The 72089-nt window shown below is 37.4% G+C and overlaps 5 protein-coding genes across 8 annotated transcripts; 4 read left to right on the plus strand and 1 right to left on the minus strand.

Annotated features, from left to right (window-relative positions):
• Positions 1–12370: 12370 nt before the first annotated feature.
• On the plus strand, positions 12371–22882 carry LOC126798301 (uncharacterized). Of its 2 annotated transcripts, none has more exons than XM_050525227.1 (17): positions 12371–12768; positions 12857–13232; positions 13343–13414; positions 13525–13587; positions 13948–14160; positions 14829–15392; positions 15487–16248; positions 16726–17013; positions 17332–17487; positions 17864–18300; positions 19018–19480; positions 19599–19913; positions 20089–20866; positions 20955–21013; positions 21358–21807; positions 22138–22176; positions 22281–22882. In XM_050525227.1, the coding sequence occupies exons 1-17, from the start codon at positions 12386–12388 to the stop codon at positions 22464–22466; spliced, it is 5604 nt and encodes a 1867-aa protein (XP_050381184.1). In that variant the 5' UTR covers positions 12371–12385; the 3' UTR covers positions 22467–22882. The 2 variants fall into 2 exon arrangements, with proteins under 2 accessions (XP_050381184.1, XP_050381183.1); XM_050525226.1 differs by having other exon boundaries at positions 19590–19913; positions 22281–22880.
• A 206-nt stretch (positions 22883–23088) lies between these two features.
• Positions 23089–28310, plus strand: LOC126798305 (transcription initiation factor TFIID subunit 12b). Its single transcript, XM_050525231.1, has 9 exons — positions 23089–23712; positions 23967–24176; positions 25303–25893; positions 25986–26060; positions 26385–26463; positions 26956–27020; positions 27288–27323; positions 27411–27636; positions 27946–28310. The coding sequence occupies exons 1-8, from the start codon at positions 23143–23145 to the stop codon at positions 27588–27590; spliced, it is 1806 nt and encodes a 601-aa protein (XP_050381188.1). The 5' UTR covers positions 23089–23142; the 3' UTR covers positions 27591–27636; positions 27946–28310.
• A 5283-nt stretch (positions 28311–33593) lies between these two features.
• LOC126798312 (transcription factor MYB1-like) lies at positions 33594–35439 on the plus strand. The gene is made up of 3 exons (XM_050525237.1): positions 33594–33792; positions 33930–34059; positions 34529–35439. The coding sequence occupies exons 1-3, from the start codon at positions 33660–33662 to the stop codon at positions 35178–35180; spliced, it is 915 nt and encodes a 304-aa protein (XP_050381194.1). The 5' UTR covers positions 33594–33659; the 3' UTR covers positions 35181–35439.
• Positions 35440–44007: 8568 nt separating this feature from the next.
• LOC126798319 (ubiquitin-like protein ATG12) lies at positions 44008–45894 on the plus strand. Of its 3 annotated transcripts, none has more exons than XM_050525247.1 (6): positions 44008–44150; positions 44305–44363; positions 44873–44941; positions 45037–45099; positions 45383–45481; positions 45678–45894. In XM_050525247.1, the coding sequence occupies exons 1-5, from the start codon at positions 44114–44116 to the stop codon at positions 45440–45442; spliced, it is 288 nt and encodes a 95-aa protein (XP_050381204.1). In that variant the 5' UTR covers positions 44008–44113; the 3' UTR covers positions 45443–45481; positions 45678–45894. The 3 variants fall into 3 exon arrangements, with proteins under 3 accessions (XP_050381204.1, XP_050381205.1, XP_050381206.1); XM_050525248.1 differs by having other exon boundaries at positions 45383–45450; positions 45675–45894; XM_050525249.1 differs by lacking the exons at positions 44873–44941; positions 45037–45099.
• A 1969-nt stretch (positions 45895–47863) lies between these two features.
• On the minus strand, positions 47864–49293 carry LOC126798313 (transcription factor WER-like). The gene is made up of 3 exons (XM_050525238.1): positions 48876–49293; positions 48651–48780; positions 47864–48485 (listed from the first exon to the last, which is right to left on the minus strand). The coding sequence occupies exons 1-3, from the start codon at positions 49060–49062 to the stop codon at positions 48092–48094; spliced, it is 711 nt and encodes a 236-aa protein (XP_050381195.1). The 5' UTR covers positions 49063–49293; the 3' UTR covers positions 47864–48091.
• Between the last annotated feature and the right edge of the window lie 22796 nt (positions 49294–72089).

Consider the following 72089-nt stretch of genomic DNA (forward strand, 5'->3'; position numbering starts at 1 on the left):
AACTCAATATAAATTAACAACAAGTGAGGTTTACTCACCTCTTACTCCCGCTACGCCTTCAATATCTTAAATGCAAGTTACATGCTTCCAATCAATTATCTAAGTGACAAATTGAAACTTAGCAACAAAACAAAAAATAATAACACACTACTTAAACCTAAAACTTCATTGTTAACTCTAAATCCGAAGATTGCCGAAGTGGCAACCAAACTTCATTTTTTTTAACCAAAAAAAAAATACCAAGATCACAGGAGAGCTCACACCGAGCACCCGACATCAATATCCAACTCACACCTCCACACTTCAAACCAATAGTAACCAAACTTCCAACAACAACAATTAACATTCGAAATTATCCAACACATACAAATAAGATATGCATATGCTCGTAATGACTAGTACATCGCAATGGAGTAAACCATTACTCCAATCATGACCAAACTAGCCACCATACGCTGTCCTAAGTGGATGCGCGTGGGCCCCACACGCTGCTACCCAAAACTTCATCAAATCTTCACGACCTCAATATCAAACATGTAAATCACAAAGAAATATGCACTTTTTTATACCTGGTGCACAACCCAACTCACCCAACAAGTAGCTGAAAATTGGCCGGAAAGTTTTGCACAACTTAACTTTGACAAAATCGCTGACCTCTCCAATCTGAGCCCTAAGACCTCCATTTTTATAATAAGAGGGATGTGATAGGTGGGAATGAGGAAGCTTTGAGCTTCGAATTCGCCGTAGAAGACTGCAATATTGTTGTCGACAGTGCCATGAGCTTGTAACCGTCGTAGTTCCTCTCACTGTGGTTGTTGGGCAGTGGAACTTGCGCATAACAAAGGAGGACGTCGAAGCGCTCCTAACACGACTGGTTTTGAGGCCTATGGTGGCTGGAAAAGAGAGAGACGCTTGCAACACTGATGTGCTCATATTATCTTATATTTCTATATATCATATCCTTGGTTTATATGTTTAGTTCTCTAAAATATGATTGACTTATGTTATCTTAGTGTTTATCGGTTTGTGTCAAAGAGAGAAGAAAAATAATCTAAAGTGAGCTAACAAAGCTTAAATGGCAATTATATTCTTTATCGTCAGAATCTGCTAGTGCATATGGTCCAACTTGGCCGAGCTACTGAGAGAGTTACAGATCGAATCAAACATCAGCCATATACCATTGGAAAGATGCGTAAGCCTATTTTTTTTCTAGGATTTTACGGATCTTGATTTTGATACTATGAGAGGAAGTTATGATTGTACGAGTAATGAGGGGTCAGAGCTTAAATATGCTCGGGTTTGGTAACATTCATGGAGAACACAAGTTCTGTTGCCAAGTTCATTCAATTTCAATATATTAAGGTCAATGATTCAGATGAAGATGCAAATAGTACATGGATTCCTACTTTACAAGACATATTTCAAGGTTTTTCCATTCCATATCAAGTTAGGAGTCTGAAACTAAGTCTTACAAGGAAACTGAAGTAAAAAATGAGCAAGAATCTTCCCTGTATAATGGAGCACGAATTACATATGTGATGAGGTCTTGAGAGCACAATGTAGACACCAAATGAGTAGAGATCATCCATCCATTTTCACCATTCCATTCTTTTATTGTTTGTGTACGTTTTTCTTAGGTGTAGTTTGTTAAACCCCTTTTCTAGGATTAGGATGATGTTTTATCATGATTGTTTATGTGGTTTGATGTTTGATTGATGGATTTATAATTTATTTATGATGAATTCTTAGTCACTATTTGAATTGATGTTTTATGTTTAAGTTTTTTGATTGATCACCTTAGTAATTAGAAGATGAATTTGAGGCATATCTGCAATATAATTTAACTTAGCTTCTTGTGATTAAGAGTTGTGAATTACATTATTATCATACCTGAAGTAATGATTTACATGATTTTTTTATTTTTTATAACGTAATGAGTCATTCATGTTAAATTTATGTCATACATGGATAGACTGCATGCTAGGATATACGACCTCTACCGTACTTGGAGAGTATCATACACCTAACTGACCTATGGAAAACTATAGTCTAAGTGTTGTACATGGACTTAGATACGAGAATTGTCATCTAGAGATACAAGAGAATCTATAAGTTGCATTGAGACATAAATAAGATTGTTAGTGATTGATTCTAATACCATAGGTTCTATTTTGTTTCTTTCTTTAACTTTTGTATCATTTATTATTTGAAAACCTAAAAACTATCTTTCTTTTGTTATTTGTTTTTGTGTTCTTAGTTTAGATTAATTAAGTTAGGATTAAATTGATTCTTAATTCCTAGTTGGAACGACCTTGTACTTTCACACTATACTAATGACGATTTGTGCCTTGCGAGTTTTAATTAAAATTTCACAACAGACACCACATGGCCTCACAACGTCGCAGCGACGACTAGGCGGCAAGGGACGGTGCGCCACCACCTCAGATTCGAAGAGGGTGGTTGTGCGGTTCCCACACGACCGGTGGTGGCCGATTAGTAGCCGGACGGTGAAGGAAGAGGCCGAAGAAGAAAATGGCCACGTTAGGGTCGAGAAGATGAACAGTCGCGCGAAAACAGTACGGCTGATTTTCTGAAATGATTTTTAGGGTTTCCTCTTTTCTACCCTTATTTATACCACTTTCTAAAAATGCCCAATGTCTTTTTTGATTCCTAACTTTTTCATATGATGCTTGTTTTACACGTGTCATGTGTCTATGATCGAGTTCTATAACTTCCGTGAATAAAGTTTTCAGAGCTGGGTGACGAGTCAAAAGTCAACTCTTGATTCACAAAATCGATTCGACTTCAAACAACGACTAAATCGAAGGTGTAGAATGAGATTGTACTTAAATCACAATTTAATAATTTCGGATAAATAACTAGTAATACTAGTTATTATGCCTTAATTGACATACGAATTCGTACAATCAATACTATTGATGGCATCGCTTATAATTTTGAATCAACTCCCACCGAGATATCATGGATTCATGAAAGTAGCAACAAGACCGGTATGGTAAAAACCTGAATTCCTAATTAGAAAAAGAAAAAAAATAGGGCAAATTAGAAAATAGTATCATCTCTCATAATAAATTGGAGGATAAAATATTGGTCACTCCTCACAGTTTTACAAACTCGACAATTTACTCATTCAAGTTTCAATTTCAATTGATCATTCCTTATACTTTTCAAATTCGAGCAATCTGGTCATTCCGTCATATTTCTATCCAATTTGAATGTTAAGTCCATCTAATTTATATTTTCTCAAAAAACAACTTAACACTCAAATTAGATTGATATATGACAGAATGACCAGATTTCTCGAATTTAGAATGTATAAAGAGTGATTAGTCGAAATTAAAACTTGAAAGAGTAAACTGTCGAGTTTGTGATAGTTTGAGGGGTAAATACTGATTAGTATTTTGTTATAAATTAAAAAAAGGGCAAATTAGAAAAACGTACAATTTCTCATCATAAATTATAAAAATGTCACCACTTATTTCCCAATTATAAAAATGTCATCTCAATTGACTAGAAATTAGAAAACAGTCAACAAACTTGTAACCAAATTAGAAAATAATTACTTTTTAAATATTTTTGGGACAATTTTACCATTTCTACTTCTTCATCATCATCATTTTCTTCTTCTTCTTCTAATTTCGGCCATAACTTTGCCGTCTAAGGATGGATTTGAGAGTGGTTGGTACTGTTGGAAATATCTTTCTCCCCTCTTTAATTTGATACCCTACACACTCCGAACCTACCACCGTACAAGGTGCAGCAACCCTCACAAGGGGTTATCGCAGTCAATGACGGTGCTCTAAGCAATTTTGGTGAAATCTGAGCTCAATATTTCCTAATTATAGTTATTATTCTCTTCATTCTGAGCATACTCATATCAATCTCCTTTGAATTTGAATATAATCTCGCATATTTAGACATTTCCTCTTGGCATGTCACACATGTTGTCACACTACCTATTACACATGCTGACATACTTGTCACACCCACTAACCACTATCACACATGCTGTCACACATGTTATCACACTGCCTATCACACTAACTGTCGCTGTCACACTACATGTCACACTCACTGTCATACTCGTTGTCACACATGTTGTCACACTACCTATCACACCATCTGTCACACCCACTATCACACATGCTCTCACACTACCTATCACACACCACTGTCACACCTACTGTCACACTCACTGTCGCACTACCTGTCATACTTACTGTCGCACTACCTGTCATACTCGTTGTCACACATGTTGTCACACTACCTATCACACCATCTGTCACACCCACTGGCACACCTGCTGTCACACTCCCTATCACACCCAATGTCACACTCATTGTCACACATGTTGTTACACTACCTATCACATCTGCTGTCACACCAGTTGTCATACTTACTTTCACACTACCTATCACACTTGTTGTCACACTACCTATCACATCCACTGACATACAGGCTATTACACTATCTATCACACCCGCTATCACACTGTTTTATGTGACTATGTTGTGATAATAAGAAGTAGACAGAGAAAAAAGAAGAAGAAGAATGACTAGTAAATAACGAACTTTTGTCTGTTATTTGATCTTGAACTTCTCAAATTAACTCATACGATCCAAATATCGACAATAATGTGATGTTACAACCCCATCCACACTACCTATTATATTACCACTACATATCACACTTGCTATCACACTGTCTATCACATTAGCTATCACATTGTCTATCACATTGTCTATCACATTGTCTATCACATTGTCTATCACATTACCTATCACAATAGAAAATTTGTGTGACAGGTAGTGTGATAGTTAGTGTGACTACAATTTTCTATAAAAAAATGCTCAATATCTGATGTGGGCACCCATAAAACTATTTTGGGCACATTGAATATCTCTCTCGTCGCGAATCTGTGCTGGGCACCTATGTTCTGGACCACAATCGCTCAGATCTTCTCCAACGAGGAAGAATGGTGCGCCAACGACATCGCCTTGTACCGCGCCTTCAGACCGACGGCCTTGGCTTCAGATCTACATCAGAGGAACACGACGGGAGTATGACCTTGGCTTTAGATCTTCATCATCTTCAGACAATCGTTGTCGGCCTCTGATTCGTGGAGGGTGATGCTTCACTCTTGGAGGTCTGGATCGAGAAGCAGCTTCTATTTCGAGTCCGAAAGGAGGCGTGTTCGACGAGAATTCCATGGTCGTCATCATCGAAGCACTTGAAGCGCCTACAAATGATGACTTTGTTGAAATCATAGTGATTTGAGTGCTTTCGAGCCCAAGTCGGTGAAAACCATATCGAACTTAGATGAGGGTGATGGTTGCGGTGGCGGTGATGAAGAGGTTATGGGTAAAACGGAGGGGCGATGGTGGAAGAATCAGAGAAGATGAGGTGACCGGCGATGAAGAGATCCACCGTTCAATTTCTGGACGTGGAGAAGGAAAATGAGAATTGGAGAAGAAGGTGACAGTGACATATTGTAAATATCATCAAGTTCAGTTGCCACTGTAATGGTTTTAGAAATAGGATTTTGTTTCTAATTTCTACATCTTTATTTGACTTTTTTCTCATTTCATGTGTCAAAATGAACTTTTTTATAAGAATCTCATAAAAAATGTCACCACTTATTTTCCTATTAGAAAAATGTCATCTCATTTAATTAGAAATTAGAAAATAGTCAACAATGTTTAAACCACCATACAAAGTGCATCAACACTCGCAAGGGGCTGCTACCGTCCATGGTGATGCTCCAAGCTATTCTGGAGGTCAAAATTCCATAATTCTAGTTATTTTCTTCATTATGAACATACTCATACCATTATCCTTTGAATTTTAACATAATTTCGCATATTTAGACATTTCACTTAGCATGAAACGCGACATGTCACACTAACTTTCACACTCCCCTAATCACTACCTATCACACTGCAATCTGTGATTATGTTGTGACAAGAAGAAATGCGAAAAAAGAAGAAGAAGAAGAAGAAGAAGAAGAATGACTAAAAATAACAAATATTTGTTTACTGTTATGTGATCTTAAACTTTTCAAATCAACTCATATGATCTAAATATCGACATTAATGTTGTCGTACAGAATACCACCAGTCACATTAACAGTCACACAAAAAGTTCGTCAACTACATTACCAGTCACACTAACTTTGTTTTGTGATAGGTAGTGTGACATGTAACATGCAGAGTAGTTTCTTTGCTTTGGGCACCCATGCCAACATCTTCCCGTCAACACCACTATTGGAAACACCAACATTGCCATGGCCAACAGTCCCACCTTACTCGCCCCCTTGCTCTTTCACTATCACGAGTTTCAAGTTGTGGTCACATGAGATCAATCGGATCAAATCCATCTCCAACCTTAAGAGAACGCTGAAGAAATATCATGGTATCGATTCTCTGCAGTGCCTGAACTCAATGTTCGCTACGATTTCGTGTCCGTCATTCTTGAACTCAGTGTCGCATCAACTCCAGTTTCATGTCCGCTGCGATTTCTTCGTTCTCGGGTCTAGGCTCAAGAAGGAAATGGCGGTGAAGGACCTCCTTGCTTCGCTCAAGGTAAGCGTCAGTGGCTTAAGTTTCGCTAGAGTTGGGAAGACAAGCTCTTGGCGACATCAGATGGCTACGGTTGGTCGGGGATTAGGGAGCGGAGGTGAGGAAGGATCAGACGGCGGCGGTGCTGGCGCTAGAGAAGAGAAAGACTGATGTGATTGCGCACAATAGTTTAGGTTGTGATTGTAAATTTTTTGTGGCATTTTGTAAATACTTCCCACTTTAGTGGCAACAGTGTAAGAGATTTTAGGATTTTTTTATTATAATTTTCGAATCTTACTTGACTTTGTTTTATAAATACATGGATCAAATGTGAAGAAATAACTTGTATGATCTACACGACTGTTGTTTTCTTCGTCTGCACACGTGCGGATAGGGCTCGTCAACGGGCCGGGCCTTAATAAATTTAAATAAGTGGCGGGCCGGGCCGGGCCGGGCCTTACGGGCTTGTATTAGAAAAACAATATAATACTCTAATTTAAGGGTTTGAAACAATAAAAGAATTATTAGCAAACATTCTAAAACAAAAGTCAGAAATAAATTCTAGTTTCGAAATATTGTCGATCGACACCAATAGATGTGATCGATATATATATTTAATGATCATTTTAAAATTTCATCCAATTCGGACCTCGTTTAACCGTCGGAATATTCGGTCAACAAAAAAAGAGGCGTTTTCACATAATAAAATCTCATTGACCGGGGCTTTGCCAAATGGTTTTCTCATTGCAACAACGCACGATCGGTGAACAAAATTAGGTGATTTCAAATATGTAAACAAATTTACACAATCGCATCTTGGTAATTGGTCCCCCCTTAGGGCATATTAGTGTTGTTTTTGGTTTACCGGAAATTCCAACGGTTAAACGAGGTCCGAATTGGATGAACTTTCAAAATGATCATTAAATATATATATTGATCACATCGGATGGTGTCGATCGATTCTGAGAAGTTTCCTTCATATAATCGCTTCATAATGTGATAGTTTTATTATAAACCTAATATAAAGGTTATAATACATTAGTGGACACTTCGGCGATCGACAACTCCAATTCAAAATATGTAATAACCCTAAAATTTTCAAACAATATCAGATTTAATTTGAATTCTATAAGTTATGAAATTCAGTTTAATTCTATCAGATTTAATTTGCAACTTTACGGAACGGAAACGGAAACGTTCTCGGAACGTTTATTAAGAAAAAACGTTACGTTTCCGAACGAAATTATCAACTTTTATTCCGTCGCTCGGTTGCGAAAACTTTCTTCACAAAAGTTGTAGAGCTCGTCGATACAAGTGCGTGGACATATGACGCGTTCGAATCGGACGTCGGAGGTGAAAGTTATTAATGTCGGAAGTTAGTCTCCGATTTTGAAAACAAGTATAAATAGGATAATTGTGTGATTATGGTTTCCATTTCAGGACACCCTTCTCTCTCTCTTCTCTCCGCCCCCTCTTTTTTTCTCTCTCTCTTTTCTCTCTTCCTCCCCGAGCTCTCTCCCTCTTCCACTCGGCTTCACCACCGATCTCCCTCCTTAGGGAGACGTGGCCCTCACCGCCGGTCTAGGAGGCGTCGCACCACCCCGCACAGGCGACCCCGAGGTCGACTCTCTCTCTCTCACGCCACGCCGGAGCTCCACCAACGACGTTGACTTCTGCAAATTTTAAATGGCGGTCGTAACTATAACGGTCCTAAGGTAGCGAAATTCCTTGTCGGGTAAGTTCCGACCCGCACGAAAGGCGTAACGATCTGGGCACATCTCACTGGTGGTTTTAAAAAACCTCGTGAATTGACTTGGGTTACTGGTGTGGGGTACATATTCCTAAGGGATCCAGATGATACTCAACGAGGTCCTCTGTAACGCGACATAAAGACTCCTTTTTTTTTTATGAAATTTCATAAACCAATCACAAAAGACCAAAGCATGATTGTTCTGTCCCGGGTGCCCCCCTCCTATTATGTAAACGTAAGGGCGGTGGTTCAGTGGCTAGAGGTAAACGACTATCCGGGCCGCCCCGAAAAAACCCGTACCGTAGCAAAAGCCGATAGCTTCTTATCGGGAGGAAGACGACATCTCTAAGTAAATGCTTAATAAAAATCTCCAGAATGAGCAGAGCACCATTGAGAGACAAAGATGTCAAGCGGGGAATGAGAAAGAAAGATGTTAATGATGAAGGAGGCTTGAGACCGCTTTCGGGTTGGATTCACTTACCGTGCTAATCTCTAGCCGGCTATGCTCTCTTTGCGTCTGCTACTAGATATGCTTCTGGCGGACCTCCCCAGAAGGTAATTTTAATGTGGCCGAGCCATCTCCGGTGGTTTTAAAGCACGATTGAGGTGAGGGTTAGCTTAATTAGGTTGTTGTGATGCCTTGTTGTTGTTTTGTGGTTGTTTGGTTTCGATTTGGAGGAGATTGGAGGAGAATGGATTTGGGAAGATGCCGCCGCCTTAGGCGGCGCGTGGGGGAGCGTGGTAGGCGTAAGAGGTGGTCTGAGACCGTAGGAAGGAGGAGGAGGAGATGAGGGAGAGTTTTGGGGTGGCGATGGCGTGATACGCGCCGTTGGGGGTGTCGGCGCGTGTGCTCCACACGCGGCCTGCCGGCGGGTGGTGCGTGTACCCCACGCGCCGCCACGTGTGGCGGCGTGAACAGTGATTCCGAAAAGGGTATTTTGGTAATTTACTTACGTACGGTAAATGTAAACGTAAATTTTAATTACATACGGTAAATGTAAATTAAATTTTACGTACGGTAAATGTAAATATAAATTACTTTCAGTAATAGTAAAAAGTAATTTGTAAAAGGTAATTTAGTAAATTTTATTTACTGAGATTGTATTTACATTTTGAATAGTATGTATACGTACAGAAATACGTAAACAGTATGTATGCGCATAGAAATACGTATTAATTGGGTATTTGTACAGTAATGCATGAACAGTACAGTGAATAGTAACAGCAAATAGTAACCGTGAATAGTAACCGTGAACAGTAAATTCGTAAAAACGAAAATTGCTGAACAGTAACCGATTATTACTGTTTCGGCATTTAAAGGTTTATGAAACGTTTCTAAATTATTTTCTTATCTTTTCAAGGTGATCTATAAAGAGAGGAAATGAATTATCTTCGGAAATTGTGGGATTACGCTCGACTCGATAAGGTGAGTAAAATCTCACATATTTACGAATCTACCCTTGCGGAGATTTAAGATTTTACAAGAGTTTTTAATATTGAATTACGACATGTATTCGATATAGTGGATTATATATATATTGTATAAATGGTAATAAGTACATATATATATATGGTTTGCTATAATATATACTGTTATGAATTCATTTGAAATAGGTCATTTCGATGACGAGCATGTGATTTTCATATGGGGTTTGTTAAACGTTTTGTCTTCGGACGTGTTTATAAATTATGACATGTATATGATATAGTGGATTATATATATGCATTGTATAAATGGTAAATAAATACATATATATATATAGTTTGCTATATAATATACTGTTATGATTTTATTGTGATAATGTCATTTTGATGACAAGATATATCGAGCATGTGATTTTGATTTGTACAATATGATGTGAGATTATTGTACGTGATTTTAACATTGAGATTGTTAAAATGTGATTTGTCTTCGGACCTGATGTTTGGTACAATATGATGTGAGATTATTGTACGTGTTTGACAAGTCGAAACCTAGCCTTTGGCCGGGCGAAAGTTACGATACAGTTAGAGCTCTAGTCTGTCTGCCTTAGTACTGCATGTGAGGTAACGGGTGGTTATCTGCTCATGGGTACTCAGATTGTTTGGATGTTGGGTAGCGGGTGGCTATCCAATATCGGCGGTGTATTACGAGAGGGGTAACAGATGTGTACCAGCGTTTTTGGTACCCGTATTATAAATGCATTTGGGTAACCAGAAGGGTTACTTAATACCTCATGAGCGTTTCATTTCATATTTCTTTGGGACAACCAGATGGGCCGTCCATTGTCTCATGAGGGCATTTATATTTGTTGATTTGTGATTTTTCGTATATATTGATATGCGAATTATATTTTCATTTTACTCATACGAGCTATAAGCTTACCGGGTTTGTGTTTACAATCCCGGTGCACCAATTCGATGGTGTAGGGGATAACTCCGCAAGTGTTGATTAGAGGAGATTGAGTGATGACTCCGGAGACTCGAAGTCGTTCGTATCCTGCTTGTGGTGAGGTTTCTAGCGTGGATTTGAGTGTGAAAATTGGTGTGGTTTTATTTGTGAATTTTGTGAGAGATTGTGAGGATTATTACATTTCCAACTTATGTAATGTAAATTATAAATTTGGGTTGTAATAATTGGTTTTCTGAGTTGTATTGAGAACTCAGTGATGATCCGCAGTGCACTTAAATGATTTCGATTTCATTGAGATTGTTTTTGGTGTTCTAACGATTTTGAATTTTGAGTTTTTAGGCTCGAAATTTTAGGGTCGTTACAAAATATGGTCGATCGACACCAGTAGATGCGATCAGTATATATATTTAGGGAACCCGTAAAAATTTCGTCCGTTTTGGACATGGTTTGACCGTTCGTACTAACGGTCAACTAAAAAAAGGCATTTTGGCATATTTAAACCTCATTGACCGGGGCTTTGCCAAATAGATTTCTTCAGTTCGACCACGCACGATAGGTGACAAAAATTATGTGATTTCATATATGCAAACGGCTTTCAGCATTCGCATATTTGTAATAGGTCCTCCCTTATGGCATAATAGTGGTGTTTTCGATTTACCAAAAATTCTGACGGTCAAACGAAGTCCGAATTGAATGAATTTTTTACAGGGTCACTAAATATATATACCAATCACATCGGCTGGTGTCGATCGATCCCGACAAGTTTCTTTCATATAGTCGCTTCATAATGCGTTAGTTTTAATATAAACCTAATATAAAAGTTATGATACAATAGTAGACGCTTCGGCGATCAATAACTCTAGTTCGAAATATGGTCGATCGACACAGTAGATGTGATCGGTATATATATTTAGTGAACCCGTAAAAATTTCGTTCGTTTTGGATATTGTTTGACCGTCCGTACCTACGGTCAACAAAGAAAAATGCGTTTTGACATATTAAAATCCTCATTCACCGGGGCTTTGCCAAATTGGTTTCCTTGGTGCGACCACACACAATCGGTGACAAAAATTAGGTGATTTCAGATATGGAAACGAATTTTGGTGTTCGCATTTTGGTAATGGGTCTTCCCTTATGACATATTAGTGTTGTTGGGATTTACCGGAAATTCTGACGGTAAAACGAGTTCCGAATTGGATGAAATTTTTATAGGGTCACTAAATATATATACCAATCACATCGCCTGATGTCGATTGATCCCGACAAGTTTATTTCATATAGCCGCTTCATAATGCGTTAGTTTTAATATAAACCTAATAAAATATGTATATATAATATTTTATTATTTGACGGGCTTTTACGGGCCGGGCCTTACGGGCTTTTGGCGTGCTGGGCCCACGGACCTGACCGGGTTTCACACCTCTAATTTAAGCCCGGCCATCTACCTACGGAAACGAGTTTTGGCGGGTTTTCTCACGAGCCAGACTGGGTAAAAGCCCGTCAGACTTACGGGCCTCCGCGAGCTTTTCAGGTCCGCGGGCTAAATGATGAGGCCTAGGTGCGGACAGTCCTCCTCTTAAACACTTTATAGTTTAAACACTTTAAAACTAGCTTCTCGTCTTCTTGTTCCTTCCTTCCATCGCTCCCCCACATGCCCTCTTCTCCATGGACTCCCTCCTAACCTCCTCCGTCGAAGAAATCTGCTCCCACCTCCACAACGGCCTCTCCCTCCCCTCCCTCTGGTCCCGCCTCTCTTCCTCTTCCTCTTCCTCCTCCAACCTCGACCTCTCTCCCTCCCTCAAACAATCTCTATGGGACGCCCTCCGCTCCATCCCCACCCTCAACATCCTCTCCCCCGCCCAAAATTACCATTACGCCCCCGCCGACTCTTCCATCCACTCCTTCCAAGCCGCTGAAAACCTCAACCTCAAGCTCGTCGCCGATGAGTCCCTCCGCAACAACTTCATGGGCCTCTACAATGTCGACTCCGCCAACAACAACCTCTCCGCCGTCCAGCGCCACACTCTCGAACGCGTCGTAATGGCCAGGTAGGCCAAGTCAATTTGATCAGAGCTTAATGAATTTAATTGCGAAGTTATATTGGTGTTCAATATTTGACTGTTTTGCTTTGTGTAGGGAGAATGGGATTACGCAGACGCAGATTGCCAAGGAGCTCGGCATTGAGGGGAGGAACTTCCATTATGCTGTGAAGAATCTCGAGTGTCAAGGATTACTTGTGCGGCAGTCGGCGCTGTTGAGGACTAAAGAAGCGGGTGATGATAGGAATAATCCAAGTGTGACGACTAATATGTTGTACTTGAATCGGCATGCAAAGCATTTGACTGCTCAGCAGAAAATTGAGATTGTGAAGGAAGAGAGAAATAATGAGAGTTCTGTAAGTGTGAGAGAGAGGTCGGCGGGTGGGGATGGTTTTGGTGGGAATGTGCATGTGAAGGACTTTTTACCGGCGATGAAAGCAGTGTGTGATAAACTTGAAGAAGCCAACGGCAAGGTTGCTTGACTCTAGTTTATTGGGAGTGGTTATGTGTGTAGCAATTTGGATTTTATTTTTATGTTGTTTGGTGGAAGCTGAACCTGTTTCTTATTGCTTTGGTGTTGAAGGTTCTTGTCGTTGCGGATGTTAAGAAGGAACTTGGTTACTGTAGAAGTTCAGGGCATAGAGCATGGAGAAATGTAAATCTTTATCTGTGGCCTATGCTTTTTCTCAAAATTCTGAATTGTCTATATTATAAGTTGCGCTGATTGTTATTTATCGCACTGTCTCTTGCATGTTTTGGTTTCAGATTTGTCAGAGGTTGAAAGCTGCTCATCTTGTGGAGGTGTTTGACGCTAACGTTAATGGGAAGGTTAATAATTTTTAGCTTTTGAAGTACTTTATATATGAAGCTTGGGTTTATTCTTTGGAAACCTAATTTCCCTGCTTTCTTGATTCACTTTTGTTTTTATTAGTATAGGATTAAATGATCATGTTCCCTGTTCCATTTTGCAATTACAATGTGTTTAATTGAAAAGTCAGTAGTTTCATTATTTTGTATCTTTCCTCGTTAAATCCTTGTAAGTAATTTCCAGAATTAGTATTGATTGTTATGCTCTTATATTGTCCCAATAATTTTGTAAGAAAAATAAAAATAAGTTGAACCTGCTCGAGTACAAGACCCTTTCATAAGATGGGTGCTAAATAATATCTGTCTTTTAATTATGGACAGGTTGAGAGTTGCCTACGTTTTGTGGAAAACTCTTCTCCAATAAGAGTTGAGCCAAGAACAGTTGTACATGTGGATGATGATTTTGTTGAAGAAAAACACGTCAAATTCGGAAAGAGATGTAAAATCACTGACCAGCTTGTAGAACTTCCTATTGAACATCAAATTTATGAATTAATTGATGCTGCTGGATCAGAGGGCTTGACCAGGAATGAGGTGTGTGCATTATTTAATTGAATAGTTACATTTTCTTCAGTATCGTAGTATATAGTTGAGTTGATCAGTAGATTGATGCTAGCTGGGAATTTTACTCGTATTAAAAGTAGTGTCTCTTAAATATCAATCAATGTAGATACACACAGAGTCTCAGTCAAAGCTGGTTTCTCCGATAGGTAAACTTATGCCTGGAACTAAATTAGTTAACTAACATGATTAAAGTGTAGAGGACACTTCTAAATGATTATGGTGCATCTAAGTTTCAGAGACCTTAAATTATAGCATTATTTATCGCCATCTCTTTCTAATATTTACTATGTGCTGGAGGTGATGCTTCCAAATTTGGTTGGAACTGACTGGTCTTTCAAGGTTTACTTGTCATGATTTTTTATATTTATTCCCTGAGCTGATCATGCAATCCTGCCTGAATTAAATAGACATGATTGTTCTTAAGCAGTGTGTGAGAATGTGAGATTGGTTATTACTGTCCAGAAATAGGTACTAATATAGATATACTGGATTCCACCGCATAAATTTGTAATTACTGCCTTGCTCTTAATTTTTGTTGAATTGCTTTCAAGGCTGTTTATGCATTCCAATGCCGCAATCCTGCAAAGTATATATTCAACTTTAAGTTCTTGACAAAGTGTACTCTATGCTACATTCAGGTTATGGAGAGGCTTGGGATTGATAACAAGAAAAATTATGCCCGCTTTGTTACTATGTGCTCAAGATTTGAGATGAATCTGCAACCAGAAATGCACAAAAAAGCTGTGGCATATCGGTTTCGGACATCTGGGAAACATAGATCTGAATCAAATAATGCATTTATTAAAAAATCGACAGATGCCAATGATGGTAGACTTTCTAGTCAATGTGATGGGAGTGTAGATACTCCGATGTCAGATTTGTCTCTGAAAGGGGACTATGCTGGCCCTGAAAATATCAATAATAGAGAGACTAATAGTGGCCCTTTTGGTGGTTCTATTGGGCCTAATGAGTCTTACAATGTGTCAGAAACTTCTCAACAGTTATGTCTTGGATCAAAAGATGCTATTTCTGATTCTCAAGTTAGTTTAATTAGCACAGGAGTGGAAACAAATGGCGCATTATTGGGAACACCAGCTGCTTCGTCAAAGCTACATAGTAAGGGCTCAGATCCGAGGTATCCATGTATGTCTTTGACGGTGGATAACACTCGGAGGGAAAAGAGGATAGTTGAAAGGCTAGAGGTTGTTTTCGTCATCTATTTGCATTGGGAATTTCTGTTGGTCCTCAATTTACTTTTAAACTTATGGCTAAGACTACTATTTTTTGTTTGTTCAGGGTGAGAAGTTTATTCTAAGAGCTGAGCTGTATAGATGGCTTGTGAGCTTGGAGACGGACAAGTGCACAGCAACTGACAGAAAAACAATTGACCGAATTTTACAAAAACTTCAACAGCTAGGTCACTGCAAATGTATAGATATTAGCGTCCCTGTTGTTACAAATTTGGGCCGTTCCCGGACCACCGTAGTGATACTGCACCCATCTGTTCAGAGTTTAACTCCTGAACTGGTTTCTGAAATCCATGATGCATGGAGGTCTTTTGAGGTACAAAGTCGTGGAAAGTGCTCATCTCGGTGGCGGGAGAAGAACATTGGATCAGTTCCTGTACTAGAAGATGTTCAGAGAACTCAGACTCATGTTAGTGCACATCAACAAACAGTGAGTTCAGAAGCCATGCGTGCTAATGGATTTATTCTGGCAAAAATGGTCCGTGCAAAATTGCTGCATAGTTTCCTTTGGGAATACCTGTACGGTTCTTCTAGCTCTTATGATGCTTTATCATCTGCAAAAGATGTAAGTGAGCCGAGAGATCCTCACAATACTAGCAAATTGTTTTCACTAGAGGCAACAATGAAGGCTATTCCAGTTGAGTTGTTTCTACAAGTTGCGGGATCTACCAAAAACTTTGAGGAAATGATTGACAAGTGTAAGAAGGGTCTCTGTCTCTCTGATCTCTCTGCTGAAGAATACAAGTCTCTAATGGATACCCATGCAACTGGAAGACTCTCATTAGTGATTGACATTTTACGACGATTGAAGGTGTGGTTATATATATATATTAAAATGGGGCCTGTTATTAGTGTACAGTAAATTATTCAGAATGGTGCCTCAGTTTATTCACATAGTCGATTCATCTTTGCATGCTATACATATCAATGGTCATCCACTACTGCTTTTTGATCGGATCATGAAGTATATAGAAATTTTGTATTTTATTTAACTGCATTGGGACGAAGCTATCGCTAGTTATATCCTTGTACCATCATTTATTCTTAAGGGATCAATAAAGTAGTGAATAGGCGGCCTTAAGTCATCAACATCCATTAAACCCTGGTATTTGATTATCTCACTTCTGCTCTTTTGTTTCCTTACCATATTTTAGTTATCGTGTTTGTAGTTTTGTGAGAGACTGATGTCCCGCACACGATTTTGGGTTACTACATTTTGGACATGCTTGCCATGCTCACACATTATTGATATATGTTTTCATGCCTAATAACTAATTCTTTGATGTAGCTGATTCGAATGGTTTGTGATCACCGCTCAGAAGATGGATTAGAAGTTCTCCCTCCCATTATTTCTGCATATGCATTGGAACTTAAGCCTTATGTAGAGGAACCTGTTTCAAAAGATGCTATATCTTTGAGTTTTGGATCACTTGATCTTCGTCCACGAATCAGACATGATTTTTCCCTATCAAACAGAGAAGCTGTTGATGAGTATTGGCAAACTTTAGAGTATTGTTATGCTGCTGCGGACCCAAGAGCTGCCTTGCTTGCATTTCCTGGGTCCTGTGTTCATGAGGTATGTAGACACGTCTTTTTTTTTCTCTTATATTCTATACAGACGTTAAATTGCAGAAGATTATAGTCCAACACATGTTTCTTGTATTACTTTTCCCTTTGAGTTTTTGAGCTTTATATCCTGTAGTTGAATCATCCTTAACTTCAGGAATTCATGCCGAAATTTAAGATGAATATCTTACTAGTAATGTCATTTGACCTCTTTAGTAAGATCTACACATAATTTCATGGTTCCTGGCTCTGATAAAAAAAGTTGTAGTTTTAGTATTGGCTTGAAATTGAAGTTTAGCTGAGAAGTCATGTTATTTTCTTTCCACAGGTGTCTAATCACAGGTCATGGACTAAACTTGGAGTTATGACAGCTGCTCAGCGTGATGAGCTTTTAAAGCGTGTTGTGAAGGATGATCCTAGCGAAAAGCTTTCATTTAAAGAATGTGGGAAAATTGCAAAGGACCTCAATTTGACCCTGGAGCAGGTAATACTGCACTATGACTTGCGTTTTGTTTTCTAACATCAGGTTCCTTACAATTACGACTCGTGATGCAAAAGTTGTCATTGTGGTCTAAAATGTGTATCTTCTATTGGGATTTGAACTTGGTTGTTCAGTTCTGTAAGGATGTATCCAAAATATGTAAGTTATGGAGATATATTGGTTTTTTTATAAAATTATACTAGAAGACAAGAGATGAGAGCTGGATATATACTGTTTAACATTTTCTGAATATTTTGTGTAATGATAACTTTTGAAACCATATCCCAAGTCACTCTACTCCAATTGTGTGCTACTCCAACTATAAGACATTTGCTGATTCATTATTCACTTACATTTGTCCCTGGAATGCCATTTGCAGGTGCTTCGTGTGTATTATAATAAGCGGCGTCAACATCTTGATGGGTTACAAAATAACACAGATGAACTTCAATCTGAAAAACGTAGGCGTCGTAAAAGGAAGAAATCATCTGAATCTAGGTCTGTAGATTTTTCTAAGACTGATGAGGTAATCAGACAGATGGAAGAGCAGACACGTACCACAGTATCTAATACCATAGAACAATTAGAAGAACTAAATTTCTTGGTCGCTTCTCATGAGCATGATTCACATGTGCAAGCATTGGACAATTGTCTAGAAACTGGGCAGGAACCTGAGCCAAATGAAGATAATGAGGGGTGCCATTCAATTACCACCAAGGGTTCCTTTTCAAAGTTGAAGCCAATACGTCCTCGTAAAAGAAAGAATTTGCATTCAACGCGTCAACGAAGGTTTTCATGGACAGAGGAAGCTGACAGGTAATGGAACATGTTTTATTTACATATGCACTGCAAATGCAATGAACTTATGACACTGATTTGTTTTATAAATATAATATCTCTTATTCCATTATCCAGTAATAATTTCTCATCTCACATTATGCCTGATTAGAAATCCCTTTAAATCCCATTGCCTACCCAAGAGCTAACAGTAGAAGGTAATAGTGCAATCAGTCGGGATGAAAGTTATAGGGGCATAATAAGATCTTTCAGTTATTGGTCAATGCTTATTATTCTCTATTGTTATAGTTCTCAGACAGATTCTTTGCACATTTAGTTCATTTCAATTCATTTCCCGGGAAAATTGAAAGAATGATGGTCACAACTTTCTTGATATTGTTAAGATGGTGCGTGGGGGAATTTAGTCTTTTCTTTTATATATATCAAATGGATGTGGTATTTTCTACGAAGTTGGTGATTTTCATATTAATAAATTATAAAGTAGTTATTGGCTTACCCCAAATAACATAAGGTTGTAGCTATAGCTGTAAATAACCAACTTTATATATGTATCTGGTCATGAGCTTGAATGTCTGTGACTAAACTCCCAACATCAGTTGAATATTGTGTGATTGTATTATTGAATCAACAAAGTTAATCATGATCATGAAAATGAATAGGAGTCCTTTTGTTCTTGCCTTGTGAACAGTGATTTGACATCTTTCCATTTCACTTTTATGGGATTCACTCTTTCAGGCAGCTGATTATCCAATATGTAAGGCATCGTGCATCTCTGGGGGCAAATATTCACCGGGTAAACTGGGCTTTAATTCCTGACCTCCCAGCAGCTCCTGTTGCCTGCATGAAAAGAATGGCATCACTAAAAAGTAACAAAAAATTCAGATCAGCTGTAATGAGGCTTTGTAACATTCTCAGTGAACGATATGCAAAGGTCTTGAAAAAGACTCAAAACAGGTCACTGGAAAAAAATGAGTGCAGTGTGCCTTTGCGGAATTCTACAGGTGAACGTCATGACAGCAATCTCCCCAATATCAATGATCATAATCTAGGGACAGCTCTGCAGGATGAACCATGGGACGATTTTAATGACAATTATGTTAAAAAGTCCCTTGAAGAGGTACTTCACCACAAGAGGTTGGCCAAATTTGATGCCTCCAAAAGAGTTGGATCTACTGGTGAGGATTGGTCAGTTGAACATGTAAGTACACGTTTATTACTTTCTATCCTTTTTTATTACTCTCTTATCGTGTTGCCTTGTGTACATGTGTATATTAGCTCTGTTCACTAATCCGTTATATGTCCTGTAGGATTCTCAGGAATCTGAATTAATTGCATCAACTGCTCCATCTGAGGATTTTCAGAATCATGCTGGCAGAGGAAAAATTTCAGCACGAAGATCTCGCTATCAACACCTTAATGAAAAATACTTCAAGCTTTTGCATGGAGTTGATGTCAGTACACAAGTCTACAAATCATTGGCTGTTTCTAATGCTGTAGAGCTATTTAAGCTTGTTTTCTTGAGCACCTCAACAGCGCCAGAGGTGCCAAATCTTCTTGCGAGCATTCTACGGCGGTATTCGGAGTGTGATCTATTTGCAGCCTTTAACTATCTTAAAGATAAAAAGTTCATGGTAAACTTTGATTTTGTCAGCTTAACTGCTCTTGTTTTCTTTTCGTACTTGGGCAACAAACAAGCAGATCTTGTTTATTTCTCATGATATTTAATTCCAGTCACATATCACATCCTTTTTCATGTTCCCAAATTTTTTTCTCTAGTTTATGTGTTGGATACATCTCATTTGGCAGGTTGGAGGTAATGGCAGTCAAAAGTTCTCTCTTTCACAACAGTTCTTGCATAGTACATCCGCCTCACCATTCCCAACTAATTGTGGGAAGAGAGCTACTAAATTCGCTCATTGGCTCCATGAAAAAGATAAAGATCTTATGGGAGGGGGGGTCAATCTCTCCACAGATTTACAGTGTGGGGACATACTCCATTTGTTTGCTCTAGTTTCTACAGGGGAACTGTCAATCTTTCCATACTTACCAGATGAAGGTGTGGGAGAGGCAGAGGAATCCAGAAGCTCAAAACGTAAAGCTGATATCAATGAACTTTTAGATGATGAAAAGACTAAAAAGCTAAAGTCATTTGCGGCCGCAGAAGGTGAAATCATTTCCCGTCGAGAAAAAGGTTTCCCGGGTATCACGGTATCTGTAAGTCGTGCAGAATTTTCTGTATCCAATTCTATAGATTTGTTCAGAGTAGACGCTCCTAATGATGACAAACATTTTGAGGGAAATCATCAACTAGAAAGTACTTCTGATAGGGATAGCTTATCACATTCTGACTGTATGAATGAAGTCATCAATTCAAGCAGCACTGTCCCTGTATTAGAGATTGCCTGCGAGTCACCTTGGGAAGGTATGGTGGGCTATGCTGAACATTTGTTTTCATTACGTCCTGCTGAAGATCAGTCAAGTCCCATCCAGCCTGAGATCCTTAGAGCTGCATACATTGCTATTCAGAAAGCTGGCGATCAAGGTCTGAGCATAGAAGAAGTTTCCGAGATAACAAATATCCAAGGTATTGATTCTATGGCCTTTTACGTGCACAAGAAGGTGATATTTATGCATTCCTTTATTATTGATTATATTTTTGTTTTTCCTTATAGGAGGAAAGATGAATGATCTTATCATTGATGTGCTTCAGACATTTGAACGAGTTTTAAGGGTTAGTTTTCTGATAACTTGGTGATGTAAATAATGTTTTATCTCAAATAAACTTCATTTCAAGAATCCTTCTCATACATGAGCATCATTCTGGCACTAGTCCAGCTTGTGGAATTTAAAGCTGCGTGGTTTCGTTGTGAGCCGATAGTGTTTATATCTTAATCCATTTCCGTCTGACATATGGCTCTAAATATACCTTTGGTTTTGGTTTTTTTTTTTGGGGGGGGGGGGGGGGGGGCACCAATCTTATATAGTTCTACTTTTTGGTTGTGTCTAGGGGGGGGCACCAATCTTATATAGTTCTACTTTTTGGTTGTGTCTAAGTTATTTTTGCCTTACATACAGGTCGATGCTTATGACTCTATTCGTGTTGTGGATTCTTTGTATCGTGGCAAGTATTTTATGACTTCAGTGTCTGGAGTTAGTCGAAAACTTGAACCACCTTCCTGGAGAAAGCCAATTGGGGAAGATGACGGCCATATACACATCCATTCAGAAAATCGTGATAATGATGCTGCTCCTTCTGAGAGGGAGATAAATTCTGATATCCATAAATTGACAATTCTTAATTTCCCTGAAGATGTTGATGTGCCCTCGTATGTAAAACAAACTGAAAGCTATAGGGAGCGTAAAGGAGGAGATGCTGGGGATGAATCTTCTAGATCCTCTAATGATAGATTATGCATGCCTATATTTCCATGGATAAATGGAGATGGGTCTACTAACAAGATTGTCTACAAGGGACTGAGGCGACGTGTACTTGGGATTGTGATGCAAAATCCAGCTATATTAGAGGTACATGCATTGTGTGTGTGTGTGTTTTCGGTTGCTCAATCGGCTAGCAAAGGAAGAATAGTTATATTAAGAGGATTCTTTTCATTGGGATTTTGCGACTAAAACTTGTTGTGCTCCTTATACATGACTAAAATCTGCATTTGTACATCATCCATAGTTGCATACATATTACTTCTTTGAGGGCTTCCAAGGTAATGTGGTCACTGGTCACTAGGACCTGAATTAGTTTGCTGTTCTGCTGGGTCTCAGAGAGCATTCAGTCACATTGGACACATCGAAATAGCTTTAACTGTAATACATTCTGACACCTGTATTTGTTTCTTGTGTTAGGATGAAATTATTCGCCGGATGGATGTATTGAATCCCCAGGTATTCCAACACAATTTGTTGCATAATTAATTCCTCTATACTTGTATATTGGCTTCGCCCTTTTTGATTCAATGCTTACTACTAACTTCTAAACTTTGACACAGAGCTGTAGAAAATTATTGGAGTTGATGGTTTTGGACAACCATCTCCATGTGAGGAAGATGCATCAAACTACTTGCGCTGGGCCGCCGCCAATTTTAGGTACCCTCCTTGGAAGCAGCTACAAACCATCAAAACTGGTTTGCCGTGAGCACTACTTTGCAAATCCAACGAGTACATCCTTGTTGTAAGGAAGTCTGTTATTTCCAATGTAGATATGCGTTCCAGGTGTTTTGTGGTCAAGTTAGCTGTATATGATGGCTAGGTATAGTTCACTGGAACAAATATAACAGACACTAACTTATGGCAATCTCTGTACAGCTTTGCACAATGTGCATCTTAGTTTTTGCTGGTCTGTTTGCAATGTGCATCTCAAAGTTCCCTCCAAATCAATAGTGCCTATTAACAAGCATTTAAAATGAAAAGCCTTGTTCTTCAGGCGGTGTACCTTGCCTTGGGATGATATGTATAGGTTCGAGTTCCCCCAATGTTTATGGGTTTCCAAATTGATTTTGTCTTTAATCCCCCTCCCGAATCATCCTTGATAATTGAATACCTAATTCAGTGTCGACACGTCAAAGCTCACCTGCAAGCACTTGGGAAACAACCGCCCGCAACCTTGTTTATTAACCGATTTTTGAACAAGTGCGTTCTAGACGCTCGCAGATATGAATTTCATCTTACACCAAAATCTGTAACATCGTATCACTCACTCCGCTGACGTGTACGCCCCAGATTCGACCCCCTTCTCCTCTGTCTCTCGCTCCTCTGAAACTCTCTCTACTTCCAAACCAATTCTACAAACCCAAAAAAACTCCCAACCCCGAAACACAGAAACCCAAATTCCTGTGGGAATTTCATGCTAGGATGGCCGATCCCGGCTCATCTCCATCCCAAAAACCCCTGCAACCCCCCAACCCCAACGCAATAGAACCTTCACCAACACCACCAGTAGCCACCCCATCAAACTCAGCCTCAAACCCACCAATCCCATCTCCCCAAATCTCATCCCCGCCCCTCCCCCAAAACCAAAACCAACAGCAGCAGCTCATCTCCCCCGCCGTCGGATTGGACTACTCGCAGAAACCCAATCCCCAATCGCAGCCGTTGATTCAGCAGCAGCAGCAGCAGCAGCAGAATGTGAATTTCCAGCTGCAGCAGCAGAACATGCAGCGATCCCCGTCCATGTCGCGGCTGAACCAAATTCAGCAGCAGAGCCAGACCCAGCAGCATTTCGGCATGATGAGGAATCAGCAGCAGGGGAGTTTGTACGGCCAGGTCAGTTTCGGAGGCGCCGGTGGCCTTCAGCAGCAGCAGCAGCAGCAAATGGGGGGTGGCAACTTGTCTCGAGCTGCCCTGCTCAGCCAGAGTGGCCACCTGCCAATGCTGTCTGGTGCTACTGCGCAGTTCAGTATGCAGCCGCAGTTGTTGGCTTCGGTATGAGTTTGCAAACTCTGTTTTTTGGTGTTTTGATATTATTTTGTTGGAATGTGGTTTCTAATTTGATAAACATGTTGCATTTTAGAACATTGTTGTTTCTCTGTTTGATCTTAGGTTTGAACTTGAGAGACGACATCCAATATTATGCCTTTGTACTAGTTGTTGGACTGATTAAGTGTTTTTCTGTAATATTGCTTAATGTGTGGATAGTCAAGATTGTTGGTTGATAAAGCTAGTAAATTTTGACGCAGCCAAGACAAAAGAGCGGGTTAGTTCAAGGTACCCAATTTAATTCTCCTGGACAATCTCTGCAAGGAACACAAGCAATGGGTATGGGGATGATGGGATCAATCAATTTGACCTCACAACTAAGAGCTAACGGGGCCTTATATGCTCAAAGACTGAACCAGAACCAACTTAGACAGCAATTATCCCAGCAAAATTCGCTCGCCTCTCCCCAGGTTTGTTGTTGCTTTACTGTTTCCTTTCTTGATCTGGTGATTTGGACAGTTTATTCCACCAACTGCTACATTTATGCAAGTTTCAGTGTAATGTTGAGTGTGTGATTCACTCATTTTAATTGATCGCACTGAGTTCTTTATCGTTTGAAATTCTCTCATTTCATCCGTCCCATGTTAGTTTTGGACCTTGAATAAGCTTTTGACTCATTGTTTGTATTGGGGTCCAAGAAGAGAAATCCAAACTTTGATGTCCCTGTATTTAGTTGTAAAGATGGCTTTGGATATGAGAGAATGACAGGACCATTGGCTTAGCTTCGTGTTTTTCTGGTGAATTTTCCTCTAGTCTTTGTAAAGACATGAATCAAAGGCCTGACTATGTCAATTGTGTATTGTCCCCTAATCAGTTGTCTTTTCCTGGACTTGATTTTGTTTTCTACGGTAATATCACTCCTGCTTTTGTAGCCAGCTACCAATAATTGCAAGATATCCTATTGGTCTGCTAGATCTGGATAAAGTATTTGAGGTCTGTGCAAGTGTCCTAGCGGTTTTCAATGCCTCCAGATGCCCAGGACATTTCAAGTCACCTGGGAGGAATTTGGAAATTAATGGAAAATAATTAATCATTTCGTGTTACACTAATTTTATTGCGGAGAAGCCTTTAAAACCTCTGAAAGGTATCTCTATGCTTCCTGGTATACTGTGCTGGTCCCTTTGGTGTCCTGGGTCTGTACCTGGTAGCAACCGAGTGCCCAATTATCTTACTCCAGCAAATAAACATCTATAGTTTTTGACTTTTTGTTTTCTTTTGATTGGCTGTTGTCAATGATTTGTAGCAGTTGATATTAACTCTTCCGTATCAGATATAGCTTTTTAAAGTTTAGAAGAATGGCATAGTTTTCTGTATTGGCTCTTTATTATGCCATGGCTTGCCTTGATGTATGCTCTACTAGAAGTTTGTAGAATTTATAATTGTTAGTACCATATTGTCAATTTCTTTTCAACTAGAAGATCTATCTATAAAGTCTGACAACCTTAGATGATGCTGATACTCCATGCATGTCTTTGCTGTATGCACTTTAATTCATGAGTGGGACAATTATACTGACTTTACAACATACATCTCCAGAACTTACCGAGAACATCCTCACTTGCATTTATGAACCCTCAGCTATCTGGGCTGGCTCAGAATGGACAGCCAGCTATGATGCAGAATTCTTTGTCACAACAGTGGTTGAAGCAAATGCCAACAATTTCAGGCCCTGCTTCACCTTCATTCCGCCTTCAACAACAGAGGCAGGCTGCTATCTTCCAGCAGCAACTGGCTTCATCCACTCAGTTGCATCAAAAGTCCTTGTCAATGAACCAGCAACAGTTATCCCAGATTGTACAGCAACAGCAGCAGCAACAACAAATGGGGCTTCCACAGCTGCAGCATCAGCAACCACAACAACAACTGCAAAAACAGCAACAACAACAGGAACAGAAACAGCAACTGCTACAACAACAATCACAGCAACAACAGCCTTTCAATCAGCAGCAGCAGCAGCATTCCCCAAGGATGCCTGTGCCAGCTGGCCAGAAATCTCTTAGTCTAACAGGATCACAGCCTGACGCTACTGCCTCTGGTACAACCACGCCAGGAGGGAGTTCAAGCCAAGGAACAGAAGCAACCAACCAACTTCTTGGGAAGAGAAAGATGCAAGATTTAGTCTCACAGGTTTTTAATGCTTTTTTATTTTGTTTTTTATTTGTAATTTGATTTTCAATTTAGAGAAACTTGTCAACTCTCAAAACTTTTTTCCTGTCCAGGTTGATTCACAGGGAAGGTTGGATTCTGAAGTTGAAGATCTTCTCTTGGAGATTGCTGATGACTTCATTGATTCTGTGAGCCTTGCTAATATATACTGGTGTTTAAATATGAATCTAACATAAGGGTTGCATATCATTTGTAGTAAGATTTAGACAATTTAGATGCATCTCACCTCTGTTTTTAATCAAGTGGTATAGGAGTCCTCAGTTCAGATCACATTCGTATGCACAACACACACTCTCGCATGGACACACACAGACACCAAATACTAAATTAATTTGCTGTGTACTTTTGTTTTCTTCCCAGAATTCTCCATTCAAGCTTCCTGTGACATGTTAGGCAAACAAATAGAAGAAAGCTTTCTATGACATTTAAACTGATTCCATACCTATTTGCAGGTGACTACATTTGCATGCAGTTTGGCAAAGCATAGAAAATCTACAACTGTAGAGTCCAAGGATGTGTTGCTACACTTAGGTTTGTGCTCCGCCATAGGCCCATAACTGATCTCTATGTTCCTGCATAATTGGAATTTTATATGTTTGTGATGCAAATCTTCTCTTTCCCGTAGAAGTTGCATTTTTGGGTATATGCTCTCCTAAATATGGTCTTAGAAAATAATTGTTAGGAATTAAAGAGGATCCAAAAAGTGAGGCTGAATATGCAAACCGAGTTATCAATGAATTTAACTGATCTCCCTTATTGCTAAAATATCCATTTTCATCTATTTGAGGTGGTTCTTCTGTACAAAAATTTAATTTTATCTCTGCAATTCTGATATCCTATGTTTCTTCTTTGTACTGCTCATCGTTCCTTGTATATCTCTCTACGGAGAGCTTATTATTAGAGAATATATTCCATCTTTATCTTTAGAAAATAAAAAGCTTTCACGCACTTCCCATCTTATATGTAAAATAACAGATACAATTGTCGCTTTATCAACTCTAACACATTAAGTTAATATTGCAGAGAAAAATTGGCATTTGACAATTCCCGGATTTTCAAGTGAAGAGAGGAAGTACCAAAACAAATCTGTAAGCATATTCAACATCTTGGGGGAACATTGTGATCCCTTTAACACCTTTGAGTTTATTTTTAAAAATACTTCCAAATTAAACACAAGGTGAATATGTTATACATGATTGTTGCAATTTGCATTGATCTTTAGAATGCAACATTTGAATGCACCCATTTTCAGCAGCTTAACTTGCATGTAATGTGTATGCGTGATGATAGGAGGCCATGTCCCTTTAACACACAGTGCATAATTGTTTGTTAATATCTTGCTTTTTAACATGCAGTTGTCGAGTGATGTACATAAGAAACGTTTAGATATGGTAAGCAGGAACTTCTGTATGTTTTTGCTTTTAATTTACTGTTTCTTTTACTGGAAAGTTAATGGTCTTACAACTAACAACTGGTAGATACGGACGCTGATGGAATCTTCGCAACTGGAAACTAGTTCCAATAATCCTAAGGAGGTGATCAGAGGGTATGGCAACCCTGTTGGTGCCAACCACTTAATAAGACCATCCCTTGGTTCAGAACAGTTGGTTTCCCAAGCAACTGGTTCTCAGATGCTGCAGCAGATAACTCGGTTTTAGTATATATCAGTTATCAGTTTTAACTTTTAAGTGCCTAGATATGTTGGTAAGCATCCTCATTCACTAGTTTATGTGCCGTGTTTATTCCCTTGTCTTTAGATTCAACTATAAAAATACAGCAAAATTTGTTGTTTTGTGAGGAATGAATTACCTTGCATGTCAATTGTTGGCCTTTCCTTATTACCAATTGGTTTGGGGTTTCATAGTCTACATGCCAACATGAATAAATTGTTTCTAAAGAGTCTTCAAACTTCAGAATGAAAATAGTCATCCTAACTAAAGCTTGCCAGACTCAAGTGCTTTCAAAATGATTGTCTTTTAATTTTTAATTTTTATAGTCACTTTTGTATCACAGGTTGTTTGCGAAATAGCAGGAGCAGTATTTGGATTGATAAAAGCACAGATCTGTAAATTACTTGTGTAAGCAATGAGAATGATTCATAGGCCAGTGGAGAAGCATAAGGCCGAAGTCGCAACATAATATAGTTTTGGTTGGGTTGGGATGTGTAATCTAATTGATAACTTGTCAACCTTTTTTTCTCTTTTTGAAGCTTTTTTCCTTGGTTGTTATTTGTATGGTAAGAAACAAAGAATTGGCTGGGCTGATGGCATTTTATACTAGTTTATTTAATTTCTGGGGTGAATGTGTATACTAATTTGCTCCGAGCCCAAGTTTATCGATTCTAATAAGTGAAAAGCTTGATTAAGTGATTAAGTTTACGGGTTCAGATTTCATATCATTGGTACTCTCTTTTCTGCAAGTGATTGTCAACATTGTTTAAGGATAACATTAAGCTAATTCAAGCATAACTCACTAACAACTTGAAATCAGTTACCAACATGAGATTTTGGTCTAAAGATTACATTAGATAAAATTAGAAGTTGTATAGGACTATGACCACCGTAAACTCTTTTATAGGACACATCTATTAATAAAATTTATATTGATTCCTTATTCACTATACTTGTATAAGTTGGTTCTATTTTTCTCCATTTTCCTACGACAAACATCATTCTTAAATCAAATCCGCCAGTTGCTCGTACTATAATCCAATTGCAAACACTGAAGAGAAGAAGATGAGAGTTTTTCCTTGGCTGTTCAGATTTTTTTAAAGTACTTATTCTATACACAAGTCATAAGTGTACTGTGTACAGTGTACTGACGCCATGTACTGATAATCTGATATATTAGTTTTGGGATGTACTTTTATGTATTACATTAAGCTTAATGTACCAAATACATCAATATTTGGTAAAAGAATGACTACATATCTAGATGCTTTGATATTTTGTAAAAGAATGACTATTTAGATGTGACCGGAAGGAAAAGTGTACATGAAATCGAATTGAATGGTGGTTGTGTTATAAACTCATGTCTTCTTTAAGCTGACAGTCAAATTCATCAAGATGTCATTTTCCTAATTCATATTAAACCAATAGAATTCCAACTAAGTGGTGCCTTACGTATCACGTTATTCACGTATGAGGTATGATCATATAATTACACTGTTTACTTAACTAATCACAAATTAAAAATGCCCGACTAGGTTGAACAACTCCTCTGTTCTAAATGCCTTCACATACAGAGGAGACCGATTGAAGAATTTAATCGATTTTTTTCTCTTTCGTGGACTTGTGGTTATGTTTCCCTCATGACTATATCATCAATTTACCATTGTTTATTATGTTCTATCGAGTTGTTTTCCTTTTGTTAAATTGCAACAATTTTTATTTCACAAGTCATTGTTTGGATCATGACAGAATTTGGCGGCATCTCTAATGTTGGATACTCTTTATATTTAACAACCCTACTTAAAGATTACAAATCCTTTCATGATTGTATAGTTTTCTGATCGAGTCGAGTCTCTGTGGAACACAGTCGGGTCGAAAGCATGGAAATATAGTATATATTCTCAGTCTCTTATAACATAACTCCATTGGGACAGTATATGCAGGATGAGCTACTAATAACTTGGTAGAATTGTAAAAATTACAAGAAGGTTGATGATTACTTTTTAAATTATCAAAAATCTGGTAATGACCCATTGACTTGGTTAGAATTGCATGATGAGTTGTACCGTCGGCTATTTTGAAGTTTTATATGATAACTCAAAAGACGATCAATTTTGAAATTCTTCACCTCTTACTGTACTTAATTTTACGTAACTCATTGCAAAACAAACTGTTTTACGCTACTCAATGTACTAAATCCATGCACCAAAAGGTTTTAGTGTGTTTATTTACGTCGAAATCAAAGAGATTAACCCTTCTGGTATGTATTATAACCTTTTAAGATCACCTAATTTGTTTGTTGAAGAAAGAGTTGATCGTGTTCTGGAGACTCCAGGTACATGAACATTGCCGGCCAATATACTAATCAGCTATTCGTATATGGACTCCGGCCTCTTATATGTCAGCTAGTAGCTTTCGAGTGAAGAAATTGTCAAAGTAAACTTGGATTTGTGGTCTTATACCAAACAGGCGTGTTCAAATGAACTTGCATGTATGGAATGAAAGACCTGTTATTATTTATCAGCAAATTTAAGGAAAAGAAAACAGATGACGAGTTCCTTTTGTAGAAATTGAAAAGAATTGGTGGAACAAATGGCTCTGCATTCCTTCAATTCCACATTCACTGAAATTGTAATTACAACCCGTCTCGTGAAAAATTGATAACAGGAAATCTGACTTGATGTAGTTGGATGTCACAATCGGCTATTATAAACTAAGAGCTGGATTGTGCTACTTGGACGGTAGGAAATGCAAGGGAGAAAATTCCATCACCATCATCTCTTTATGCGTGCGATGTTAGATACAGAATGAATATTCTATTTGCATGTTCTCGATCTCTAATTTAGCAATAATCTTTTGCGAGTTTATGAATGGTATATTTATGATTTTTATATAGACTGGATCCGTATATTGATATATATTGGATATATGCAGTGATAGACTAGCTTAGGTTTAGGTGACATTATGAAATTATATATGAGCAAATCCGAACTCCGAAGTATTCATTGCTATATATACTGAATGAGCAAATCACCGCCAAGAATATAACAGTGATCGCATGTGTTATCAAACACTTTAGCAAGTAAATCGATCAGCTTAATGAACTAGCTAAACTGTACGTAACCCGAGAATATTCCTTCTTGATTAAGCATCATGGATCGGTCAAGTCTGCAATAACGGTCGATCTTCATCCTCTACTCTAGTTTTCGACATCATCAATACGACAGGCTGAATGTCTTGTAAGTAGAGATATATCAGATCACATCGTAATATCGTGCATGAATTCTTAACCATAAGTATATATATACTTAACCAAATTGGTATATTATATTATTACATCTCCTATCAGTGAAAAAAATCTAGTACTAACTACAGATATAAGTGGGTCATAGGTCCACAATGGAAGATGATTGTCTTAAAATTCATGCTTCAAGGCCATAATTCTACGCGGCAAGCCTAGTTACATAAACACATCACATATTTTTTAAATTTATGCAATATCATTGTTAAGTAGAATGACCACTAAATTCTTTCTAAATTTAATGACTATTTTTTAAAAAAAATATCTAAAAACCACATTTCATTTTTTATATTTGAGTTCTATTTTTTCCTCAATATATTTTTCTCAAATATTTATTCTTCAATTTTGATTAAAAAAAACACCAAATAAATTCCCGAAAATAAAAAAAGATTAAATATTTTTTTGAATGCATGTGTTGAATATGTGAATACATATGAATATATATATATATATATATATAAGACCCTATATATATAATCATCTGCAAAATATATAATTTGCACTAAATATATTGTGTAATTTTATTAAAATTCATATTGAAATCGTATTTTATCTATGAAAATATTTATTTCTTGCACAGTTGCATTAACTAATAAATTAAAGAAAGTCAAAAAATCTAAATATGGAAAAAAAATATATTAAGATATTAATTAAATTCATGAGATTCTTGTATAGGTAAGAAATTATCATTAAGTAATCAAATTTAATTAAGGGAAAAACGAAGTCAAATGTAAAGAATAAATTATAATCATTAGATATTTTCAAAATAAATAATAAGTATTAGATTTAAAAGAAATTTGATAATTTTTTTTACATTGATATTGCATAATTTTAAAAATAATATGATGTATCTATGGAACTAGACTTGACATACAATATTAAGACATTTAAGACCTAAATTTATAAGTCATATATTACTGCTGGTCCACAATATAGTTCTAACATGGACCCAATAAAAACCGCAGGCATGTTCCATTGTTTCTGGAATAAGGAGCCTAGGACGAAATCTGGTCACTTCACTGCTCTCGTCACTGTCACTCAAACGTGCTGTATTATCTGTGAGCCTGTGGAAATGAACATGCATAATGTAGATTCATCAAAAAAAAAAAACATGCATAATGTAGAGACGACACACAAAAAACCAGTTTTGCTGAGGCACATCATTGACATGTACATAGCTTACTAGCTAGAAACAAAAGTGGTTATCCCTCGAGTCTGGTCAGTGGTCGCCACTGGGATCGATCGATCTGTCCGTAAAGTTACCAGTAACCACGTACTGGGCTACTCTAAAGATGATAAAGAACTTGGTGGCTAAGATTCATGCATGTTCATACAATATGAACGGTAGGAATTGCTTAAAGCACCAGACCTAGCTTCATATATTTAGCACTTGATAATTTAAAGCCCATTTTCTACGAACTGCGTGGGTAAAGTTAATGTAAGCACTACGTTAATTTTGCTGTATAATATCGGGATTAGCCATCATCTTCTACCTAAAACTCTGAATCAAGTGCTTATAGTAGTACCAATTGCAGCTTGTGCTTACATGATTTCCCTACATAAAGGATTAATCAATAGTAGGAATTGACCAGTACTTCAGATATATTATAATTTATTATTAACTTCTTAATCTTGAACACTACCACCGCTCACCCTATCAGCTGATCTGATACCATTAATCATCATATCGTTCATTCATCACCTCTTCCTACCTTAATTCACAGATTAACATGTACTTGTAGAGTAGTTTTTAGATGTGAATGTTGTTCTTGGGTCACAACTCTTACAACCATTTTAATTGAACAAGTTAACATACATGTCGATCGAATGAGTATCACTGCTCTCCTCACCACGCGCGTGATAAGTGTTCGACTAGTTTAAGGCTGAGATCCTTTGCACAATGACAGCGTGGAAGATCATCCTCTCATTTTATGCTTATAAAACTAAACTACAGACTGATGAACTGATCGATTGATGTGCTTCCCAGTTCGATCAATAAAAAAGACGACACCACTGGAATATATTCTAGCTATACCATATATTGTTCCGTACATTTTGGAATATATAATTGACTAAGATTTTTAGTCGAGACTTCGTTTGTTTTTGTTCAGCTAACTTTCAAGAGCCTTGTGAGAAAGTTAGCTAGCGAGGAAGGAACCAAAGCAGCCTGCTTCGATCATATGAGACACGCTACGTACGATATTTCATCTTTTTTCCAATGGCATGTGGTGAATAGTTTTATGCAACGTTTACATTATATGCGAATATTTACTATGATTATTTTTAGCATTTTCGGGTATAGGAAAATGAAATGACGTCGATGGATATATTATATATCTTTATCGATGTCGTCATCATAACATATATTGTAAGCAAGTATGCATATATTCTATTACATGCATGTAGTAAATTAATTGAGGTAAATACAAGCAATTAATTTATCAGATAACACTATTACATGCATGATTCCTGGAAGGGAGTGGAAGCAAAAGAGTTAGGCACATTTAGATTCACATGGAAAAACTGAACTACCTCTTAAGCTCAGTGGCATTTCTTTTGAGACTAACTAATGACAGTGAAGCAGTAGGGCCCTTGATGTTATATTCAAGGCCTCATTCTAGGCGTTGCAACATATATAGACGGTCTCCCATTCCCCATATCTTCCCACATATAACAGAACTGCAGAAGTTACAGAGAGCGAGCAGTAGTGTAGTAGTACTGTGGAGTTCCTCTTTCCATCATATATAGTAAGATAGATGGGGAGGAGTCCTTGTTGTGCCAAGGAGGGGTTAAATAGAGGAGCATGGACAGCAATGGAGAACAAAGTTCTTACAGATTATATAACAACTCATGGTGAAGGCAAATGGAGAAACCTTCCCAAAAGAGCAGGTGAGCAATTATGTTTATATATATATATACTGTACATATATGATTGTGGCAAAACTATTTTCTTGCATGTAAACAAATTCAGAAGACAACCATTTTCCTCTGCAACGAAGATTATAAGTTTGCTGTGAGGTTTGCAGGGCTTAAGAGATGTGGAAAGAGTTGCAGACTGCGATGGTTGAACTATCTAAGACCTGATATCAAGAGAGGAAATATCACTCGGGATGAAGAAGAGCTCATTATCCGGCTTCATAAGCTCTTGGGAAACAGGTTGGTTTTCTTTTTATCTAGTATCGAAATAATTATCTGCACTTCAATCCATTAGTGATCGAAACTTATTTTATTCTCCATTAGTCGTACGTAATGGATCAGTTGGTTATATTCTCCTGGCCTTATTTTTTTTGAGTGCTAAAAAATATAATGCTCAAAACAACTAAGTACGTGACCAATAGAGGGCATAGTTCGTAGTTGCAGTTATGAAAGGTGAAAATTATGTTGGGTTGTTTTCAGGCCGCTTAAAGTAGTGATGAGTCGGAAAACAGTCCCACATGCACATGTCATAATTTTTTTGAACTTTGTCATCCGACATTATCATTTCCACTTGAATTATTGTTACTTATACTGTACTAAGATCTGTTTTTATTATATTTTCATCAAAGATAGACTAGATGGAGAATACGCAAATTTCTGTATATGATCTTACAAATTAATTATAGTATGCGCAATTTGGTGCATGCAGATGGTCTTTGATAGCGGGGAGGCTTCCTGGCCGAACAGACAATGAAATCAAGAATTACTGGAACACGAATTTTGGGAAGAAAGTTCAAGATCACTCATCCACTATTTCTGAAGCCAATATTACTCACCACAAACCACCAAAACATCAAAACCAGCGAAAAAACACGAATGTCGTTCGAACCAAGGCATCAAGGTGCACCAAAGTGTTCATGCCACACCAGTCACAAATGGATAAAGAGACTTGTATTCCTACTGCTCAACAAGGTGCTGCACCTCTCTTGAACCATGTTCATTATGACCAGATCAACAAGTCTGATGATCTAGCACTCAGGATGATGGGGACTGGTACTGTTGACCAACAAGCTGAGGATCTGTCCCCTTTCCTTAATTTGGAGATTGATAATGAAAACAGTAATTCTTGCGGGTTTATGGTGGATTTTAAGATGGACGAGAGCTTCCTTTCGGAGTGTCTTAACGTCGATTTTTCTGAGCTCTACAACAGTAGTACTAGTACCATTGCTAATGGAGAAGATGGTGTTAAAGCTGCTATTACTACCAGTTGTGGAGACAATGACCATCGTGAGCTGCATGGCCCAAATTTCCAGTCATCCATGGTTCCTATCATCGATTCTGAATTGGACTGGTTCTCATGAATATATCGTACTTAAAGCTAATTGGTATATCTATATAATGTAAATACATATCAACTATCTTAAGGTTAATTTAACTAGAGTGGCAAAGTTGCCAGACAGCTAGAGATGTTTAGATTGTTTCGATTGATCGATCAGTCATGTATTAGGCCATATGATGCAATAAAGATATATAGTCAATGTGATCGATCAAGGGATGAAGTTATTTGAATAAAAAGTCTACTTGAGTAGATGATCTATCGTGATCGGAGAATACTCTACGTACTATCCCCCGAATTTCAGTGTTGTTGTTGGCAATACAATCTCAGTTTTTGGGCTAGAGCCTAGAGTCTTATGTATTTGTTTTTTTCTTTTTCTTTTTAAGAATTGTCATATGTATCTTAATTGCAGTTGTTGTGATATCTTCTTCGACCTCTTTTTCGTATGAATTGACATGCAATTCGTGAAAGTTGTATATACCAACTTTTTCATATTATATTTCATCAATAAAAAAAGAAACTTTTTTCATATTATATCTTTTTTTAAAAAAGGACAATAATTCATATCAGTGAGGTTCTATTTATACCTCACTTAGTTGAACCTCCTCAACTTAGTTGACTTCCTCTATGGTATTTTGAACATCCTCACTTAGTTGACTTCCATTTTTACATTTACAAATAGTTAAAATATTATTTAGACCTCCATATTTTTTCTGAAAATGTCCATAATCAATATATCATTATTAATTATCCAAAAACAAATATCATTATTAGATACTAAATTAATCTACTATCCATTAATCCTAATATCTTTCCAATTCTACTTTTATTCAATCATTATAAACAACTCGAAAATTCTTAATAATTACATAAACTATCTTAAATTAATTTTTTCTCTTGTTTAAAAAAAAATTTCTCTTTTACTCCTAAATTCATAATTAATAATATTGTTCTATTTTTCATTCATTGATTTGAAACTCACCATATAGTAAAAGAAACACAAAAAATTCTAAAGTCTATTGAACAATTTTTTTTCTCTCAGATTCTAACTGAAGTTTATCAAAAATTATGTGTAGCTTTTCAATTGATACATGAAGATTAATAATATTTATTTATTGTATTTTTTATAATAAAAAATAAAATTAATTAAATCATCTTATTCAATTTATTATTTCAAATTTGGGTTTTCCTAAAATAAATAAATAAATGCATTGACAAAAAAAGAAAAAAATCATTTATATTCGCTATTTTAAAATATTCAGGTTGATAATTCTCTTTTTTTTTTCTTTTTTTCACTCTTATATGGTTTTTTGGTAATATCACATGTGTTGAAAAAGTCAAATCGAAATTGAAAAAAAAAAGGTTTAAGTGTTGTTTTTAAAGATATGAATAGAAGCTCTTTTCATATTATATCTCTTTAGAAAAACAAAAGTCACTAGCTCTCATATTAATTTGGAAACTCCATGATCGGTTTCTTAGAAGAAAAAAAAAACTCTTGCACATTGTGGGAAGCAATCGAGCTCAAAAGTCCTTATAATTGTTGTCAATCGAAACAAAAGTCTTTTCTCGCTAATTGTTTACACTTTTATTTATCTTAGGAAACAACATTGCAATAATTTAAGACATCATCTCTCTACTATCATATATGAAGAGCTTATTCCATGCACGGCCCGTGTGTATACACGGGTTGAAATTCCACCCACGTGCCTTTGGTGCAATTGGAGTTTGTTCAGTTGATTGAGGACATGGCCCTCTCTCTCTCATTGGTTTATGTTTTGTTCATCTTTTCTCCTTCATAAGAATGAGATCGAGAATACTGCAACTACTATCAGCGTTCAGAGATTGAGCAGGTTAACGACTTCAAGAACCACTAGTTAACCCAAACTTGAATCTCAAAACCCAAATTCTAATCCCAAACTTGGATTTGATCTCAAACCTTTCTGAGTGTTCCATCTTTTCCCAGAAAAAAAATGTTGCACTACCTCCGTCGACCCATTCTTCAATCTCTCCACCACCATCCTCAAGAGACTTACCGTCGTCTCCCCGTTGCCGACCATGGATGTCGCGACGACCCAAAGTTTTTTATGTATCTTCGATTGTTCGTCTTCCGAAAAACCCCCTCTCCCTAAATTCTGCCACCTCCCTCATCCTCGCCTCGCCGCCAAGATCGAGAAAGGGGCCTCCAACTTCGACCTAACCATATGAATCTAACCCATCTTCCTAACCTAATATTCAAGTATTCAACTACACATAATTAATCTTTCTTCCTCTATCCCTTCTCTATCTCTGGTGGTTGTGCCTTCTCCTTCGACTTGGAGCACGACCCTAGCTCTATCCTGCCTCCACGACATTCGATCTCACTCGCCAATTTTCTGCCAAATTGGAGTATATCTCAAATGCTCGAAATTTTGCTCCACATGGAGAAACAAACAGATATGATCACCTGTGTAGATACACAGCCTGTTGTCACTGATCTAGCCATTCGGCTGCCACACTTGGTCCATGCGGCGCTCCATCCCCATGGAGCCAACCTTATCTAACGGGGCAATACACTGGTTTCGCCCTGCCTTGGGCTCATCAGGGGATCGGCTCCAGACCCCTACTAGTGTGTAGGGCGGCTAACTCGCCTCTTTGACGTTAAGTCCTCGACTAGCGACTAGCTCTCCGAATTTAACCAGGTCAGCATGCCTGAACCCCTCGGAAAGAGCAACCATATATCTTCCACACATTGAATCTTGGAACAAATCTCACATGGGAGAATGAGCACCCACCCCTTCTTCCTCTTTCTTGTCAGTGGTAGCCATTACAAGCATGGGTTCTGCCTCTTTCATGGGATTGAACTTTCTTTCATCTTTCCCAGTATTAATTACAAGAATTTATCACCATATTGTCATTGTACGAATTTATTATTACCAACTTTACCCATTAACCTTGTTGGATTTTTGTGCTGCTCTATACTACTCTCAATCTCCCAATACTCTCATAAACCCATCGCGTCTTATTTTTTGCGCTTGTTTGATTCTGAAAGTGCCTTACTTTCGCGCTTCTTTAGTTCTGAAACAAACAAATTGCGCATTTTCCATCACCATAGATCCCAAGTCCCACATATTATATATCATTGGATAGATCATCTTCACTCACAAAGAACTCACATATTCTCATTGTTCTTACGCAACAACTTTCATCAGGTATGTGGATAGATCTATTAATTACTCATGATTCTTTTGCATTTGGAGCATAATTTGTTAGATTTTGTTCAATAGTTGTTCAACCAAGCACATGAGTTAGTTACATAATTATGAACATGAGTTGGTTAAATAATTATGCACACGACTACATATGTTGTTATGTATATATATGTCAATCTCTCATTTTGTAGCCTATTTAAGTTCTTTCATGTTGATATTGTACATATGTATTGAATTTTTAAATTGAGGGTGGATGTTCCCTCATCCAAGTAACATAAGATGGCTTAAGGGAGCTACTCCTTCGTTTGTCAATTAGAGGTAGTGTTTAATTCTGGAGCACAAAAAGTTTTAGTTGTTTATGATGTTTTCATCATAAGCACTATTGGTTCATTAAAAGTAGCCTATTGTCACGTCTCGTTTTCGAGAGTGTCTATAGTGGGCATCTCTGGTTATATGAGCTTCATGCACATGTGGTATTGCTCAAGATTAGAAGTGTTGGAGATATATGGCTACTCCTTCCTATGGGTTCAGGCAGGCCGACCCAGTTAAGTTTGGGGAGCTTGTCGCTAGTCGGAGACTTAACGTCGAAGAAGGAAGTAGGCCGCCCTACACACTAGTCGAAGTCTAGAGCCAATCCCCTGATGAGCCCAAGGCAGGGCGAAACTAGTGCATTGCCCCGTTGGATAAGGCTGGCTCTATGCGGATGGAGCGCTGCATGGACCAAGTGTGGCAGCCGAATGACTAGGTCTGTGACAAGTGGTATCAGAGCCGCCTCAACATCGTTATCGTTGTGTCGCCAAGCACTCACACGTGTCACCGTGTCCCCAAGATACGGGGGGCTCCGTGGGGGAGTCGAGTAGGCAGGGTCGCCTCCAGGGGGAGGACCGGACCAGGATCCATGGCAAAGTCCAGGACGAGAGATCAGGTGCGAAGCATTGTTGGGCGATCTTTGGGAACTCCTTTCGTCACTCAGGCATCGTATAAGGGTTACACGGGCCGCAATGGGGATGTTGTGTACGAAGACGTACACCAAGTTTAGTAGGGAAGGATGTCACGTCCCGTTTTCGGGAGTGTCTATCGTGGGTATCGCTGGTTATATGAGCTTCATGCACATGTGAGATTGCTCCAAGATCAAAAGTGTGGGAGATATATGGCTACTCCTTCCTAGTGGTTCAGGCAGGACGACCCAGTTAAGTTTAGGGAGCTTGTCGCTAGTCGGGGACTTAATGTCGAAGAAGGAAGTATGTCACCCTACACACTGGTCGGGGTCTGGAGCCGATCCCCTGATGAGCCCAGGGCAGGGCGAACCAGTGCATTGCCTGTTAGATAAGGCTGGCTCCATAGGGGTGAAGTGTCGCATAGACCAAGTGTGGCAGCCGAATGACTAGGTCCGTGACATTATGCATACATATGCAAGTTTGTAATAATCTATTTCTACTTGTTTCTATGCCTATTGTATGTGACATGTTCATAAGGATGCAAAAAGGGTTTAAGGTTGAAACAATTTATTCATTATGATAGCTTCATTGAAGCCTTTGGCAGAAATCATGCAAATGGATTAGGAGCTGGTTAGGAGCTGAAAGACCAACTAAAGCAAATGAAGATCTAAATAATGACAATGATTTTGTTGACATCACAGAAAATTATTTGGATGAAATTATGACTCATTCACCAATGTTCATTCACATGTTACCCGCACTCCTGCAAACCCACTTTCGGCTCAAACTAGAAAGTGAGCACGAGATGCTCATTCTCAATGTTTAGGAGACATGGTTAGCACATTGCGCTCCTTTGTGGATGTGACCAAGGCTCACTTGGAAACACTGCAAGGAATACTTATGAATGTGCATCTAACATCTGAAAATTGTTGATAAGCTTATGAAAATTGAAGGTATAACTGACCAAGATGTCATAGATGATGCTGCTGTAATTATTGGTGATGACTCCAAAATTGATCGATTGTTCAGTCTGCCAGACAACTTTAAACGTCGATGTCTTCGTAGGATTCTTGGCCATTAGAGAGATGAGTGCAACTAGAGATTAACTTGAGTTTCCTTTTGTTTTGCTTCTGGAACAACATGAGGACTCAAGTTATGGTCTATTTGAACTTTATATTATGGTATTAGTTGTTAGCTTGTTATGTTTTTGAACTTCATGTTTGAGAGTCTATTTTGAACTTTATAATATGGTATTAACTAGCTAAATTTATTTTGAATTTTTTGCTGGAGATTAATATAAAGCTATTGTTTATGTGAATGATTCATTAGTTTTATGATTTCCTAATATTTGAGTCTTGTCTATGATTTCTTTCTCAGCTGTGTAAATGGTCAATTGCCAATTGTCATATGTGTATATATTCATGTTTAAATTTAAGTGTCAAAACCATGAATTAATATTCAAATACAAGGGTATTATTGCACATTTAATGTAGTTTTCCTTTCCTACACCATCCAAACACTTGAAGAGAACTCACATGACATTTTGACATTTACTTCCCTGTTTTACCAAACACATGAATGAAAATTGGACAGGAAGTCTAGCTTCCTTCAGGAATGGAAGTGAGTTTCATTCCAACAACCAAACAATGCCTTAAAGTAAGTAATATACGTATATATGCATATAATTATTTAAGAAACTTCATTAGAATGCTCTCCACACTTTTTTTTTGGTTGTCAATTAAAATCTCTAGATGTTTATCTATATTATTTTTGAAAGGAAATTTGGTTGTCAAATATGCAAATGTCTTGATTGAAGAATTTTGAAGACTATTATTCAAAGATGTGATTTCACTAAAATGTTGACAATAGCTGGACTCATAACATCCACGTTCTCAAAGAAGTTCAAATATCGGCTAAGGCGTCGTTGGGTCGCTGGACTCATAACTCTCTCAGATCTTATCTGATTTGAATCACACATCAATCTGTCGTCGACTGCGCGCCTCTGTCCTCGCCAAAGCCACCATTGAAGCGTGCCATCCTTGACCCCCATTGGCCGCCTTTACCGCGCCTACACCTCTTTCTTGTTCCGATCAATCCACCCGCTCGAATGATTCCCTCGCTGATCGATGCCGATGCCTCATCAGCACTAAGCTTCTACCGTAGAAATCTGAAGCAACGCCACCTCGTGATTCATCAACGAAGTCGACCTGCCACGACACTGCTCCACCACATTGTCACCGACCTTTTTTGTATTGACTGGTGTCCCTTCCCTGGTGATCAAGTTCGCCTCCTTCTACCCCAAGACCGACGCCAAATGGCTCGGGCAAGCCACTAATCTTTGATTTCCACCATATCATCACTGACGACGACGCTACTGTGTAGAGGAAGAGATCAGAATTCCTCCAGCTCATGCTTTGGATTGCAAGTGGCTGATCTCAAGCATCACAACAGCACCACCTCCGGCTCATGCTTTCGATAGAAGAACACGGCTTTAAAAATTGAATGCCTCTTTGTCTCCACATAGTGGTACTGTTGTGGTAGTATCTTTATATGCTAGTCATAGTATTTTTATGAAAAAAGTTCACTATCGGTACCCAAACTATTGTGGCAAGGTCAATGTAGTACCTCAACTCTGAATTGTACCAATATAGTACCTAAACTTGTAATTCGCTATCAACGAAGGGTCTGAGCCCAATTTCCGTTACGGCTCCGTTATCTCGGTCACATGTCATGAACAAAAAAAATTCAACAGCGGAACCCAAACTCTTGTGGTAAGGTCAATGTAGTACCCAAACTCTGAGTTGTACCAATGTAGTACCCAAACTCGTTTTTCGCTATCAACGAGGGGTCTGAGGCTAATTTACGTCACGGTTTCATCTTATGAATAAAATAAAAAGGGTATTTACCTAAATAAATCTATGTGGGTTCTAAGGCCCTAAATAAGAAACTCTTACATTAAATATCTAGAATTAAAAAACAACTTACAAATTGGTCAAAACACCAACCCATTCTCATTATGCTCCGGACACCTCACCACCACAGTGTGGCATCGAAGAGCTCCACCTCCTCTCATCCCCACCGCCTCCTCCTTCACCACCAACACCATCTTCGAGCTTCTCCACCTCTTTTTGGAACCCCCGATCCATCGACACGTTATGATCGCAGACCTTCACTCTGAGATTCTCGACAGCCGACCGCACCGCTTTACATGCCTCGAATGTCGTAGGTGGAGGATGTGAGGGAGACGATGTTGTGGCTCAAGGCGGAACTGCCGAGCTAGGAGAAGTCGTCATCGTGATTGAAGAGTTTGGAAGAAACACAACCCGTAGTGTTACTTTACCTCGAAATCTGAGCTCAGAAATACAGTGTGGAAGGACTGAGAGTGAAGGAGAATGAGAAGAAAATGAGAAAAGACAAGAAGTTATGACACGTGACCCAGAAGATGGAGTTGTGATAGAAATTGGCTTCAGACCCTTCGTTGATAGAGAAAAATGAGTTTGAGTACTATATTGGTACAACTCAAAGTTTGGGTACTACATTGATTTTACCACAAGAGTTTGGGTACCGATATTGAATTTTTTTTGTGGTCACGTGTGAGACACGTGACCGAGATAATGGAGCCGTAACGAAAATTAGGCTCAGACCCTTCGTTGATAGCGAATTACAAGTTTGGGTACTACATTGGTACAACTCAGAGTTGGAGTATTACATTGACCTTACAACAATAGTTTGGGTACCTATGGCGAAATTAACTCTATTTTTATATATCTACGACAATATCTTTTTATGTTGCTACATGCGTTTTGTGTATTGTGTCGAGTGGATGAGCTATTTAGGATGTATAGTTGGATGAAGTTGGATTGTGTGATTGAAAATAGTAACTTTGTTTGTCGTTGGTAGTAGCTTTGTTTGTTGTTGGTAGTAGTTTTTGTTCTACTTCATAATAGCTTTGGTAGACATGCATAGTAGTATCTTTTGTGTGGCCCAATAGTAGCTTTGTTTGTCGTTGATAGTAGCTTTGTTTATCGGTGGTAATAGCTTTATTTGTTTTTGGTAGTAGTTTTTGTTCGGTTTCATAGTAGTTTTGGAAAACATGCATAGTAGCTTTTGTCTGATTCAGTAGTATCTTTTGTTTGGTTCAGTATTATCTTTTGTATGACTCGATAATAGCTTTTGGAACCTTGTCAGAAGTTGTCGGAAATTTCATCGTAGTATTTTACTGGTTGTGGTAGTAGTTTTTGGTGCATGTGACAGCAACTTTTATGTCATCATCAAAGTTTGCCATAGTCATGTAGAAGTTGCCGGACACCTCGTCGGAGTCGGCTGGTGTTTTCCGAAAGTTGTCGGAGACCTCGTCAGAGTTGGCCGGAAGTCGCTAGGAACTCGTTGGAGACCTAGTTTAAAAAGAGAGAATATTTGAGTGTTTTTAAACTTTAGTGTCAGTCTGTAATTTCATTCGACTTTAATACCTATAATGAAAACCCTGTTATGAAAAAATGGCTTTATGTAGGAAAAAATATCTAGGTATCCATGATTAAAAATATGAATCATAAATTAGCGTCATGTATAATTGATCCAATTAACATCTGACGTCCTCCAAATAAAAACAAAATATTTTTTGCCAAAATATAAAAAATAAAAACAAAAAGAGGCCGCGGGAAAGAAAGACAATGGGGTCGACTATGTGGGCCCAACCCAACTGCTCAATTATTTTCCCATACGAAATCAAATTCAATTCCATCACTCTTCTCTAAACCCTAACTTTGACAAAATTCAATCCAATTCGAAACTGGGTATTCTTCAGAAGCTGATACTTTCAGTGATTGAGAGCAATGTCAACCACGGAATCTCCGACGGCTGCTAAAAAAGGTGATCCCTTTACTCTTTCAGAAAAAAACCCATCGATTTTTCGGTACCTAATTTTGGGGATTTAAATCTCTCAGAATTGCTTGATCAGCTCCGTTTTTGGGTTTTTGATGATTTATTTGATGATGGGTTCTTTTGGGTTATCGATTTGTTGCAGTGGTCATTCATCTCAGAGCTACTGGTGATGCCCCTATACTTAAGCAAGCCAAATTCAAGGTATGATTTTTATGGTTATAACAGATTGAAATTGGTCTTGAGTTTTCTTATTTGTTATCAAGGATGTGTTTTTGATGAACCCATAAGCCTAGTTTGTATTTGTTAGATTCCAAGAGCGGTATAATTTGTCCCAACTTTCTTTCTTTCTGTGTTTGATGTGTTTTATCTGCTATTACTTATTTACAACGCGTAATTGTTATGATTATTTGATAGTTAGTGGCATTTAGACATTTGGTTTTGATTAGGGAATTAGTAATTGGATTCAATGAGTCAAAAGGATCATTTTTTATATACAAACAATTGCGTAGTGAGAAAACATCAAGTTTGCTGCTTCTGTTGAATCAGACCTCGAATGAATTTTTAAGAAGTCTCTACTTGATATTATTCGAGGATATCTGAATTCAGTAACCTGGTTTACTTATATCGGAATTGCTTTTACTACATTTGTTACTTTCTTTATGCTTTTGTGTCGCAATGTGTGTTTTAAGTTAGTTCTCTTTGAACTACAGATACTAGGAACAGACAAGTTTGCTAAAGTGATAGACTTTTTGAGAAGGCAACTTCACCGTGATACATTGGTAGATGATCTCTTCATCTTTTTGTGTTTCATTTTCCTTAGATTATTCTAGCTGGTAGGATTTACGGTACTAATCCCATCGTCCTGGTTTTGTAGTTTGTGTATGTCAATAGTGCATTCTCTCCAAACCCGGATGAATTGGTGATGGATCTGTATAATGTAAGTTTATAAACCCGACATATTGTTCTGATTTGTACTTTGTCAGTTCTATAAGTTGTAAGTGATAGACGGTTGACTAACATAGTTTATTAGGAAATGTTCTGCCAGTATGTTTCCCTTGGTTTACTTCAGAAGTGAAAAATGGTTAATAATCTTGTGACCTGCGTAGATGCTGTTGTTGAAACTGCTCTGAATTAATGTGTTACATTGTTCACCTCTATTTTTAGAAACAATAATTCGATCAAATAGCCGATTCTACATTCACCGTACTCTGATTTTGCAGAATTTTGGTTTTGATGGTAAACTGGTGGTCAATTATGCTTGTTCCATGGCGTGGGGCTAGTTATCAACGTGGGTTTGCAGACACATAACTATTGATAATGTGAGTAACAGATTACATTTATGAATGCATCCAGAATCACTGCTACTACATTAAGCGCTGAATATGTAGTATTTTCTACAATTGGATACTTTATGATGCCTACCAACTCAATTATTTCCACCCTCATTAATCTCCCTCTCCCCATATAAGATCACTATTTCTTTGATTACTGACTTCTACTATACACATTAAGCAGGACATCAAGTTTTTCTTCCTACACAAGAACATGGAACATGAGTTGCAGATGGAGACATGATATTTTGGATTTTGTACATATTCTGTTTCTTTCAATTGGTGGGCATGTAACTTTACAACAAGTCTAGATGTAAAGCCAAACACTTGTATATGATGTTAAAGTTCAAAAAGATTTACCGTTATTCACAATTCGAATCATAGTAAGTTTGTCTCTGTAATGCTTTTCCATCTGTTAAAAATGTAAAGTGACAATGATAGAGCCATAGAGGTGATCGATATTGCCAGCCTGTTATCGTACAAATCTATATCAAATGATTGTGGTATTGAAATTTTTACAACAGGCTTCATGGTAAATGGAAACACCTCAGTGGAACGCCAGTTCTGAGTTTTGCTAAATTTGACGACATTTTAAAGTGGTTTCTGAGTTGCAGATTAAGAATGTACGTAGGTAAAAAAAATGTACGTAGTTTCTGTGATGTTGAACGGCTTTAAGATGCAACAGACGCACTCAATTCTGCCAGTTTCTTGTTAGGTGTGTTATATAATTGTATGTATTGAATTCGATATTGTACAACTTGTTGGGTTTTTGGATGAAAAGGAGGGCAGGGTAACACTGCACCGCGATATTGTACAACTTGTTGATAAATGAGGCTCCCCACAACTCCTGCATAAAATGAATTGAAGTATTTCTTCTTAGAGATGAATACTTCGAAAAGTCTTTATCACTGTGTGTGTTCGTTTTCAGAAAGAAGAAATATGCGACACGAAAGTTGTAGGAGTTTTAAGTAAAACTTTGAGGTGTTGATTAAAGCAAAATGATATAGATCCATACAGGTGCACCGTGCACTAGCTCACTGGCCACCCTAAGTTTGGATCTTTGTTCAAGCATGATGAGCAATAATTCAGGCAATAAGGGTCAGATTTCCTAAAGGGGGCCACGAGGTCTAGTTCATGATTTGACCTTGTGATGTTAATGTCTCTGATTAGGGGGAAGATTATGATGAATAATTTAGTTTTCCATTTTGTCAATGAACATCTAGAACATCTCTATGACTATATATTGTGAATCAAAACTGTTTGAATGGAAAATCGCTCCATGTTTTCTGACATAAGACAATATCAATGTTAGTAAATGAAAACATGGTCAGTGTTACATTGGCTAAATTTTTTTTTTTAATCTTGGAGATCTGTAGTTTTATACTATATCTGTGTTGATCATAAACTATGCATAAAGTCATAATCAAGAAGAGCAACCTACTCATGTTTACTAATTTTTTCTTCATCTCCCTGTTGTTCCAATGTGTGTTTGCCCAATTTTGAGATACAGTAAGAGTTCACATTGGTTTCTCTTTAGTCTCAAGATCGATAAAGATTAGTTTTATTTTCCATTTTTCCTTGTTAAAAATAATGAGATTTGGATTTCAACTCTTCTAGGTGAAGACAACTATATTTTTTTCCGACTATTGGAGGTTGCACTCAAATTGTTCATTTTAATCTTTTGTAATTTGCTGGCCGATAGTGATAGATAAGAATTTTTTTAAGTATTTTATACAGAACCTGATGGACAATTTAGTTAACTCTATTTGTCAATTATTCCAAAGAAAGAGTGATAGAATCTGAACTTGTTAGTCTTCACAATTTCACGACTCAGGAGTGAACAAATTAGTCAATTCAGATTCATTTGTTTGGAACAAACCCCTTATTTTAACAATGTTGATTATCAAGGACTGTGACCTATATATCTTACAAATCTAAGTAGACAGTAATTATATAGTAATAGTGAATATTTCTAGTCGTGAGCTGTGTCAACTTAGTTTAAAGTATCAAAGAGAATTTGTTCATACACACAAATAACAATTTGTGATAGTAATTGAACTCTATTTTGGCCAGAGAGAAAAACCCCATCTAGCTTTTTGTCTCATCATTCCAAGTATATGCTTAGCAAATTGTCCACAATGATGGAGACAATTCCCCTCTCTTTTATTATCAGTACTCTTCCCTAGCCTATCTTTACTGTAATATCTCCACTGTTTAAGAATCTCTATAAGCAACTGTGAACTAGCTGACAAATTCTGCAGGCTAGGGTTGATAATGCTTCCCTCATTTGCCATCACTGAACTTAATCGTATCATTATTGTAGAAAATTTAAGGTTGCAGAGTTAAGAATGGTAAATGTAGAACAGTATATGACAGTAACAAGAGGGAGTTGAATTCACAAAAATCATGAACAGGAGCATCTAAAGTGTTAGTGATTTACAGTTCCAGTGCACCCACATGAACTCTACTACCAAATTCATTTCCCCAAATATATAGCCCAGAAAGAAAGTGAAAGTAAAAAAAGCTGACAGATGGTGAAAATATATATCACATACAACCCAGACAACCATGAACTGTATCTTCTGGCACCATCATCATCTAGTAAAGGAACTCGTTGACCCATTCCAAATTGAAAGGCCCTTCATTGGAGAAATCAAAGAAGCCATCAATATCAATGTCTGAGTTTGAGTAGTGTTCATGATCATCACCTCCTTTATTAGAAGCACTGGTGGTGGTAGTAGTTGTAGTGGTGCCCTCTTCTGATGATGAATCTTGTTTCATTTCTCCATAGATTTTCTTCTGCTCATCACCAAATTGAGCACTTGCTTTCTGGTCCACCGTGGAGATTTGTATAGTTGAATCATCATCTCCTGCTCCTCCGGTGCTTCTTTGTTTCTCTCTCTGGCTTATTCTCTTGCTCAAATGGGAGTTCCAGTAGTTCTTTATCTCATTGTCTGTTCGACCCGGCAATCTTCCGGCTATCAAAGACCACCTGAGAAGTTCATACACACGTATTAGTAAATCATCAAGCTATTCAATCCCCAAGTTCAAGTTGGATTTGCTTGAAGATTGACTTCCCTTTGAACCGAATTCCGGCATCAACAGAGAACCACGGAGATTGTTTTGAGTTGTCTCATGTTAAATAAGAAGTATGTACCTATTTCCAAGAAGTTTGTGCAGCCTGAGAATCAAGTCCTCTTCTTGGTCAGATATGTTGCCTCTTTTGATGTTTGGTCTTAGATAGTTCAGCCATCTTAGCCTGCAACTCTTACCACACCGATTCAGCCCTGCATGTACAAAACGAACAATCATCAAGCTCTTGATTATATAAGTAATGTGAGTAACGGGTACTTTTTCTATGTTCCTCTCATCAAAAGCTAACCTGCTTTGGCTGCAATGGACTTCCACTTCTTGGCACCATGAATAGCAATAACCTCAGCTAGCTTTTGATCTTCCCCAGCTGTCCAAGCTCCCTTATTGACCTCCCTTTTCGTGTTCTTCATAACAGCTTCTGAAGACTTCATCTTCATCACTTCTCGTTTGGCGCACTCTTCTCTCTTTGGAGCCATTCGATCTATCAAAGCTAAGACCCTGTTGTCTCAGTGCAAGAAAAAAAGAGAGGCTTTTGGGAAACTATGCTATTTTGGTCTCTCTGACATCTATCTAACCTTCTTGGTGCAAGAGAAGAAAGGCCACTAACTTCCCCTTTAAATATTATGTGAAGCTCAAGAAATAGAGACCACTTTGCTCATCATGACATTCATGATTGAGCAAAACCACACTGGTAGCAAACTAGCAATAAACGTTGTCAATGCTATCTACTGTAGGCCTCATCATTTAGCCCGCGGACTCGAAAAGCCCGCGGAGGCCCGCAAGCCCGACGGGCTTTTACCCGGTCCGGCCCGCGAGAAAGCCCGCCAAAGCCCGCTTCCGTGGGTAGAGGGCCGGGCTTAAATTAGAGGTGTGAAACCCGGCCCGCCAAAAGCCCGCAAGGCCCGGCCCGTAAAAGCCCGCCAAATAATAAAATATTATACATACATATTTTATTAGGTTTAGAATAAAACTATTGCATTATGAAGCAACTATATTAAGGAAACTTCTTGGGATCGATCGACACCAGTAGATATGATCAGTATATATATTTAGTGACCCTGCAAAAATTTCATCTAATTCGGAACTCGTTTGACCGTCGGAATTTCCGGCAAACCGAAAACAACACTAATATGTCATAAGGGAAGACCCATTACCAAAATGCGAACACCAAAAGTCGTTTGCATATCTGAAATCACCTAATTTTTGTCACCGATTGTGTGTGGTCGCACCAAGGAAACCAATTTGGCAAAGCCCCGGTCAAAGAAGATTTTAATATGTCAAAACGCATTTTTCTTTGTTAACCGTAGGTACGGACGGTCAAACAATATCCAAAACGGACGAAATTTTTACGGGTTCCCTAAATATATATACCTATCACATCTACTGGTGTCGATCGACCATATTTCGAACTAGAGTTATTGATAGTCGAAGCGTCAACTAATGTATCATACCCTTTTATATTAGGTTTATATTAAAACTAACGCATTATGAAGCGACTATATGAAATAAACTTGTCGGGATCGATCGACACCAGCCGATGTGATTGGTATATATATTTAGTGACCCTGTAAAAAATTCATCCAATTCGGACTTCGTTTGACCGTCGGAATTTTTGGTAAATCGAAAACACCACTATTATGCCCTAAGGGAGGACCTATTACAAATATGTGAATGCTGAAAGCCGTTTGCATATATGAAATCACCTAATTTTTGTTACCTATCGTGCGCGGTCGAACTGAATAAATCTATTTGGCAAAGCCTCAATCAATGAGGTTTAAATATGTCAAAACGCCTCTTTTTTAGTTGACCGTTGGTATGAACGGTCAAACCATGTCCAAAACGGACGAATTTTTTACGGGTTCCCTAAATATATATACCGATCACATCTACTGGTGTCGATCGAGCATATTTTGAATTTGAGTTGTCGATCGCCGAAGTGTCCACTAATGTATTATAACCTTATATTAGGTTTATAATAAAACTATCACATTATGAAGCGACTATATGAAGGAAACTTCTCGGAATCGATCGACACCATCCGATGTGATCAATATATATATTTAATGATCATTTTAAAATTTCATGCAATTCGGACCTCGTTTAACCGTCGGAATTTCCGGTAAACAAAAAACAACACTAATATGCCCTAAGGGGGGACCAATTACCAAGATGCGAATTTGGAAATTTGTTTACATATATGAAATCACCTAATTTTTGTTACCTATCGTGCACGGTCGAACTGAAGAAATCTATTTGGCAAAGCCCCGGTCAATGAGGTTTAAATATGTTAAAACGCCTCTTTTTTAGTTGACCGTTGGTACGAACGGTCAAACCATGTCCAAAATGGACGAAATTTTTACGGGTTCCCTAAATATATATACCAATCACATCTACTGGTGTAGATCGAACATATTTTGAATTTGAGTTGTCGATCAACGAAGTGTCCACTAATGTATTATAACCTTATATTAGGTTTATAATAAAACTATCACATTATGAAGCGACTATATGAAGGAAACTTCTCGGAATCGATCGACACCATCCGATGTGATCAATATATATATTTAATGATCATTTTAAAATTTCATGCAATTCGGACCTCGTTTAACCGTCGAAATTTCCGGTAAACAAAAAACAACACTAATATGCCCTAAGGGGGGACCAATTACCAAGATGTGAATCTATAAATTTGTTTACATATTTGAAATCACCTAATTTTTGTTACCTATCGTGCGTGGTCGAACTGAATAAATCTATTTGGCAAAGCCCCGGTCAATGAGGTTTAAATATGTCAAAACGCCTCTTTTTTAGTTGACCGTTGGTACGAACGGTCAAACCATGTCCAAAACGGACGAAATTTTTACGGGTTCCCTAAATATATATACCGATCACATCTACTGGTGTCGATCGACCATATTTTGAATTTGAGTTGTCGATCGCCGAAGTGTCCACTAATGTATTATAACTTTATATTAGGTTTATAATAAAACTATCACATTATGAAGCGACTATATGAAGGAAACTTCTCGGAATCGATCGACACCATCCGATGTGATCAATATATATATTTAATGATCATTTTAAAATTTCATGCAATTCGGACCTCGTTTAACCGTCGGAATTTCCGGTAAACAAAAAACAACACTAATATGCCCTAAGGGGGGACCAATTACCAAGATGCGAATCTATAAATTTGTTTACATATTTGAAATCACCTAATTTTTGTTACCTATCGTGCACGGTCGAACTGAATAAATCTATTTGGCAAAGCCCCGGTCAATGAGGTTTAAATATGTCAAAACGCCTCTTTTTTAGTTGACCGTTGGTACGAACGGTCAAACCATGTCCAAAACGAACGAAATTTTTACGGGTTCCCTAAATATATATACCGATCACATCTACTGGTGTCGATCGACCATATTTTGAATTTGAGTTGTCGATCGCCGATGTGTCCTCTAATGTATTATAACCTTATATTAGGTTTATAATAAAACTATCACATTATGAAGCAACTATATGAAGGAAACTTCTCGGAATTGATCGACACCATCCGATGTGATCAATATATATATTTAATGATCATTTTAAAATTTCATGCAATTCGGAGCTCGTTTAACCGTCGGAATTTCCGGTAAACCAAAAACAACACTAATATGCCCTAAGGGAGGACCAATTACCAAGATGTGAATGTGGAAATTTGTTTACATATTTGAAATCACCTAATTTTTGTTACCTATCGTGCGTGGTCGAACTGAAGAAATCTATTTGACAAAGCCCCGGTCAATGAGATTTTATTATGTGAAAACGCCACTTTTTTTTGTTGACCGAAAATTCCGACGGTTAAACGAGGTCCGAATTGGATGAAATTTTTACACGGTCCCTAAATATATATATCGATCACATCTTTTGGTGTCGATCGACAATATTTCGAAACTAGAATTTATTTGTGACTTTTGTTTTAGAATGTTTTCTAACAATTCTTTTATTGTTTCAAACACTTAAATTAGAGTATTATATTATTTTTCTAATACAAGCCCGTAAGGCCCGGCCCGTAAAAGCCCGCAAGGCCCGGCCCGGCCCGCAAAAGCCCGCAAGGCCCGCCTTAGGTGGGCGGGCTTGGATCTTCGTATTTTTTAGAATACCCGGCCCGACCCGGCCCGCCACTTATTTAAATTTATTAAAGCCCGACCCGGCCCGATCCGAGCCCGTCACTCATGGGCCTGGTCGGGCCGAGCCCGACCCGTTGATGAGCCCTAATCTACTGGGTACAAAAGGCTGCTAAAGAAAAAAAGGAAATTGGTAATCAAAATCCCTTAGTGCGCGAAAAGGTTGCAAACAAAACAAAGGCATAGAGGGGAAATCTGAAAAGGGTTTACGATGGCATTGTCATGTGGTGGGTATAGATGGCATTTTTGAGGGTTTTAGCTGTGTAATTCCTTTTCTTTTCTTTGCATGTGCAAAATAATGTAAATTAGAATTGCAGTCTTTAGCTATAAGAGGGTGCGTGATCGACAAAAGGTTATAGTGAGGGCTTAGACAAGGAGATGAATACAATGTTAAGGTAATGAAACACGTACTTGAGCAGGTTTTGTTCTTTACTGAAGAATATGCTATGTGAAGTATTCAGAGCCCTAAAAAAACTGTGAAAACCTTATAGTGAGTGCATGAAGCAGTAGTGTGATTGGTTGTGAGTACTAGTGTATAGCTCAGCCTTGTTATATGAAAGTGAAGGCCTCGAGGACTGGTCTGGTTTTGGTTGTGAGGTCGTGCTGTCTATGGCGGTAGCTAGACTAGTTTAGCAAGAACATAAGGCACATGACCTCCTCGTGATTCTATTGTTTAATTTAAGCAATTTGGTTTTACATTTGACCACTATGATTCTTGACCATTTGGATTGACTCAATTGTTTTTAATGTTTGGTTCTTGTCCATAGTAAGGGTTCTAAGAATGATGAGTTTATGACGGGATTTTTCGAAAAATGAAATGTTTTGGTTGGATTTTTTTTTGAGAATTAATATGACTGGATTTAATGAACCTGCTTGGCTGCTTCTTGGGATTTTATTTTAAACTGGGTAAATTCCTCGTATGATACATAATGTGTTGCTATCTAGACAATTTGCTACCTAATACATGAAAATAGACAATTTAGTACTTGAAGTTCTCATATAATCATATGTATTCCCTTTTAATATTTATGTCAATTTTGATCATATTTTAGGATTATTTTTGAAAATCTAGTTATAAACTACTCCTTAAAACCACACTTAAATTCATTTTAATATGTTATCTCCAAATTGACTCTCATTTATCTTCAAAAGTTTGATTTAACTCCTCTATTTAGTACCTACTATGTATATATCTAAATATAAGTCTTCTTAATAATAGTTATGACATCCAATAAATCACTTTTAGCTATGAGTAATTCAAAAATAAATTTTAAAGTAACTAAATTGGGATTGCATATTGGAAATATATTTCCTTTGAAAAAAGACAATTTATTTGTAAATTATTTTCAATTACTTTCGGCTAAATTTAATGAGGATTGAATAAATATTTTATGGTACTTTTTTGATAATTATATTGTATGCGTAGTGGATGTGGAGGACATGTATTTTGGAGATAAATTAGAGACAATTTGGTGATGATAGGAAATATGATGAAAATTATAAAACTAAGGAGTCTAAAGTGACGAGAATAGCCCTCAAACTATTATCAAAACTGATAAAAGTACCAAAAGAGAATACAAATGAGAACTTCAGGTACCTAACTGTCTGTTTTCATACATCACGTACCAAATTGTTCAAGTAGTCATACATCAAGTACCATAAGAGCAATTTACCCTATTTTCAAAGAGAAGCACGCTCCATCTTTTGCGAAACCTAGGGTTTCAAGAAACTCTTGGTGGCGAGGTTCTCCTTGGCTACCCTGTAGGCGTCCTCAGGTGAGGGTTTTCAATTTTGACAGTGGTGTGCCGCGTCGGGGTGAGTTGGGGGAACTGCGAAAGTGTTCGGGGTACGAAAGTGAGGTTGCAGATCGGAGTCGTGTTCCGACGTCGGCAGCTCCAGAACTTGGTGTTGGCGTGTCTGAGCCCCTTGGTGATCTCGAGTGAGAAGGAGGAGCGGATCTAAGGTTCAGAACAAGTGCTTCCTTGCTTGGGCGGAATTTGACACGAGGGTACTGCGGCTGATGAACGGTGTTAGGATACCGCATGGAATGGCATCGAACCTACAAGAGGCGACATCTTATTTTAGTCTTCCATCTCATGTTATGGTGAATGGTCGAGTAAGGCAGCCAAAAGCAAACCGATGGCAATGCAGGTCGGCAAAGTGTTTCTCAGCTAGGTCATATGGCTGGCCTTTAGGATGCGGCATGGGCTTTGGGTGCAGTCTAACTCGTTGGGTTTCGGCTCTTGGATTGGCCCAATCCTGCCCTTTCCACGTCTCTTGGGTCATGCACGACTTAAGCCACCCACAGTCTTAATTTGCATAATTAGGGTTGTGCGGTTATATTTATGTTTGTCAGGAAATTTTGTTTTTAGTTCCGAATTTTTGGTTATGTCCGCTTATTTTAGACGCATTTTCATTTTAAAACTTTAGATTTCATTTCATTTTATTTTATTGCCTAGTGTTAGTGCCTGCATGGGATAGCTTGTCACCTTATGCCCAACCCTTGCGGTCGTTTATGAGCCTTATGCTCGTAGTGGCTTTAAGCCAAATGAATTTGTTTCATGTTCTTAAAAAAAAAACTGTTGCTTGGTGTTTAAGCAAAACCAGTTCAGTATACCCATTATTAATTGGTGGTTTGTATTAACTTGATATTATGATCTTTAAGAAGCATGTGTTACCTTTGTTGTTGCCCTCTAAAGAAGAAAATAAGGTATGTCACTGACTTTAATTATTAACTAGCTTGAGTATTTTTTTAATATTATATAATTTAATCGAATATCAATACCTTAACGATATCTGAATTGGATAAAATTTTGTAAAGATGATCTTGAATAACATACCTAAATATTGAATTGTTTATGGTGAAAATATTTGACCGAAAAATGTGCCAAAATTGGAACTTCATTCTTTAATTTCATATAGGGACTAATATATATATATATATATATATATAATCTCCTTTCAGAGCGGGGTCCCGTTTTGAAATTAAAGTACGGAGTTCCTTATTTGACTAATTATTCGGTCACTTTTTCACATATTCACTATGCAGTAGTTAGGTATGTATGTTTATGTCATCCATACAAAATTTCCTTCAATTTGGTGACTGTTTGAGCTTTCACAATTGTGATTTATAAGAACGGTTCTCGTTTGACAGATTCGGTTGGTTCATAGATTTAATAGTGTTTCGATACCTTAACGATCACTAAATTAGATGAAAATTTGTATAGATGATCTAGACATACATACATAACTGCTTCATGGTAGAGATGTGAAAAAGTGACCTTAAAATTAGTCAAATAAGAAACTCTGCATTTTAATTTCAAAGCGGAGCTCCGCTCTGGAAGATGACTGTATGTATATATACATTGCTTAAATAATGGTTAGAAAGCACCTTACATTAGAATACCATACCAAATTTCTACCAAAGTCTCATGATAGTAGCAGACAAGAAATTCAAACTATATATTGTAAAAGACACTCAAACTATATAATTGTTGAATATTGTGTCCTGTTGAGAATTTGAAATCAAGGGTATTTGTCAAACAATAATCTTTGTAAGCCTGATTAATGTGTGATATATCATCATGAACTTACATTAGACAAGTATATCTTAATGTGAAAAATATAACTAATGCAATTCATGCTTATACAGTTATACCTTTGGCAGTATACAATTGGTAATTTGGTATTGACCTAAACATCTTTTCTGGTTTAATTTTTTTACCATAAATAAAAACGACTGAATGATTGAAACTTTTGGCATTAGCTTTTGAGTATATTAACAGTCTTTGAATATTGTCCTCAAGAAACACATGTTTCCTTGATTTCAGTTCATTAAACAAGATTACATAAATATTAACAAAAGAGGAATTAGGTTAGAGATTGTCTTAATTTAAAGGGTTAGGTACGTAGAAAAAACATATATATAGCAGTAGTTGTTGGTGACTAATTAAGACATTTAAAGCAGACGGAGTTGTTAAGATTCATGATCTAATAACATGTATGATTTCAGGGTCATCTTTGGTTGTGTACAATTAGTTTGGAATTTCATGGTATGCTGGATCTTCTTGGAAATTAAATGACCGAAATTATTGCACGAATTTCGATGTTTGAAACTATACTACCAAATTACCAAAAGCTCTAGAAGGTCTCGATCAAATTGCTCCGCCCTAAATTAAGTTGTGTGAGCTCATTCTCCATGATATATTCATCAACAGATATCAATGTGTCCATCATCGAATCCAAACTCCAAATTGATATCTTAACATTTGGAGTATCTCGGATTGTTCAATGTAGTTTTTGAGTTAATCATAATGTTTTTTTTTGGCAACGAGTTAATCATAATGTTGAATGCTTCCAACTCTGTACCTTTCTAATTTTATTCTTTGGGTTGCAGATGCATCAGTCTAGCTCATCTTTTTGTTAATATACATGATTGTGTTTCTCGGTATCCATTTATTTGTATTATGGTTTATCCCTTTACATGGACAAGGGGAAGATACCAGGTGTAATCTCGGTATATTATATTCTTATTAGTCCATAAAAATTTGAACATCCGAGGAAAATGAGTTAGTATTCTAACAATTTAAAGATGAAAAGAATGCAATCCAAGGGATGAAATCTCAAGAGTAGTAATGGAATCTAGTAAAGTCCCTTTTTATAGATATAATGATGAAGCAGTATGACATGATTTTCTCCAAGATTTTGCCCAGAAGAAAGCTGACGAGCTTTAAGCCTTTCATTTGTTCATTACAATAACATTCCAATGACTTTGCACACAGAAATGATTGTGCATCTCATTCATCCAAGAATGGGAACATGATTGTGCTCATTAACAGGTAATATTTCTGAATAATCCACTATTTAGTCCCATGACTTGGAAATTGCTATCAAGACTAGTTCATGAAATCTGACCTGATTAACTAAACACATTTCTCCTCTAGTAGTAGTTGATCAAATGAATTATCAAGCAGCATTTCATAATCATAAACACGTCCAATACATAAATATATGGCACTTGCTTCACTGGCCTGTGGTACTCTTGATTATGCAGAAACAAGAGGTTTTTTTTAACAGAATGCCAGCAGAAAATAATAATACAAGACAAGGACTACATCGAGGACCAGAGGATATACTAATCAAAGTATCAAACCCATTATTCCAGAAACATATATAAGTAGCAAATGGTTAAATTCTAGAGGATGATGCTATATGGTTCATTGAATTCTAATGATGAACGTCATCTATATATATATATCAAGAGCGAAGGTTCGGCGCATTTGGTTGAAAGCAAAAGATGAGCTTGATATCTACAAATCATATAAACGAGTTGGTATGCATGGCAGTACTTACACAAGGATGTATAGAAGGGGGAGTCATGTTGTCAGAGCCACCATATTTATATATAACTCGCAGATTAACTAGGTAATAAACAAATAAATTAGATTCCCCCCCCAAACTTATGGAAATTGTGATAATCGATCCCGTCCAATTTTGACCAAAACAAACGAGATATATAGTTTTCTGTGTGTTTGTTACACTTGATAATATGTTAAATACAGCTAGATCTATCAGATTATTCAGATATACAGATGCAGAACTTGTTGCATTTGTGTGAGGCCCAATCCCATTATTGACGACCATATGGAGGAAAACATGCTCGCCTTTATTGGATTTGAGTTCCACAATCTACAGAAGCCAGGGTGTTCCAAGAAACACAGAAGCCTTTATCTCGTCTGGTATAGATCTCCGGAGTCCGGAGAAGTCTCGTGTCGGAGTTGACTCCATATCTGATTTCTGGTTCGCCGATCGATCCCACTCCAAAGTATCTATCTACTAGAGTAGTCTAATTTAATATTTCAGGTTTCATTGCCTTCAATATAGATTAGCAACTGTGATCACACAGTTGCGAGAACTGAAATACGAGACCAAGAGGGAGTAAGGTTTTTTTGGCATTATGGGCCCAGCCGAAACATACGCCCCAAAATTTTTGCACTTTAAATCAGTGTTGGACTAATATCAAAAATAATATGGACGGTTTCATGGGCCCAGCCCAAAATCAAGATCGCTCCATTCTAATTTGAATTGCACCCGTGAATTATCAAAAACCAGTCTAGAACTAGAATATACCACTGAAGTTTATTATTGTATGATTGCTTCTGGCTAATGCAGAAAAATGACGGTTTTTTTACCATAAGAGAACTCAATTCCAACTTGCATTTGAGTTTCTGCAACAAATTGGATTATATATAAGGTGCCTATATATAACTGACAAGAACTTGTTCTAAGAACTGATAGCAGACTACATGCTCATAATGCATTCCTCTTTTGTTTCTCCAGATCGAATTGTCTTTCACATATAATTCCATGCGAACACAACTAGCGCACTTTCAGACAAGTGCATGATGGAGCTCTAACACGCAATAGCCTCGTGAAATATATTTTCAACTATTGGTAAAAAACGAAATTAAGTTCTAACATGGTCCAAACTTGTCATGAAATCACCCACTCAACGAATGAAAACTAAAGGAGATAAGGCTATCTCCAACCCAAATGGCTATTTGTAGCCCTGTTACATTGTGGCACACTAAATTGGAATTATTCATCGAATTAACATTAACTGTCTCCAACCTAAGTGTGTTACAATGTAGCCATTTAATATTTTTTAATGTGTTATATACCTTTTAATTTTCATACTATCATTTAATATTTTTAAAGGAATTATATACCTTTTTTAATGTGTTCATACTATCATTAAATACTATCATAAAAATGTAAATTACATGAAATTTAACTAATTTGAATTTCATAAATAATATTTAATGGTTAAAAATTACTATTACTCATGATTATTCATTAGTCAATATATCCGAATAATATTAATTTATTTGCACGCATTTTTAATTATACTTATTTCCAGAAGTAAAGTTGGAAATTATTCGTTATATTTTAAATGATTATTATTTATTACTTTTATTTGTAATTTAGTTAAAAATTAAAAAAATCATTTAAGGACATTTTCTAACACTTTCTCCCATATAAAGACACTCATGTTACAGAAGAATGTAATACGTATCTCAATATGGAAAAACATCATCTTTATTCATTGATAAAGATGTCTTATACATAGGCATTACATTGAGTATCCCGTTGAATAAGATATTATATATCCTTCGTTATCTAGACTAATCTATACTAATTAGAACAAGATACAGCAGAAGACTACGGAGAATAATTCTCCTACAACAACTCCAAACGTTTTTCCCATATAAAGCCACTTTTTTCCCACAAGCCTTAACTAAAACACCATCAACAGAAAACTAATCTCTCTCTCTCTCTCTCTCTCTCTCTCTCTCTCTCTCTCTCTCTCTCTCTCTCTCTCTCTCTCTCTCTCTCTCCCGATCCCTAATTTCCCTAAATCATAATTCACCAACCCAACTCCCTTCGCCACAAGCCCTCCACTCCTCCCTCGTCGACGCCGTAGCCAACAAAGACCTCTGCCATGACGACCAACCACCGATCTCTAACTCTAGCTTCTATTTTATGAAATGACGATCCACATCCATGTGTTTAGTACGATTATGTTGTATTGGATTTTATGATAAGCCAATTGCTGCTTTGTTGTCACAATACAATTCCATATCACCTTTTAACTTAACACCCAAATCACGTAGTAGATTTCTCAGCCACAACAATTCACATACTGCATGAGCCATACCTCTATACTCAACCTTAGCACTAGATCTGGCTACAACTTTTTGCTTCTTACTATTCCATGTAACCAAATTACCTCTCACAAAGGTAAAGTAACCTGATGTCGACCTCCTGTTTGTATTATTTTCAGCCCAGTTTGCATCTATAAAGCCACTAACCTCAAGAATGTTGTTGTGTTAGAGAACATTACTCCTCTCCCTGGAGCTGACTTCAAGTACCTCAAAATTCTCACAACAAGATCCATGTGACTCTCGTTTGGATCATCCATGAACTGGCTCATTGCATAAGCAATATCTGGTCTAGTATGGGTCAAATAGATCAAGCGCCCAACTAACCTCTGATAGCAAGCTCGATCAGTCGGTGTCTGGTCTGGATACTCTGTTAGACGATGGTTTTGCTCGATAGGGGTGTCGATAGGTGTGCAATCTAACATACATGTCTATGTCAACAAATCAAGTATGTACTTCCTCTAGCACAAGTAGATCCCGTCTCTCCCCCTTGCTACCTCAATTCATAAGAAATACTTGAGATCACCCAAGTCATTAATTTCAAACTCAGAAGACAATTGTCTCTGCAACTGATCCATTTCTACAGTATCATTGCCAGTAATCACCATATCATCAACATATATAATCAAAGCTACTACATTCCCTTACTGATGCATAAGAAACAGGGTATGGTATGAATTACTCTGTTTGTAACCAATCTTCCGCATAAACTCTGAGACCCTCCCAAACCAGGCACAAGGTGATTGTTTGTAACCATATAGAGACTTTCTCAATTTGCACACAAAACTCTTCAGAAGAAGTAGTTACGTATCCTGGAGGGAGACTCATATACACCTCTTCAGCTAACTCTCCAAGAAGAAATGCATTCTTGACATAATACTATCGGAGTGGCCAATTCAAACTAGCAGAAAATGAAAGGAGAACTTGGATAGTGTTTATCTTTGTAACAGGAGCAAAAGTCTCATCATAATCAATACCATATGTCTGAGTAAACCCATTTGCAATAAGGCGTGTTTTATACCTGTTTATTGATCCATCCACATTATGCTTTATAGTGAACACCCAACGACACCCTACAACATTCTTGTCATGTGGGGGAGGCACAAGTTCCCAAGTATCATTTTCTGTAATGCCTCCATTAATTCATCCATTGCTTTCCTCTATTTTGGATCCCCCAATGTATCTTGCAGTTTGTTAGGTACTGATATAGCAGAAATTTGATTCACAAAAGATTCATATGACTTTGATAATCTCCTAATGGACATATAGTTGGCTACTGGATATTTTGATTTGGCATGTAAACTAGGTTCATATCTTTTGGGAGATTGACCTCTAGTAGACCTATTCGGTAACACATATTGCCCACTATCAAACCCACTACTAGTACTAGTGGGTGGACATACCTCAGATGTGTGATCTTTTGGACCAGTAAGTTGTTAGTCGGGGGTATGAGTGATGACGGGAGGGGCAGTTGTTCTCTCAACTATTGGTTCTCCTTCGGGAACTTGGGTGTCTGATACTTGTACCTCTGGTAGAACTTTTGCCACATTAAACTTTTGCCACTACTGGTACCTGATTATCTGAAGTTTCCACCTCAGAATGAGAATCTGCGATTGTTGGTACCTGATTATCTGAAGTTTCCACCTCAAATGAGTTTCTGCTACTGGAGTCACAGTATCTCCAATAATGACTCTTCCTGATTCCTCTCCCTCACCATGATATAGCTCTTCAAAAAATGAATTATCCCTCTGAAAGGTTCGATCATAAGAGGTAAAATAACTCATGTCTTCAAAAAAATTAACATCCATATTGACATAGTCCTTTCTGTTGGGTAAATGATAACACCAGTATCCTTTCTGATTGCTTCCATATTTAATAAACACACATTTAATTACCCAGGGATCCAACTTTGACTTTCTTTGGCTTTTAGGACATGAACAAAAGCCTCACAACCAAAAACACTAGCATGTATATTGTTAAAAAGAGGGAATGGATACATGAGATGCAAGAACCTGATGATGAACTTTTTCCTAAAGAGCACTAGAGGGAAGACGATTGATAAGAGAAGCTGAAGCTGCTACAACATCACCCCATAGATACTCGGGCATATGAGCACTGAAAAGAATGGAACAAGCCATATCAAAGAGATGACGGTTTTTCCTTTCGGACACCCCATTTTGTTCTGGAGTTCGTGGACATGTGGTTTGGTGAATAATCCCATGAGCGTTCAAAAAATGTTGAAAAACATAACTGACATAATTCTCCCCATTATCAAAACGAAGAATCCTAATGGTACTATTATAATGTGTTTGAACATGAGTGTGAAACGTTTGAAAAACAGGAAAAATCTCATCTCTAGTTTGAAGAAGAACAACCCATGATGACCTAGTGCGATCATCAATAAAAGAGACATAATACCGCATACCTGTGACTGCAGGCTCTTTGGAAGGTCCCCAAACATCAGAATGAATTAATTCAAAATGAGTATGACTCTTAGAAAAGCTCGGAGAATAGGTAGAACGATGACTCTTAGCAAGGACACATGTTTCACAACGCAAAGATGACTCATCCACATCAATAAACAAAGCAGGAAACATGGAAAGATGAATGTTGATGCCACAACCAAATTTCACTTAGCTGATTAGAACTTTCTGTCAGAGCGATGGCTGGCTGTGCTCCTGATTTCTGTCATGCATATGTCTAATCCAAGTCACACAATTTGCCCCTCAAATCCCCCCGACCGAGTATCTCCCTAGTGAGAAGATCTTGAAAAATCACATACATAGGAAAAAATATTACAGAGCATCGAGACTTAGTGTTCAACTGAGGAACAGATAACAAGTGATGTGATAAATCAGGTACATATAGAACATTATGAAGTTCTAAAGTATGAGTGATACAAACTGACTATCTCCCTAACACAGGAAAAGCCTCACCATTGGCATTGGTAACATAAGACACTAGTTGAGAAGACAACTCAGTAATAAAGTAAGATTTAACATAAGTCATATGATCAGAGGTAATAGAATCAATAATTCAAGTATCAGAACCAACGAAGTTAGAAACTTTCAAGGCCATACCAATCTTACTACTTGCTCGAGGTTTTGCAGTCGCATAGATATTACCATTGATGCATAATTGTCCCACAACATGTCTAGAGTTATGTGAGAACTCGACTCTCCATCCATGCTTGCTATCTAACTCATAAACAGCATTCTTGGCATCTCTACTATGCACAAAGTAGATGAAACCATAACCGGGTGGTCTCCGAGAAACCCAAATTCTTCTGATAATTCTGAAACTACAGAACTCAATTTCAAGCTCTTATTCTGAAACCCGAGAACCCAAATTGCCAACATACATACGAGACATTTTTTTGTCTGTGTATTGAGTGAATCCTGCTGCTTGTGTACCTTCATTGACGGTGTACTTGAAATGACAGAGTAAATTGCGCCAGTGAACTAAACAAAGACAAAACAGTGTGTCGAATCAGTGGAGCAGGTCATCTTGGAGAACCCGGATTAGGGAATCGAGTCATGAAGAGGAAAGACACCGGACTGAGAAACGACGTCGGGCAAACAGGTAATCGGGATGAACATATTTGCGACGGAGGACTGAGATACAACTTAGGTCGGAAAAAGCCAACACTGGTCGAGATTAGATTGTCGACGCCAGATTGACGATGCTGGAGGAAGTTTGAGAACAACTTCTGGATTGATTCGACAAGGCTTGTTGACTTGAAGAAAATCGCGTCGCTGGATTGTTGAAGCTGACACTGATCTGGAACAACAAATTGTCGCAGGTATGGAACACCGACACTAGATTGAAGAGATGAAGGAGATGCAGCGGTGAAGAATCAACTAATTGGGTGCCCAAAGCAAACGTTGGGTGCCCAAAGTGAATTTCTTAACGAAGCTTGAGAAGAAGACTGGTCAAACTTTGATGATGACGAAAGAGATGAAAGATACCAAGTCTAATATGACACAATTTGGAGAATATATTTTCTAATATTTATTCATCTCACACTCGAGGCTATATATATATATATATATATAATACATTGTACTACAACTCTATGTACTACGTACTACCATATACATAATATTTAAGTACTAACTACACGATATATATCCCTAAATTACATTATATGACTCACATTAACACAATGATAGTGTATAGTTAGGTCTCTAATAGTATCTTTTCAATTCATTACCAGTATCTTTGTAACATTGAGATGGTATCTTTTCAATGCATTGAGAATGTCAGTATAGTTTTTTTGTTTGGTTGGGACAATATCTTTTCTTGTTGTTGGTCGTAACTTTGTTTGTTGTTGGTAGATGTTGGTAATAACTTTTAATGATGGTGATATATCTATAACTTTGTGCAATAGTGCCTTTGTTTTTCATTGGTAATATCGTTAGGTAGTAATGGTAGTATCTTTTTCTTTACAAGGTAGTACCTTTGTTTGTTACTGGTAGTACCATTGTTAATTGTTGGTTGTAGTTATAGGCCTATAGCTTTGTAAGGTAGTTGTTTTGTTTGATGTTAGTAGTAGCTTTTGATAACAATAATAGTGGTTTTTCTTTGCCCGATAGTAGCTTTTTCTTTGCAAAGTAGTAGTTTGTATTTGCTTGGACAGCTTTGCAATAGCTTTGTTTCTCCTTAATAGTATCTTTGGTAAACATGCATAGTAGCTTTTGTCTGGCTCAGTAGTAGCTTTTATGTAGCGCGGTGGTATCTTTTGTGTAGCTCGGTAGTAGCTTTTGAGACCTTTTCGGAGATTGCCGGAAATCACATCATAGTAGCTTTTACTGCCGGTGGTAGTAGCTTTTAGTGCCTGTGATAGTATCTTTTATGACATCATCAAAGTATGTAGGAGTCATGTAGAAGTCACCGGACACCTCGTCAAAGTCGGCCAATGTTCGCCAGACACCTCACCAAAGTCGGCCGGAAGTCACTGGAGACGTAGTCGAAGATCGGCCTGAGTGATTAGGTATGGGACCGGTTCCAAAATAATGATTTTTTCCCTAGAATTAGAAAAGAAAAAACAGCTCGGATTTAACACCATTTGTTTATGGAACCGTAAATATCATATGGGTTTCTAAATTTTTACGGTTGTAAAAGTTCACTATAATATATATTTACCTCCAAGTTTTAAACAATAACCATATAAAATAACAACTTGAAAATGCAAATATAGAACATCAACTACCTTTTTATTATAATTACCCAATGATCAACAATTAACATACTAAATTATTTCAATAAGAATTGAGATAGAGAGAGACAGAGAGAGACAGAGAGAGAGAATGGAAACCTAGGACATTTTGGATTTTAGAGAGTGGCAAAATAATAGAGGATGTGAGGAAGTGAGGGCGTGAGACAAAGTAAATAGGGTTTTTTAGTTTATATAGAAATTAGTAAGAGTCTAAGAAGTAAAAAAAAGAAAGTAATGAGGGATGTAGCGACAAAAAATGTTTCTTTTAGAGTTTTTCTTATATAGTTGTAATGACTCGGTTCTAACGATTCTAAAATCATTTTCAAAAATAAAAACCAGAATCGAATCAAATCAGTTGTTTCAGTTTGGTTCCTCTAGAATTGGTAATTTTTTTAAAAAAATCAAATTGAATTGACCCTTGTCACACCCCGGGTCCATTTCCGGTCCCGAAATGCAGCAGTAATCGCCGTAGTCCTAAGTTAGTACCAATCGAAAACGGGATCCTAGGCATCGACATCGCCAACTCACGACTACAAGACTATGGGGATATGTAAATAATATTAAATTTGAGTTAAAACAAAGGAAGCTCAATTTATTGAATAATTACGAATAAGTGGAAGGTAGCAAAGAAAATGAAAGTTCAGGTATGACATGAGAAAAGTGCGTCATCATAATAAATACGGGTCAAAGGAAACAACTGCACAACTGAAATGAAAAATAACAGAGTACGTGTCGTGCAATTGTTAAAATAGAAACAAAGATCGGGTAAATCTGAAGTCACACCGGAAGCTGACTCCTCAGTATCGAAAGTGAACCATGAGCGATGCAACGCCACTAGCACCTAATCCAGGTCCTCGTGAACCGGCTGCCAGGTACCTGAAAAGTAGGGGTGAGCGCTCGTCCTCGCTAACCCGATGCGGGTGAGATTACCCAACCGTAGTTAGGTTTGGAAACCACTTATATATATATATATATACCGTTAGCGTAAAAACACGTAACGAAAGTCAAACTGAGACTATAACGAGTCTCGTAAAGTTTAGAGCAAATCAAGTAAAATCATGCATATGTAATATATGCGACTCGGCTCGAAATATCAAATGTGTCGATAGGGTATATCCAACCAGACCAGCTCTAAGGTTCGCCTTCGGGCGAACCGAAAGCCAATAATATACTACGGTGTCAGATATCATGACACGGTTATCACCGTAGTAATTAACTACACGGTGCCGGATATCAGTACAACAGATTCACCGTGGATAAATCATGGTGCCCGGACATTAGGACGCGAGATTCACCATACAATAATAAAACATGCGGTGCGAGATATCAGTACACGGAATCACCGACTTATAATCACGCATAAAATAAAATGATTAGTCTCGAGACAATACGACCAAAGTAAAATGCAAATGAATGCAAACATGTGATAAAGATGTATAAGATATACAGTTTATATATAGAAAAGCACTAACCCGGAAGGTACCGGCTCACCTTACCTGATATAGCAGTGCTGAAGTCCGCGCCCCAAGTCTCGCTCCTCGTGCTCCACGTAGAATCGCATCCCGCAAGCAAGTCACAGAGCAAAACAAATAACGAAAGTGAATAAGGGTCACGACGTTTTTAGTCGATTTAGTAATTGATCGTCGATTTGACTAGTTTAACTACCTGAGTCGAGGTATTGGGATGATCGGTTGACTTTTCTAACCATGAGTGTGAATTTATTTTATAGATATTTGTATCTTAGATTTAAGATGCGAATGATCGATAAATGGAAATCTTAAATTTATCCTTCCGGCATTTAAATCTCTCACACTTAAGAGTTCCTCGATTTTCGATCTGGGCAGAAATCTAGTTTAAGATTTAACCGTAGAGCTAATATTACGTTTTAGCGGAAAGTTACTAATTTTTTTTAATCCGATTTAAATCGAGAAATTTAAAGATAAAAAGGTTGAATGGAGATTTAGGTAAAATTAAATTAATTTATGTTTGGGTAAAACAATAACATTTCAACTTATTTACTACTAGGGGCAAGTCCGTAATTATTGAAAGTTAACATGGGTATTTTGGTCACTTCACAAGAGCAGTAAAATGGTAACTTTAGAAACGATAAAACCAGGGTTTTTCACCCTTACCTTTATGATCAACAATCCGGCCAAAATCTATAACCACAGTCGTTCCAAATCAACATGCAATCATACAAGAAGCATCGCAATATCAAAGCATACACAGCCATACCAAAATCGAAGAGGATCGAAGTCATTTTATACCTCAACGAAGAACGACAACGAAGGCAGTCGCCACGGTGCTTTGCTGCTGCCAATCTAAGCTGCTACTGCCCGCCGTGGCTCTCGTCCAAGCTCCCAACATTGATTTGAGGCCTCACAGTCCTCCTCTAGCTTGCCTAAGTCACTGGTTCATAAAAACGTAATCGTCGGAGCTTCAAGCTCCACGACGACGAAAAACCAGAAAAGAGGAAGAGTTTAGAGATTTGTTTCTAAGGATTCGTAGTGAGATGAGTTCAGAAATGGGGTAGAGATTTCGATAATTACCAAAGGTAAGACGATTGGATCGCCGGAGCTCGAATCTCGGCCGGAATCCTCAAGAGCACGCCGGTTGTCCTCCTCTTGATTCGATGATAATCAATCTCAAATCTCACATGCAAGATATCAGGTTTGTAGAGAATGAAGAAAGAAATCGAATGGAGGTGGTCTCATGGCCTAGGTCGGCTGGAAGGCGACGCTAGGCGGCGGAGAAACCACGTTGCAGCATAGAGGGAGAGGGAAAGGGACGAAGAGAGAGAGAGAGAGAGAGAAGTCATGGTGTGTGGGTATGTATTGTAGTTGGGTATAAATATATGTTGATCTGACAGTCCAGATCAATTTACTCAAATGGACGATCAAGATTTAAAAACAAAAAAAGAAAATTTTAAAATACATTTTCAATGAGTTCATTTCGTAATTGCGTAGAAAATTAACCAAGCGTCGGAACAATATTTCGTGAATACTCCCGCGCTCGTGACGATGTGTAGTTTAATACGAAAATATTAAACTAGATTTCTTGACATCTCAGAAAAATATTGGTTAGTGCGACAATTATGCCGGAAATATAAAGAAAATTTACATGGGCTCATAGTGCGGTTCCGACGGTTCTAAACGGTTATCAGATCTAAAGTCTCGGGCCTATGAATGATGGTTTTGGTGTTTTTTAAACTTTAGTGGGACTCTATAATTTTATGTAATTTTAATATCTAAAATGAAAGTCATTTTACTCCAAGTGTCATTAATTATATGGGTAAAAATGTTTGAGTGTCCTTATTTAAAAACATGAGTCTTCATAGGTCCTTATATGTAATTGGCCCAAAAAATTATTAATTTTAATAAGTGATTATTTTGTATTGGTTCACTAAAAAATTTTAGTTTTATATCGGTAGTGTTGTTATATTTTAAAGAGTTTTTACACACAAAAAATATACAAGTTCAATTTGAGTTTAGTGTTGTAGTATATTATTTTAACAAAGAAAAATATAATTTTTCTTTTCAAATAATGAAATATATATATATACTAAACAATATTGTTATGTATTTATGAAATTATTCACCAAAACAACAATAAAAATATTTTTTTAGTCGTGACCCACGTGTACTAATGTGTCATAAAAATAGTATGAAATGACTATTTCGAGTTCTTTTGGGCTACCTCTGGCAAACTAGTACACTAACATATGAGTTGGAGATGAAATGTGTCACAATTAGGGAATTATGGCACAATAGCTCATGGGTTGGACATGGCCTTAGGAGCATTACATAATTCGCAAGTATCACATGCTTCTGAATAAATAATTAAGGAAAAGTGTTATATTGTACACAAAATGCAGTCTCTGGACGACATGTATTACCTTTCATTGGAATTAGATAGGTTGGTTTTGATGTCTTTAGTTGTGGGTTCTTTTTTTAGCGTATGTGTTATCAGTGAGGGTATTGGTCTTGATGTTTGTAGCTTTTGTAGGTATGCTAGATAGAAACCAACATGTTGATGTAAGATGTCTTCTAGTCGTTGTTTCAGCAATAAATTATATTTTCTAAAAAAAAATCTAAGAAAAAGAGTTATGGGAAGTCATTTCATTTCTATCTCAATCAAGGATTTTTGATTAGTGATGATCTGATTGATAGGAAGTTTTGAATTCTATTAATCAGCATCTGACATTTTAATTACTTAGATTCAACATTTATACGTCTTTTACTAAGTGAGTTTGTAATAAAATTGTATTGTATGATATCTACTTGTGGAACCCTTTCTATTGAGCACCTCGTTGTTGAGAACTTAGCGAGGACATTTAATCTCAGCTATTGAATTAAATGAATGGCACTAATTTTAAAAAGAGTAAAACAAAACTTCACAGAACTAATCACCCACCCTCTATTTCAATCTCTCCACCTTCCCTAAAATCACGAACCTTCATGTTTTAACTCGACTTGCTGAACTCAATGATATCCCTGGTAATGTTCGTTGTTGCCTTTGGCCACCGGTAAGGTCGTTGTTCCTGATTCTTCTTCTCTATAGTTAGAAAGACATACCAGACTCTACTAAACTCATCGAACACGTCGCCATTTGTATGGACATTCTCTTTGCTCCACGTATGTGATCTTATCTATAGCATAACCTTCATGTTGATTTGCAGCAGTAGAAGTAGTTATAAGCTGAATACGTACATGTCTTCTACACGTGGCTAATCTCCTCAAGGAATATTCTACTTTGAGTACTTCTCTACCAAGAGAAGATGATGATGAAGAGATAAAAGAGAACGAGCACTAATACTAACAAAATCTTGTCCCACGTAATTTTCAGATATTTTCCATCGATTTAGACAAAGATGAGTTTATGTGAGTTGAATTTCATGATCTTCTAGAAACGTTGTATTTGAATTCACCACTCCTGAATCTTTCAGATTATGATTTGTATCATTAATCTCTTATCAGGTGGCTTGATTGCTACGGTATATAGTGGGTGTTGTGTTTCTGAGTTTGCTTGATTTCTCTGGGTGTTTGCGTACAATTTTCGTGTTGAATGTGGATTGCTTTAGCTGGGTCTTCTTTGTTGTTGGGAATTATAATTTGAGGTAGGAAAGTAAATTCCTTTGTTCAGCTTTGATTCTAATGTGGTATTTAGTTGCCGTATTTGTTGGAATGATTCTTATGTTAGTCTCTTTAAAATCAAGCCAACGAATATGTTCATTTGTCAGATTGAAATTTTATTGAATTCCCATTAGTATGATGCTTTTGGAACTTTAGTTCTTCTGATGGTGATACTAGTAGGTAGATAGCTACTTATTCATGACAGAATAATATACACTAGCCTTTGTTTGTCCTTGTTGGATTTCCCTAAAGTATAAACATACCACACCCCTTTTCTTCTTCTCAAATTCTTTCTTAACAAGTACTGCAACAACAGGTCTTTAGTTTTTAATGTGTCCTAAAAAAATGTCATTGGTTTAATGTGTACTTGGTCAGTTATCTATGCAGAGACAATAATATTTATCTCTCAAATGATTTAGTTGAGCTAGTCTTTGTTTATCCTTATTGAAATTCTTGGAAGTGTGCCTGTATTGATTGTGTCCTCTCCTTTTCTAAACATCATATGATGAAGTTTAATTGCAGCAATGGTTCTCTAATCTTTACCAAAGTGTTTGACTATTAAATTGATTATTTTGTTCCAAATTAGTGATATGGGATTTCAAAGAAATTATATATGGTTGCACTTTATCTTAATTCTTGTTCTACTCTTGTGGTTCATTTGTCTCCATCATTCAAGTATAAAAGTTCTTCATATTACTTTCCTCACCGCGTTGGTTCATTCTTATTGTGTTTAACTAAAGGTGAAATTTATAAAAAATACTGGAATTAATTTTATTGTTTCCCTACTAGTAAAGCAAGTACAGCAGGTCTTACTTATATTCTCAGTCTTCTCACATCTCTACAATGATTCACTTATTGAGTTTTACATTACAAATATTCATTTGTGAAGTTCCGTATATCAAAGTTGTTCATATATGAGTTTTACTGTAATATTCTTACATATGATTATGGAGCTACATGTATTCTATGAATTCTATCACCTCTAGTACGAAAACAAATTTGGTTGTAGTAAAGTTGCTTATATTCATATGAAAGCTTCTTAGCGTTGTAGGGATATCAAATTGGTCTAAATCCTTTTGTTAAACAACAGCTTCCACTAGTTTCAGTTGAATCTAAAATTCTTTATTCTTATATGAGAAAGCTTACAGGGAAAAAGAGACCAGATTGGTCTAAGTTGTTCTTTCATTATACTAAAGTTGTTGCATTGAACTTTGTTATATATTATTTTTATATTCTTTTAGTTCCCTAATGAAAAATTTGTTAAGC

The sequence above is a fragment of the Argentina anserina genome, chromosome 6, assembly GCF_933775445.1.
Source record: "Argentina anserina chromosome 6, drPotAnse1.1, whole genome shotgun sequence".
NCBI classification, from domain to species: domain Eukaryota; kingdom Viridiplantae; phylum Streptophyta; class Magnoliopsida; order Rosales; family Rosaceae; genus Argentina; species Argentina anserina.

Bases quoted from the DNA above. Each gene is read 5' to 3' on its own strand.
- LOC126798301 (XM_050525226.1), top strand. From the start codon at position 12,386: ATGGACTCCCTCCTAACCTCCTCCGTCGAAGAAATCTGCTCCCACCTC. The intron at 15,393-15,486 runs GTTGTTTTCGTC...TTGTTTGTTCAG, and splicing joins GGATAGTTGAAAGGCTAGAG to GGTGAGAAGTTTATTCTAAG. The intron at 22,177-22,280 runs GTATTCCAACAC...ACTTTGACACAG, and splicing joins TGGATGTATTGAATCCCCAG to AGCTGTAGAAAATTATTGGA.
- LOC126798305 (XM_050525231.1), top strand. From the start codon at position 23,143: ATGGCCGATCCCGGCTCATCTCCATCCCAAAAACCCCTGCAACCCCCC. The intron at 25,894-25,985 runs GTTTTTAATGCT...TTTCCTGTCCAG, and splicing joins TGCAAGATTTAGTCTCACAG to GTTGATTCACAGGGAAGGTT. The intron at 26,464-26,955 runs GTTTGTGCTCCG...TTAATATTGCAG, and splicing joins GGATGTGTTGCTACACTTAG to AGAAAAATTGGCATTTGACA.
- LOC126798312 (XM_050525237.1), top strand. From the start codon at position 33,660: ATGGGGAGGAGTCCTTGTTGTGCCAAGGAGGGGTTAAATAGAGGAGCA. The intron at 33,793-33,929 runs GTGAGCAATTAT...TGAGGTTTGCAG, and splicing joins AAACCTTCCCAAAAGAGCAG to GGCTTAAGAGATGTGGAAAG. The intron at 34,060-34,528 runs GTTGGTTTTCTT...TGGTGCATGCAG, and splicing joins CATAAGCTCTTGGGAAACAG to ATGGTCTTTGATAGCGGGGA.
- LOC126798319 (XM_050525247.1), top strand. From the start codon at position 44,114: ATGTCAACCACGGAATCTCCGACGGCTGCTAAAAAAG. The intron at 44,151-44,304 runs GTGATCCCTTTA...GATTTGTTGCAG, and splicing joins TCCGACGGCTGCTAAAAAAG to TGGTCATTCATCTCAGAGCT. The intron at 45,100-45,382 runs GTAAGTTTATAA...CTGATTTTGCAG, and splicing joins TGGTGATGGATCTGTATAAT to AATTTTGGTTTTGATGGTAA.
- LOC126798313 (XM_050525238.1), bottom strand. From the start codon at position 49,062: ATGGCTCCAAAGAGAGAAGAGTGCGCCAAACGAGAAGTGATGAAGATG. The intron at 48,781-48,875 runs GTTAGCTTTTGA...TTGTACATGCAG, and splicing joins GTCCATTGCAGCCAAAGCAG to GGCTGAATCGGTGTGGTAAG. The intron at 48,486-48,650 runs GTACATACTTCT...TGAACTTCTCAG, and splicing joins CACAAACTTCTTGGAAATAG to GTGGTCTTTGATAGCCGGAA.